The sequence below is a fragment of the Molossus molossus genome, unplaced genomic scaffold (assembly GCF_014108415.1).
Source record: "Molossus molossus isolate mMolMol1 unplaced genomic scaffold, mMolMol1.p scaffold_m16_p_8, whole genome shotgun sequence".
NCBI classification, from domain to species: Eukaryota; Metazoa; Chordata; class Mammalia; order Chiroptera; family Molossidae; genus Molossus; species Molossus molossus.
Genome location: NW_023425402.1, coordinates 20,280,704 through 20,352,792, shown reverse-complemented (window position 1 = coordinate 20,352,792; position 72,089 = coordinate 20,280,704). Strand labels below are relative to the sequence as shown.

The window sequence follows — 72,089 nt, the reverse complement described above, 5'->3', positions numbered from 1 at the left end:
TTGGGAGATTCAGGTGGGCAGAAAGGACTCTGTTTTCCAAATATTGGGGATCTGTGCGTTGATGGCTAATTGCTGTGTTTGGTCACAGAAGTGTGGACAAAGAGGCGAGTGGCCATTTTTGCTCACACCACCATGCATGCATTGTTGCAAACCCCTCCCCTTCCACATAAAGTGATTTCCAGTGAATTTAAATAGATGATGCTCATTTTCTCTTTCTCTCCCTTTTGTTTTTGTTTTGTTTTAGCCAGACACTAAGGACTAAGGCGTTCAAAAGCAACTGCATATGTGGGGAAAATTAGAAAGTTTTAGAAAGTGACTACATAGGCCTGGCCAGGGAAAGACACAGGCTTAGAAAAAACCTTTTGTTTACATCTCAGGCTGTTCCTTGGCATAGAGACACCCTACTATAAACACAAACAATAACAAAAAAGAGTACACTTTGGAGAAGAGAAATAGTAATTTCCAGAAATATTACCTTATTAGATTCTATATACAGTTTTCAATAAAGAAACATGAAAATATGCCCCATCCAAACAACCACAACAAAAATAACAGAAACCATGCCCACAAAAGATCTGATTGTAGATCTACCAAACAAAACTGTTGAAACAACTGTCTCCAATACTCTCAGAGATTTGAAACAAGATTCTCACTACTGCATCAAAAGCAAAGAGATCTTCTTCTTATCGTAGTTCCTTACATGTTTTTTCCTTCTGAAAGAAATTCTGTGAACAGGAAAGGCATAAAATGAAGCATTTTAGGCTCTGGCTGGGTAGCTCAGTTGGTTAGAGCATCAACTCAATACACTAAAGTTGTGGGTTCAATCCCAGGTCTGGGCACATATAACAATCAAGTAATAAATGCATAAATAAGCAGAACAACAAATCTTTCTCTCCTCCTTTCTTCTCTCTCTAAAACTCAATCAATCAATAATTAAGCATTTTATATTTGAAAAAGCTGATTAGATGGATATGTATTTTCCTCATAATATTTATCCTTCTTTTAAAATTCTGATGCAGCCCTGGCCGGTTTGGCTCAGTGGTTAGAGAGTTGGCCTGCGGTCCAGAGAGACCCGGGTTCGGTTCCCGCTAAGGGCATGTACCTCGGTTGCAGTTTGTCCCCGGCCCTGGTTGGTCATGCGGGTGGCAGCCACTCAATGTGTCCCTTTCACGTCGATGTTTCTCTCTCTCTCCCTCCCTCCCACTCTATGTGAACAAAAAAATGGAAAAATGTCCTCGGGTGAGGATTAAAAAAGTAAATTAATTAAAAATAAAAATAAAAATAAATAAATAAAATTCTGATGCAATTTATATAACATAAAATTTAGAATTTTAAGGTGTACAAATAATGGGTTTTTAGTAATGTATTACTATCTAATTCCAGAACATTTCTATCACTTCAAAAAGAAATATCATCTTCTTATTTACTTTTTTTTTAATACTCACCCGAAGACAGTTTTGCATTTATCATCAGAGTGGGAGAGAGGGAGGAAAGGAGGGGAAGAGAGAGAGAGAGAGAGAGAAACATCAATGTGAGAGAGACGCATCCACTGGTTGCCTCCCACACGACCTGACCAGGGCCAGAGATGAACTGCAACAATGATATGTGCTCTTGACTGGAAGCAAACCCGCAGCTCATTGGTCCATGGGCTGACCCTCTAACTGCTGAGCCAAACCGGCCAGGGCCGATACTCTTAAATCTCTCTTCCCCTCATTCCCTGGCATCTACTATCTATCCTCTATATGGATTTGACCAATGAGGATATTTCATGTAAGTAAATGTATGCAATAAATTGACTTTTGTGTCTGATTTATTTCATTCAGCTTAATGCTTTCAAGATCCATTTATATTATAACATACATCAGTAATTTATTCTTTTTTATGGCTGAATTATATTCTATTGCATTGATACACCATATTTGTTTATCCATTCATCAGTGGATGGATAGTTAAGTTTGTTTCCACTTCTTATTTCTAGGTTTATTTCCACATTTTATTTAAACAGGATGTTATAAATGTTATACAGTAACAACTCCAGAAGTCACATTCTTCACTTACATAGCATTTGTTGTTGCTCATTGGTGTAATGGTTATTAGTTTTACTTAGTGACTTTTCTAGACTAATTAACTATAGTCTGTATTCCTAGTTGTGTGAGGCCATGAGCTCTCTGTTTCATAATTTCAGTGATCACTAATGATGGTGCAGAGATTCCCTTAAATGCATGAAACCTAAAAATCATCCATTTTTCCTAGATATCATCTACATGTGTGTTGGGGAACACCTTTAACACTTAGCCAAGCAGGTTGCTTCTCTGCTTTGCCTTAACTTCCTGCTTGTGAAGAGCCTAGAGACCAATAAAAGGTGGGAGCTTAGGTCCTTCTCAGATATTTTTAGAGCATGTATACCTAGAAATGTGCACATTTCTACACTTAAACATGCAAATGGCCTTCTAGCTTCTCAAGAATATCAGAATTTTTCAAAGCCTCTATACATCTCTTCTTCTTCACTCTTTCCTTCCAAACGTTGTGGTTAATCTACTATTTTTCCTAAGTGTTTCCCATTGCCTCAGATAACAGTAACTAAAACATTTGCCTGTAAATCTTTTTGAAAAATCCTCCTTGGGAGTGTCTTTAGTACTACACATGTTCTGGGTCAGGAGAAATAAAGATAAGTCTTTTCCTGGGGTCTTCAGGAAACTCCTTACTGGAGTCTTTGGGAATTAAAACTGGAAGAACTCTAGCCATGTTCTACTGCACCTGGTACCATGAATGTGGGCCATTCATTTTCAAGGTTTCTGCTAAGCTGGGGAATAGGAGATGGGACTAGAATATGATAAAACGTGGCAAAATTCACTCTTCTTGAGATTTGGGGAAGTTTTCTTAAATTAGTACTCTCTGAGTTGTTGCAAGCCTTCGGTTTGCTTCCATCATTCTGGCAGTTTTCACCAATTTTTCCATTGCTATTTTGAAGGGAGAGATTCTCAGAGGTCCTTATCCCATCAGTTTGGTTGATGTCACCCCCTAGGTTAATTATTTTTTTTTTGAGAGAGAGAGATCAATTTGTTGTTTTACCTATTTATGCTATCGTCGGTTGATTCTTGTATGTGCCCTGAACAAGGATCGAACCCACAACCTTGGGCAAAATGCTATAACCAACTGAGCTACCCAGTCAGGGCCTTCAGGCTGATAGTTAAACTTTGTTGTAGTTTTTTTTCCTTCCAAAATGTCATCAGGTTGTAGCAAATTCCTACTTGGCAAATTTCAGTGCTCAATAAATATTTGGTGAAAAAATGCTACACAATGATGTATTGAAGTGGTCTTGCTCCTATCAGCTGTTGCTGAATTCTCATTTATTCTTTTCCAGAAAGAAAGCATAGCTAAATCAAGGTCCTCGCATTTTATTTAAATCTAAAGTTTCCATTTGCATTTTATAATTTAAAATAATTTTTGTAAAGGATAAAAATTGTTAGGCAAGTAAGTTCATCTCTCTCTCTCTTTCTTTTGCTAATACTCAACCAAAGATATTTTTTTCCATTGATTTTTAGAGAGAGTGGAAAGGTGGGAAGGAAAGAGAAAGAGAGAAACATCAATATGAGGGAGATAAATCAAGTGGTTGCCTCTCAAAGGTGCCCCAACCAGGGTTGGGATCAAACCTGCAACCCAGGTATATATTCTTGATGGGGTATCAAACCCACAACCTTTTGGTGTGTGGGTGCTGCTCTCACCACTGAGCACACTGACCAAGGCTGTAAATTAATCTCTCTTGATATCACTTCCCTCACCTATAACATGAGTGGATTTGAGTAGACTCTCTAAAGAAGTCTCACATTCTTTACTAACCTATGGCATCGATGCTTTAAATGTAATTCATTTTTCTGAAACTTTATAGAATGAATTAATCAGTTTTCTTAGAGTCATATGTGGCCCATTTACCAGTATTAGCATTTCAGGATCTTGTTAGAAATGCAAAATGCTAGACTTTATTCTAGAACTACTAAATCAGCAATGGTGGGGGTGGGGTCTTGCAATGTTTTTAACAAGCTCTTTAGAGGGGATAGTGATGTAGCTGATGTTTAAACCATTGTACCAGAAATTCCCTTGACTCTGTGGTAGGAAATAGTTCACTAATTGTTCTCTGACGATAACATCAGCTTCTGGATACCACGTAAAACTTGCAGCTCTTCTGCATGTATCTGAAATAGCAGACTTTGGCAATATGCAAATTAGATCTGAAATCATTTCCAGGTCCATAAACAGAATTTAAAACATTGGATGTTGGCTTGTGAAATCAGATAATTAATTATAAAAAAATTATGTCATACTTAAAAACCTATTGTGTAAATTATTTCCCATACTTATTTGTAAATTCAGAATTTCCTGGTCATGACATAGATCTGAACTGAAATAAATCATTCAACCTTCATGCTTCTCATAGTTTTCATCTGTAAACAAAAGTGATCTCAATGGAAACTCTAGCTATAAAAATCCTATATTATAGATTTAGATATTCATTAATTTAATTCTGAGAGCATTAAAATATTTAGTATTATATGTCATATATAAGAAGGATTATATTTTTGCAACATTTTTACTATGATGTTTTAGCAATCCAAGCCCATATTCTTCAAAGATTGTGTTTTCATGAGAATATATTGAAGGTAACATAATCAGTTGTTACTTTCATGAGAAAGTTTAATCATAATTTTTGTGACCATGTTCTTTGAACATGGCACAATTCAACCAAGCATGCAAATGTTCTTGCTATTGATAAGCCTCAGTAGTTAGAACCACTTCCCAGAAAAATCTATAAATAAAAAAGGGTTCTCTGTCTCTTTATGTAAAAATTTTCACTTGAAAAAATTGTTGGCACTTTTTTTTCCTAAGGAATTCTCTACCATGAAGATTCAGCTCTTTTTCTTTATTCTGTTCTTTTGGATCACAATTTCACCAGGTAACGTAGAAACATTTATGACTGTATTTGTACTAATGAATTTGAGGAAACATCAGTTATTTTTTGTTAAAAGTATGGCAATAAAAAAGGGATTAAAGCATTTTTTAATACCAAAAGCACTGTGATACTGTAGATTGGACCCTAGAACAGAAAAAAAAGTGTGTGGGGGGGCATAATAGTGAGAAAACAGGTGAAACATAATTGAAGTCTGTAGTTTAGGTAATAGTATTATACTAATAATCACTTCTTAGTTTTGATAAATGTGGCATAGTTAAGTGAAATGTTACCATAGAGGAAATTGGCCAATTATTATTTTTGTAACTCTTCTATAAACCTAAAATTATTTTAAGATGAAAAGTTAATATATATATAAGATCAATATATTATCAGTCTCATCACCTTCATCCTACATCAACTAGTTAAAATCTATTCTTGCTGGGAAAATATTCTTTAACATAATCAACTGATAAAGAGTAGATGGTTCATTTCTAGGGAACAAGCTACTTACTTTTTCTTTTTTAAAAGCTAAGCTAGCATAGTACTTCCAATTAGTAGAAAGCCCTTCTTAAAATTCAGTTCTTAGTACTATCAGCGACTCATGCCCATTCTTGACCTTTAAGTATTTTTAGTCACTACTCATACCTTTGAGTGCTACAGATCATATGAATGTTGAATATATGAGCTCTGTTTTTCATGAGAACTTTTTCTCCCTCATGGACTACATCCTCACATCAAGTATGTAACAAGATTCTCTTCTTCTAAATTAATGTGTAAGTATTAATTATACAGAAACAATTAACTTATTTTTCATTGTGAATATTAGAGAGTCCATTGTGAACATCTAAAAATTTACACATGCCCTGGCCGGCTTCACTCAGTGGTTAGAACACCGACCCTCAGACCAAAGGATTGCCAGTTCTATTCCTGGTCAAGGGCATGTACCTGGGTTGCAGGTTTAGGCAACAAGATGTGTCTCTCTCACATTGATGTTTCTCTCTTTCTCCCTCCCTTCTTCCTTCCCTCCCTTACACGCTATCTAAAAAATCAGTGGAAAGATATCCTCAGGTGAGGATTAACAACAACAACAACAACAACAAAACAAGAAAGTTTAAAAAAAAAAAAAGAACTTACACATAATAAACTGATAAATTATCATTTAAAGGTTGCCAGTGGATAAAACTCTAAATGGGAGGAAAAAATCAGTAAAATAATGAAGTAATGCTGTTGTTAATTTATCTAAGAAAACAACTTCCCTTTCTTCATTCAAAAAGTGTTAGAAAAAGATCTCCCAATTTTTTTCCAGCTCTAGAAAGAGCCAAAATAAAATTCTATTAATATGTGACATTTTTTTCTTAATTTCAACAGCAGCTAATATAATAAATCACTATGCCAAGTGTTTTTTTTTTGTTTGTCTATCTTATATTTCCTTATTACAAGAACATAGATGACCCTACTAATAACTAAGGTTATCATGCATTTATCAACAAATTAAAAAAATATATATGCGTCCTGTAGACTTAGAAATTATAAACCTCTTGAGGGACATAGTGACATAGATTAGAACACTAGTGTTGGCTATTTGTATATGTTTATTATATTTACAAAATGAATTCATTGTCTTTGTTGATTACACATGTACAAAACTTTTAGAGAAGTCTTACTATTACTGACCAAAAAAACAAACTCAGAGTAAAAGAAATATGATATGGGATACAGACATTTTAGAAAATAACAAAACAATTAGATTCTTGTCTTTCATCTCAGTTAGTTCACCAACATATGATAGTTTAACTAAACTGAATAAAATTAAATGTCATTTATGATAGTCACTTATGACAACCTTATACAGTGCTTTAGCTCTTTTTTTTTTTTTTTTTTTTTATACCTTATGTTTAGATGATGAAAGTTCTTACTCAGAATTGAGGTAGAAAAATGTATTCCCAATTAAAACTTATTCCCAGTTACAGATGAAAAAATGTCTAGATTAAAAGTCCTTAAATTGTCTAAGCAGGGAAATTTCCAGTGAAGTCACTGTATTCCTCTTCATTCTCTAGAGCTAGAGTTTATAAAAGCACTGAAGGCCTAGAAATGAAGTATTATTTTATTCTCACCTATTGTTTCATTTTATCTGCCAAATTCAAAAAATGTGCTATTGCCCATAATCACTTTTCTTTGAATCTGACATGTACTTTGATTATAAGATAGAGTGTAGTTTTGTGCTGAAAGGGTGGTCATGATTTTCCCCATTTCCAAGGAGGTGAATGGTAGCCTAGGGAGTAAACTAGCAGATGAGTAAAAATAAGGAATTATGGGGTAAAAATATTTTAGGAATTATCTAGCTCATTTATAGCTTATATAGAAAGTAGGACTTTACATATTGTTTTAAAGAAATCTTCTAATATGCAATATGTATGCTACACATGAGAGCAATGAAAAGAGAGATTACTGTCTTGAAAGTGATCAGCAGAGACTTCAGAGAGAAGATTGTATCTGAACAACGGATCTGAGGGTAGAGACAATGTATGTTTGGCTTATAGCAGCATCACAAGAACAGTGGTTTTCAATGAGAGTCAACTTTGCCCCTAAGAAGATATTAGGCAATATCTGCAGAACTGTTGGATTGTCACAACTGGACTACTGGCATCTAGTGAGTAGACGCCAGGGATATTGCTAAACATCCTTCAGTGAACAGGATAGTGCCCCACAGCAAAGACTTATTCAACCCAAAGGTCAACAGTGCCCAGGATGAGAAACCCTGCTGTAGAGACTGACATAGAGCTTAACGAGGAATACACACAGGCTTGAACTGTGTGGGTCCACTTGTTAATAGAGTTTTTTAAATAAATAGTATAAAATAATTTTCTCATCATCATGATTTTTCTTAACACTTGTTCTTTTTCTCTAGCTTACTTTATTGTAAGAACACAGAATATAATGTATATAACATCCAAAATATGTATTAGTGGACTGTTTATGTTATTGGTAAGGCTTCTAGTCAATAGTAGGCTATTAGTAGTTAAGTTTGGGGGGAGTCAAAAGTTATAGTTGGATTTTTATTTTGTAGGGGTTTGGTGCTCCTAAGCCCTCTTTGTTCAAGGATCAACTGTCTTTAATAGATGAATGAGTCGATGGATGCTTGCAAAGATGAATATTAGTGATCCAAAGACTCAAGTTTGGGGGATATTTATATATTGAGGTCAGATGAAAAGAGAAAAAAACACAATAATTTTGGAAAGGTAAACTAAGACAAAGAACTAATAAAAGAAGGAGTGAGGTCAACTGGACAAGAGTAAATATTGAATAGAACTCTGTTTTCAATATTGTGACAAAACTCTAAAGTGAATGTGATTCAGGTTCTGTCACTAGCAAATTATATATGGGTTTGATAATAAAAATTCCTCAGAAATTGTGCATTAAATAGTGATATTTAGAAGTTAACATTTAATCTGTGCAGAGTAACTGTTTTGTTTGTTTGTTTTTTCCTGCTATAGCCATATTCTGCCCCGCTTCAGTCATAGAGAGAAGAGGGCTAATTTTAATGGAAGAGCTGGGTTTTATATCAGTGATTTATAACAATACAGATAATATAGGTTGATTCTGGGTATTCACTAATAAGTATCATTACTCACCACCAACTGTTAGAAATGCTGACAGAATGTCTAGCAAGAAAAGTCTGGGCTTTAACCAGACTAATTGGGACACAAAACTGTAATCAATGACAGAAATGAGTGGTAAAATTTATTTGATTTCATAGCACAAACACAAAAAAATATTTGAGTCTGTGTTGTACTAAAACACCTGCAAAATTTAGAATTCTCCCACACCACTTGCCCTTAATCTCACCATATGAGTAAGACCATTACTTATAAAAAGGGATGTGTATAAAAAAATAAATTAAAAAGAAAAAAGAAAAGACTCTAAAACAAAGGGCTTCTAAAAACACATGGGCCAACATATAATGTGAAATATAAAATTAGAATATATTTGGCTTGAAAAGGATCTTACAGCTTATCAGACCAACACCCCCCAATTCCCCAAGTATCTTCCACTATCCTAAATAATAAACTTTTAGTGAGTGTCAATCTGTAGCTTGGAGCCCTGATAATTTTAGAAATCATGTCATATCCATGACATGTCACACCTTGTAGACATTCCTTTTTTTTTTTTTTTATCCTCACCTGAGGACATTTTTCAAATTTTGTTCAGGTAGGGTAGGACGGGGGGAGAGGAAGAGAGAGAGAAATATCGATGTGAAAGGGACACATCGAGTGGCTGCCACCCACACGACCAACCAGGGCTGGGGACAAACTGCAACCGAGGTACATGCCCTTAGCGGGAACCGAACCTGGGTCTCTCGGGACCACAGACCGACGCTCCAACCCCTGAATCAAACCGACCAGGGCTAGACATTCCCATTTTTAAAAATCAGTGTTGTCATCAGACATGTGTCTAAGTTAGATCATTTCATCCAAGAAGTAAAACCCATAATACCTAGGAGAGTTGTAGGAAGTCAAATTGCCTAACATTGCCTCTCTCTGTCAACATTTTAGAAAAGTAAAATCAAGCTGCAATAGAAATCTGAAGATCTCATAAAGCACACTATTTCATCTAAATAATGTTTGTGAAAGCAGAAAACGGGGAACCCAAGTACAATTAGATGATTGTAGAGACTAAACCCAACAGCAGATCAATTATGAACACCTTATTTCCTGTTGACTTCAGGAACTACCCTTGAATTGCCATCTAGATATACATAAGGCAGCAAGCTAGTACACCTCACTTAGGTCCAAGGCATTTTCTGATTTGACCTTGCACCAATAGATGGTACATTCGCTTCACCTCTCCTAAGTAAAATTTTCGCAGTCATAAATTAGAAGGGGCGCTTTTCTTTTGCCCTGCTCCATGACCTTTCAGTTCTTGAACTTTCTCCTTTTAAAATATGGGTGTCACAGCTAGATTGCTAATCTCAGTCATTCTTTCCTTCTTACAGCCAAAAGGAGCTATCCCCACTATGGTAGCTTGGATTTGAGGAAAGAGTGCAGAAAGGGTAATGGTCGTTGTAAACTTCAATGCCAAGAAACTGAAATTAGGATTGCTTACTGCATGAGACCTGCAACTCATTGCTGCTTGCAGAAGTACAGATGACAGAAGAAAAAGAAAGAGACACATGGTCCAAGAAGAGAGGACCAGAGTTACTAAGCCTTCCCAGCACTTCCTTGAAGGCCTGTGTATCTCTGTAATACACAAAGAATTAAATAAAATTTAATATGGACCCATTCAGAAGTGGTTCATGTCACACATGTATCTGGTGCCTTTACACTGTATTTTCTCTTGATGTCTTGGTACCAGAGTAAGCAGAATTTATTTTATGGAAGTTCCTTAACAACTATTCAAAATTCTATGTGCCTTGTGTGAGTTAATGCAAGTAATGTGAGAAACCCTAGGTCAAAGACATGGGAGGAGGATATTTCTGAGACACAAGCTAGCCGTAGAAATGCACTGTTACTTTATTATTAAATACTGTTCAATAGATAATCCCATGAAGAAATATAAAACCACCCTGGATGATTTGGCTCAGCGGTTAGAGCATCAGCCCACAGACCAAAGTGTTGCAAGTTCGATTCCGGTAAAGGGCAGGTCCCTGGCCCTGGTCAGGATCATGTGGGAGGCAACCAGTCGATGTGTCTCTCTCACATCAATGTTTCTCTCTCTCTCCTTCCCTCCTTCCCTCCTTCCCACTCTATCTGAAGATAAATGAAAAAATATCCTCGGGTGAGGATTAAAAAAAATATGTATGTATGTATACACATATACATACATACATACATATACATATATACACATCCACTGGGCTGGAAAAAATTGGACATTGGGAGAGTAGATTCTTTGCATGAGAGACATAGAGCTTAAGTGAGAAAATGACAAGAATGAAAGAACTCAAGAGCAGAGGAAAATCACAACAAGCTCCAACTTCCATTCTTATTTACTATTTAGTGGAGAAAAAAAATAGGTATCAGGAAATAGAGGAGGGCGTAAGAAAGGAGGAGAAGAATTTCAGAAAGGCAAAGAAGCTTTACATAATTAAATATTTTGACAAAGGAAGTCAGAAACTTCGACTAATAGCTGAATTCACCTCCTCAGTCCTGGGAGATGACTTTGACCAAGGGTACAGACAGCGAAAGAAAGGAAATCTTTCCTCTTTAGCTGCTTTTGCCTGAGTTCTTCTTATTACTACTTTCTGAGAAGTCCACAGTAATTTTCCCAAAAAAACTCTCAACCATACTTCTGTATCACACAGTTTCTATTAAAAAAAAAAAAAAAGTAAAATCTGCTTCTTTTATGAGTTTTGGAATACAATTAAATTGTATTAATTCTTAGTTTTCAAATATATCAATACTACAAGATAGTAATAGAAAGCGCCAGAAACTTTCCTTTCTCTCCAAAGTAAAATTGAATATTTTCATTGTAATTGAACTAAAGAAAAAGGAAATTTATTGAGTGTATACGTGGGGATCAGATTTGGACTCAGATAAGAAGTTAAAGAATTCCCAGGCCCCACCTACTCTCTTGATTATATTCCTCACCCGAGGACAATTTTGCATTCATCTTCAGATAGATTGGGAGGGTGCGAAGGAAGGAGAGAGTGAAACATCGATGTGAGAGAGACACATTGACTGGCCACCACCCACACGACACAAACCAGGGCTGGGGACAAACTGCAACAGAGGCACATTCCTTTAGTGGGAACCAAACCTGGGACTCTCTGGTCCACTGGCTGATGCTCTAACTGCTGCCCCAAACCGGCCAGGGACTCTCTTGATATTTTTATTACAACATCTCATTCCATTTTCTAAATGCAGATATGAGATCTGAGGATCTATGTTCATACTAACCATTATCTGTTTCAGTGATATTCACAAGGAAAGCATCTTTTTTCTGTTTTGATCGTTTCTAGATATATTTCTATCACAAGAGACTGATTTTCCGTTTCATTTCAATAATCATGAGTTTCATTATGAAACAATTACTTGCTAAGCATACATGAGAGCCTTACATACATTATCTTTCATATATTTTATAACTTCAAAGAGATGTTGATTGTTTAATGCGTTGCCTTATGGTATACATCTCTTCAAGAGTGTTTTTACAATATTCATGTAAACAGGTTTCTCAACCTCAGCACTATTGGTATTTGGGTCCAGGCAGTTCTTTCTTGTGGGTTGGGCTCTGTGTCTTTAGCTGCAGGATGTTGGTCGCATCCCTAGCCTTTACCCATCAAAGGCCAATAACACTTCTCCTGATGATGACAATCAAAAATGTCTACCTACATAGACAATATCCTATTTCAGGGGACTGGGTTAAAACCCCTGGCTTATAATTAAGTACTCATTCTCGCGGAAATTCAAAAATGAAAATGGAAACAAATAAACAAAAAAGTAGTTTTCATATAGTCAGTACATTTTCTGTGTCTCATGAGAGCACATATCTATTTGAAATTATCATATTTTGTTATATATGGACCACAGATGATAGATTGGTGACTTTAGGGAAAAATTAGTCTAACCTTTGGACAGTAAATATATCAGTCATGCTGAGAAGGAGATTAAATTAAATGCTTGTTATAAAAGTTTATTATGTATTCCACCTAAGTAGAGACTGGGCCATCATTATATCAGGACTTATAAAGTGGAATTGAGAAGCTTAATATACTATTAATAGGGGGCAAATAAGAATTGAGCTTTTCAGTGGCCACCTCATAGTGCTCAATGGTGAGAGGTGTTCAGGAAGACACTCAAAGCATCTCTGCACATGAGCTAGTCTGTTCTGGACACAGTATTTTTCTCATTACACAATACATATCCAAATCAGTTAAAAGCATTGTGTTGAAATGAGGTATACCACCATTTAACCCCATCACAGGACTAGGAGGTAAAGAAATAGAATTGTACTTAATGTCAAATATTAAATCCCTAACCATTTCAGGATGTATTTCACCTCATTGTACTGGGGGAAGAACAATATTTAATTCCAATTTGTCATGCATTTATTCAAATAACATTTGATTCATGGCTCGTTTCTTCCCAGGTATAATGCCACAGGCTTTAAATTTAGAGGTAAAAAAACAAACAAACAAACAAAAAAATTGCTCCTGTCTTCAGGAACTGATCATTATTGACCGTAAAATGAGCTTTAAGTACTATCCAATTTGATAGAGTTAAAATTGTAATAAGACATAGGATCTGCCCCAAGAAGATCAATGTCAATTCATAACACAGACAGCACCTGATATAAACACTTTATGCCATATCCCCTCTCTCGTTTGTTCACCAATTAATGATTCCTCATTGAGAACCTGCCATGTTTTAGCTGTAATATAAGATTGGGACACATTAATAGAAAATATCGTCTATTTTTGTGAAGCTCATAATCTAGATGTGACTGGAGAGGATATTTGGTCAGACAGGGAATGTGTTGACGTGTAACCCAGAGCTCTTAAGGAAGGATCTTGCTTTTTATTCTGAGAGAAATCCAATACGTTTTAGCTAAGGAAAAACATGATTCGAATTTTGCATTGAAAAGATTTCTCCAAAGTGCTTTCATGAGTTTGGAGGTATTGAAATAATATAGGTAATACATTATGGTAGCTCAGTCCAGGGTGGTGTGGTTCTAGATGCACTATAGGTGAGAGTTAGATTTCATTAGAGGTTTTTTTTGTGTGTTTTGTTTTGTTTTTCCCTCAAGCTACTTTCTGGTCTGCCTTATTTTATTTTTTACCAAACATCTTTAAAGTAGCCTCGACTCGCTGTCTCCACTCTATCAAATTTTATACACTCTTCGCCCCAATACACTCACCGATAGCAATTAATTGAAAACTTGCTAGTATTATAAATATTTTCCTAACTTCAAAAACAAAGGTCTGTGTTAATGATCTTGCTAGGCATCTGAACACTGCTCTAGTTGCTCACTATTTCGACGATTATTAATTGACTTCTCCATTTTTGATAGTCTTTTAAATGCAGTGACCTCTAGTGTTTTGTCCCTGAATCCCTTTTCTTCTTGTTTGATATGCTTTCCTGAGATGATCTTGTTCACTACAATAACTTCTGTCATCAGCAAATGTTTTTTTTTGTTTGTTTGTTTGTTTGTTTGTTTGTTTTCTCAATCTCCTTCCCAAACCACACAGCTGCATTTATTACTAGTTATGGAGCTTACATATCTAGCTGGCTTCCAAATTCTTTTTGTTGTTGTTATTGTTGTTGTTGTTCAGACAGATTGGAAGGGAGAGAGAGAAAGAAAGAAACATCGATGTGTGAAAGGGACACATTGAGTGGCTGCTTCCTCCATAACGCCAACCAGGGCCGGGACTAATGACAACCGAGGTACATGCTCTTGGCCAGAATTGAACCCACGACTCATTGTTCCACTGGCCGATGCTCTAGCGACTGAACAACACTGACCAGGGCCAAATTCTTTAATCCTGATATGTCCAAACTCATCTTACTCACAAAGGCTATGTCTGTCCCCTTTCTTTGCACTGTTTCACTGATGGTTACTCTCAACCACTTGGTATTAAGGGCCAAGACGCTTGACCTCATTGCTGCTGTATGTCCCAGTCCTCTTCCCCCAAATCTAAAAGTTCACTGGACTGCTCCTGATTCATAACTGTATCCCATGTCACTTTCTCCACTTTATTTGACATCTCCTTGATTTAATTATCTTTTCCATTATTTCTTATTTAGAATATTCTGACAATCCTCCACCTATCCTCTCTGCTGCAAAACCTAGGAGAAAATGGTGCTGAAGGTCACTCTAGTTTCACCAGTCCATTCATAGCATCCAACCCCTCAGCCTCACAGGTCCTTTGTCACGTGCGCCTAATTTGACTTTGCTTCATTTTCTGAGGTCCATATCCATGTCATCATGTCACTTCAGTCATGCTAAAAGTCACACCATTCCTCATTGATCACGAATTCTTTCAAAATCCCATATTGATGTTTAGGTTTCCCCTCAATTCCTTCAGAATACTGACTTTTCGAAATGCAACCAAAAGTCACATATTCAGTGAAGTGATTGAACACGGAGGAGTTTAAAGTCCAGTGTGACTACGTGTGAATGCGCCCTCCTCTTCTGTTACCTCTGAAACTTTGCACGGAATTCTTCAGTTCAGTAGTTCTTATGGGTGAAATGAGAATGGTTATCTTACAAGGTGGTTAGAGCATGACATCAGATAATATGTCTAAGTTGCTCAGGAAAAAAACCGAAACCAAATGTACACTTAATAAAGCATAGCTGTTAATAATGGCTGGGGTAGCAGTAACTGTAGTAGTAGAAATAGTAACACAGACTTCTCCAGGAGGAGTGTATAGCTCTTTATTAGATACTATGAGGATAGTTTATTTATATCCCAGAATTGTCTTTACAAGTTATACTGTATTGTTTCCATTTCTATGTCATCATCTTGTAATAAACATAGGTTGCCTTTAAGGGATAAGGCACTTAGTTATTCTATTCATGTTTACAACCATACTCAGCATTGGGCCGACTACAACATAGTTGCTTACTAAAGTGTGTTGTGGGGGTCACGGGAGAAGGCATTCTCTTCATTTAAAAGTGAAAATATAGAACAAGCAGTACCTTAGTAAAGGGTTATTTGTAAAAACCTATCACAAGTCTATAAATCACTCATACTGATGACAGTGTAAACTTACTTTACTAATTGTGGGCTACAGACTATTTCCATATCTATTATCTCATTGGATGCCACGCAACCCTCTGAAGTAGGTATTCATTATTAAACACATTGCACAGTTGATGAAACTGGTATAGAGTTTAAGACATTTACCCGGTTGACTTGGGGGGTAACTGATGGAGAGATTGTAACAAAGCCCAGAGAGTTTTTCATTATATAACACCATTTAGATTCTTATCCATGATAACATATTCATTCACTCAGTCATGTTGTCAGTGTGTGCACATTTTAAAAATATTTTTATTGACTTTTATAGAGAGAGAAAGAAGGGTGAGGGAGAGAGAGAGAAACACTGATCAGCTGCTTCCTGCATGCCCCTGAGCTCACAACTCAGGTATGTGCCCTGATCAGGAGTCAAAACAGCCACCTTTTGGTGCACAGGATGATGCTCAACCAGCTGAGCCACCCCAGCCTGGGCATTTATTTGCACATGTATTGAGTATGTGGTTTCAAGTGTTTTGCTACATGCTGAAACAAATCAGTGAACGAATCAGACAGCAGACCTGACCCAGCCGACTAGAGGATTGTACTTCTGAAACTAGAGCAGGTCGTAAACACTAATATTAATGCTTCACCCTGGGTCAGTTTTAAGTAAGAATCCAAAAGGGAAATGCAAACAAAGGATAGTGAATAACCTGATTTTGAAGGCTTATTAATTTTTAACACTATACAAGCTTACATATTTTTTTCTTATAACTTCTAAAATTAAAATTTCACAAAAACCTCAATTTCATCAGGAAATTGAAGTAGCATGAACTAAATCAGTTGTTCAGTAAATCACAGCTAATAAATAGAGTATACAGGATTGAAATCCAGTAGCATCTGATGCTGTAAGATCACACCCTTTCAGACATGGCCTTGCTCCTACCTTGATTTCAACTTGGACCCAGTAAATGTAAAGATCTTCCAAACCTACCTTCTCCTACTTTAAACTCTACCTCTTCATTTGCAGAGAGCACCGTGCAGTAGGCAAAGGAGTCATCTACAGATAATTAATTTGCTAGGAGATAGGGAGATGTATGCCAGATATTTCTCCTGGGAGGATAAAAAACTCTCCACAAAGCCTGGGAAAACTAACTTGAATCAACCGTATGGAGGCCACTGGGCATTTAACCGTGTGTTTCCTCACAAAGTTGTCCCTATCCATGAGCGTGCAGGACTTGTTCCATGCTGCAGCCTACAGAATCCCTCCACCACCTTTGTAGCACTTCATTCTTGAACAGACTCCCCAAAACCTTTCTGGAACATATGTCCCTTATCCTGCCACACTAGTGTTCGCATTTCTTGCTTTACATGGAAGTTAGCACAGGCCTCATTTCTCCAGTGATGTTGAAAAAGTCCAGAGGTGTCAGTAGGTGAAAGAGAAGCTATGTGTCCTTCCTCCAGTCAATTATTTTTGTTTTTGTGTGGGATGTGCTGACTAGTTTTAATCACCTCACATAAATACTTATGCATCCATGGGTGGCATTTGAATAGCATTGTACAGCTTATAACATACTGCGTAACCAATTTCACAAAAACACTATCGGTTGTGTTATTATCATTCATTGCTTTCACCTGACATGGCTGTGACTCTAAAATGATACCTTTTTGCAAATAACTAAGCAATGATAGAACCAATGTTGTAACATATGCTTTTTGTTTGCAGATCATACAGTTCTGTAGATTTCTTCATCATTTAAAACATGGCTATCACTGGAAGTAATGAGAAAATAAAAAGAACATTAGTACATTTTTAGTGTTACCAGTAATCAACTGTAAATCTATACTTCTCTTCTCTGAATTTAACATAGCTTAAAACTCAACATGGGTTTGGTGGGTTGACAAGATATTAAGGTCTAAGGAATGTTGGTGAGCTTAAAAAGTACTTATCCTAGCAAAACTTTTATTTTTTTTTAAGTTAAATAATACATCACTCTCTCCCCTACTTTAAATTGTATCAAGGATGGCTCTAAAATAACTAACTTCAGCCTTCACCAAAATGCACCCGTGGCCAGGGATTCTGTCATCATGAATTAGTTTTCCATTCTCGCAGGAGATCCATATATTCACATGTCAAAAACCATCTGACAATTTCTTGTACTTTAAGCTTAACTTCCTTCTCTTTCTCGCTAACTTTATTAATGAAAATAAGATATGTACGTTTGAAATCTTCTCTACATTCTACACGTTTGAAGTTTCTGTCCAGTTTCCAACCTAATGCTTGGAGAAAATTAGGTACTCAAATAAATACCAGACATACGGAACTTAGATGAAACCATTCTGAATTTCAATTAGGTACTAGGCTGGCAATTAGGTTCTATGAGATGACATTATATGATCTTAATCCAAATTCAATTTAGTTAATTCTTCATATTTTAATAACATTTTTAAAATTTTTTCAGACATATACAATTTAATATTCAAAATATGTTTGTGATAGCTATGATTAGTATATTCTCCCATTTAGACAGGCAGAATGACTTATCCAAGATAAGTATGTATATTATGATAAAATTGGGGGAAAAAATAAATAATCCTGACTTAAAAGTCTCTTTATTTAAAGGCATTGGTCACAGTGGAATCATTAAGAAAAATAAAATCTTAAAGTAACAAAAATATTTACTTCCATTTACTATAGGTTAATGTGTAAACACAAAGTGGTGACTTGAGAATCTCAGAACGCCTTTAGATGATTCCACAACAAACTCCTGTTTTTACTAAGTACTTAATATATAACAAAACTGTGTTTCTATGTGTATATCTAAAGTGCTTTAGTTTCCTCAATAAATTACTCTATCAGTAAGTATCTTCATGCTTTCTGTGTTACATACATCAGACTATACTGGGTAGGAGACAGCAATGAATCAGAATAAATCATAACTAACATTAAGGGATTATATTCTGGCTGAAAGAGTAAAAGTATAACAAATGTTTAAGAAAACACATGTAATTTAGTGTTAAATTATGTTATTTATTACTTGTAGACTGGCAAAAGGGACATATCCATTTGTTCTAGCATAATGAAAGAATATTTCAGTTAAGAGTGAGATCTGGAATGGAGAAGAAAGCCTTGAAAAGATGGTTCTAAAAACTGAGAACAGCCCAGCCGGTGTGGCTCAATGGATTAAGCGTCCTCCCATGGACTGAGAGGTTCCGTTCTCGGTCAGGACCCATACTGGGGTTTGGGGCTAGATCCCCCGTAGGGGTTGTGCAGGAGGCAGCTGATGGATGTTTCTCTCTCACATGAATGTTTTTATCTCTCTCTCCCTTTGTCTCTCAAAAAAAATCAATAAAAATTATATATGTTTAAAAACAACTACAGACAACACATGCAAATGAACATTACGTGGTGTTTAAAATACTATAAACATAATCTTAATGAAAGCATGGGAAAGTGAATCTGATCTTAATAAAGTAAGAAAAAAAGACAGGAGGGCAAGAGTCCCTAGGAACCAGCTGACGTTCAGTACTGATGTGAAATAGAAGATAAAGACATACACATATTATGCCAGTAAATGTTTGTGGCTTGGTCACTTTCTGAAACAAGTACTATATTATGCTATAAAACAATCTGACATCCCCGAATCTTCCTCTCCCACAAACACGATCTCATGACTCCCCTCAGTAAGAAGATCCCCAAATAAAAAACTGGATTGATGACTTGATTTTTCTTAATTACAGCCAGAAGTGCCTTTGAAGCACCAATGTATAGATTTGAAAGATGCGAAGAAGTGAAAGGAATATGCAAAACATTTTGTGATGATGATGAGTATGATTACGGATACTGCATTAAATGGAGAAATCAGTGCTGCATATGAACACTGGACAAGAGAAGTACTATTAAGCATCAAAGTTTGAAACAGAGATACATTTTCTTAACTCAAAAGTATGTAAAAAGAAAACATTTACAGTCCTTTTACATCTTAAATATCACTGATTACATAAATAAAAATTATTTACAGTCTCAATTTTATTTGTTCATTGTCTGCTCGCTTTCTTTGTATTCAGGTAGATGAATATATTAATTAAGGAAGGGAAAAAAACTCTAATTGTGCTGATAACCTCACTACAGCCATTCTGCCACCCAGACACTCATGCTACTTATCTGACTTGCTCCACTTCCTCTCTAAATATATATGTACGTGATCATATTGCCAACTTTAATATGATAATAAGAGATTATTTCATATATCTTTTGTTCCATACCCAAATCTCTATATATGTAGCCTAAAAGAAAATGCATGTTTTCTCCCTTTCAAAGGTGAAGCCTTTCAATTTCATCTTGGCTAGTGATTTTTTTGTATGCGTTTAACCACCTCCTGTGAGACAGCAATTTAATATAACATGGTGCAGTCCTGCTCTGGGTAAGGCAATTAAATGCTCTTCATGGCAAATACAGAAAAGGGATAAATAACAAGGTCCGAGAGAAAGAGAGCTTCTTATATCCGTGCGATCTTTTATTCAAACAAATTTCCACAAGGAAACTCAATTACAGGGGTTCTTGTCCCAGCAATTTAGAATTTGCACAGCCATCATTATTATTATTTATTGTATTTCTGTCTATTAAAAATTTATGGACTATTGTTTTCTCTCTTCTACCTAAGTCTGTGCATACCATCCTTAATTTTGCACCGTGGTCAGTAAAGGCTGACATAGTTTGCCCTCTACAGAAAACATTTGCTGACCCTTAGGTAAAAAGAGTCAGTAAAGTTTCCAGGAGCAAAATGTGTTTCATGAACCATGGATCCTAGCACCACCTGAGAACTTGTAGAAATGCAAATTCTTGGGTTTCAGACTTACTGAATCAATAACTCGGTGAGGTGGTGCCCTCCACATGATTATAATGCACTGAAAAAATATGCTAGGGTTCTCCTAACTATTGAATCCTGAAGCAAAATCATGGCCCTTTAATTTTTTAGTGGACTTGGACCAAACTTTTAGAGACCCCTGGGCATTACTGACAAAGCATACTCAAGTAGGAGATAAAAGATGCCAAGTAACATATTTCTTTCTTTGGAGAAGATATGGGCAAAAGAAAAACGTAAAAAGAGTATTTTAGATGAAGAAATTAGAATTTATTTTTTCTTATTGGTTTGTCAATCAATAGGTGTTGTTTGGCCTAAACTAAGTAAAAATAAATTCAATGTCTTTTTTTCCTGTTTTCTCAGTTGTTCTTATTTCTCATCTTGTAATGTTCTGGAAGATAAAAATTCCTAAATAAAAGCTCATATTAATTTCGTAGGGAGATTTTTACAAAGTAAAGTTGGCTGTATAACTGTTTTTAAATTTTTTTTGTGGAAATTTTTATACAAATAATGTTCTCCCTTTCTCCCCCTCTCCTCACCCCCCCCCCCCCCCCACCACGTTCTCAAAATATTGAGAAGCTGTAAAAAGACAAGCGCTAATAATTGCTTTTCCTTCACTCATAGTTTGGGCACAAAATATTGTCATGTTGCCTTGAAATGACAGTCTCGATTTTCTTGCTGATTCCAAAAATGATATAAAGGTCAATTGAAAAACTATGATTAGAACAGCCTTAAAATTTCCCGTAGATGTGATTGAGCTGCAGATAAACTTCTTCCTGACTATAGGCCCCTGCCTTCATTTTTCTTATTGAATTTACTTTAGAAAACTTGCAATTGCAAATTCTTTCTCTGTTCCTTTGAAATATATGTAAATATTCTCCCATCCTCTTGTCAGTTTTACAACACAAGAAATGTTTTTTTCAGAAGACCCCAGAACCATCCCTTTGAAATGCACATTTCAAAGAACATAGCACTTCCATGTCTCAGTCTCTGTGGGAGGTTAAGTGCCTAGCTTCAATGGGTGCCAGTTATCAAACACTGATGGCTTAATCACAGAGAAGTGCATTTGTAAACTCAGGGATAATTCAAAGTGCTCAAGGTAGCCCACTCCTCAACTTCCTCCTCTATTATCATTCAGTGTTCCTCCATTTGCCCACATCAGAGCTTAAAACCTCTCCCACCTTTTGTTTCATAATAATTGAATTCAGTCTCTCTTTCCTATTGCAATAGTCTTGAATTAAGACTTCTTTGAATGCCTAATTCTGTGTAGTGCAATTTTTACTTTGACAAATAAAATGACAGAAATTGGAATTGTGGGCTTGAAGCATTTATTTAAAAAATATCCTCCCCACCCTGGCTGGTGGTTAGGACATTGGTTCACCCACCAAAGGGTCATGGGTTCAATTCCTGGTCAAGGGCACACACCTGGGTTGCAGGTTTGTCTTCTTCCCTGGTCTGGGCACTTTCCAGAGACAACCAATCAATGTGTCTCTCCCACATCAATGTTTGTCTCTCTCCCTTCCTCCCTTCCACTCTACCTAAAATCAACGTAAAACTATCCTCGGGTGAGAGTGAAAAACAATGACAACAACAACAAAATTCTCCCCAAAATGGGTCTGATGTCAACCAGTCTAAAGATACTATTTAGAGAAATTCCCTTTATGGAAGAATGCTGAAAATGCTTTATGAGTTATACGTATATGTAGTGAGAAGGCAATGGAGTTTATAATAATTTTCTTAGAATGTCTAGGGAAGACTTCACGTAGAAGATGATATTTGAGGGCAGAGTCAATTATGTATGTTTAGATGATCAGATATTCCCAGTACCTGGTACAGAGATTGACAAAGATAGACACTAGATACAATCTTACCGAATGAGTGAATGGATAGGTGGACGCATACGTAATGAAGAACCAAAGACCCTACCTTAAAAATATACTCATATTTAAGAGCATAACATGGCAAATAATGCTGTGGCAGAAATTTGGTCAGCAGGAAGAGACAGGCTGAATACACTGGGAGGATTAGAAAATGACTGTTTAATGCGCACTGGTGCTGGCCCAGCAGAGTCACCTCCAAAGGCTGAGCCCTGCGCCAGGGTTCCAGTCACCTTTTATACACGATAAGCTTCTGGGTAGTTGGGGGCTTTCTGATTCCGCTGTAGTTTAGATGTTTGGCTGATGTAAGGGTCAAGTGGGATTACAAAAGCCAGGGTCATGGTCTCTGCACTGCGAGCTAAGGGGTTGTCTGCACCTGGCTTGCCTTCTTATTTCCCCCTTTTGGTTCTCAAGCTGCTCCTAACATTATTTTATATGGTGTTCATAAGCATGGGCTTAGACGGAGTTCCCTTAATGCCGCGTGAGGAGGAAGGGCAATGATCTCTCTGACTGCTTCCTGCTGATTAGGGGCATTGAATGGAAGGGGATGCAGCAACTAGAGTTCTTCACTGTTCAGAGGAGAGTAATGGTAGTTGGGGGTCCTTATTTGAAGCATAATTTGGAACTTTATTATTTCTTTTCTTTTTTTTTTTTTATCCTCACCGAGGACATTTTTCCATCTTTTGTTCATGTAGAGTGGGAGGGAGAGAGAGGAACAGAGAGAGAGAGAGAGAAACATCGACGTGAAAGAAACACATCGAGTGGCTGCCACCCACACGACTGACCAGAGCCAGGGACAAACTGCAACCGAGGTACTTGCCCTTAGCGGGGACCGAACCCGGGTCTCTCAGGACCGCAGGCCGACGCTCTAACCACTGAGCCAAACCGGCCAGGGCGGAACTTTATTATTTCTAAGCAAGAGAAAATAAAACAGGTTAACATGTTGAGAATACAAGGGCCGAACAGGAGTGCTATATAATGCATTAAGAGAGGACCAGTTAATGGGAGTACCCAAGATACCCAGTTCCATATGTTTCTCCAGGAACTCCAAGATTCTGATAAGTCCTGTCTTTTGTAATTTGTTCCTTTAACTGCTGGGATATGTCTCTAACTAATCCTGATTGATTAACAAAAAAGTAACATCCTCATTTAAGAAGAGGCATATTCCTCACTTTTCAGCAGTCAGTAGTAGGTCTAACCCCTTTCTATTTTGTAATAGTACTGCTCCTAAGGAGTCTACTTGATCCTGTAAGGCTACTAAGTACAGTATACAGGGTGTAGTGCTGGGATCAGTCCAGCAGGTGTTGACCATCAGTTCTACTGGCAGAGTCTTCAAGTGCTTGTTGTAGACTGATCAGCAGGTTTCACTGTTCTTTTAAGGGTGATCTGCAGAGGACCTTCTGGCTGGTGGTCACTCTCCAGGCAGGTTGGTTGTCGTGTGGCAGGTGAGCTGCCTTCACCAGTGAGTGGTGGATCCAGGCATTCAGACCTGCAACCTTGAGAGTTGGGGAGTGGTTAGTATAACAAAATAGGGCTTTTCCAGGTTGGTTTGAGGTGTTCCTTGTTCCAGTCTTTTATCCAGATTTGATCCCCTGGTCTGTGGGTTTGTACAGTTATTCCCAAGAAAATGGGTATTCGATTGGTTACCCACTATGTACCTCAAGAATGGTTTTTCCTAGCCTTGCAGTTGTTTTTGAATTTCCAAAGTTTCCAGTTCTTTTATGTTACCTTTGAATTTGATCTGTAGGGGAGGTCTCCTGTATAACATTTCAAAAGAGGAGAACCTTATCTTTGCTCGAGGGGTACAACATACTTGCAGGAGGGCTAGGGGCAGTATATCAGTCCAGGGAAGGTTGGTTTATTTACATAGTTTTGCCATGGCCTGCTTAAGGGTTCAATTCATGCTCTCTACTTTCCTTGAGCTCTGGGGCCTGTAGGCCATGTGCAAATTACATTGGATGCCTAGAGTTTTAGCTACCTGCTATACTATTTCTGCTACAAAGGTTGGGCCATTGTCTGATCCTATAGTCAGTGGCATTCCATATCTCAGGATGATATCTCCCAGTAAAATTTTGGTCTCTTGCTTTTTCTGTATGTGTGGGGTACAGAGCTTAAGAAAGTACAGATGAAGACCAGGAGATATTTATTTTCTCTACTGGGTTCTATTTCTGAAAATTCTACCTTAAGGGTGCTTGGCCGCAGTGCTGGATCTTGGCGGGCCTGGTGGAGCCTTGTTTGGCGTCGTTTTGAGCACAGAGGAGACAGCATTGGGAGACCTAGGCACAGAGGGATGGAAGTCCAGCAATCAGGTAGTACTGGCTTAATAAGGCTTCTAGGGTGGTTTTTTCCAGATGCGTGAGTTCATGTTGTTGGAGGACTAACCGATTGGCTAATTGTTCTGGCACATAGATTCTGTGGTCTGGGAGTACCCACCATCCTTCTTTTATTATATTTTCCCCCTCCTGTTGTGCCCATTCTTCTTCCTGGGTCATGTATTTTGGGGTTGCAGGCAGTTCAGAAGCCAGCATGATTTTTGATGGGGCTGTCTGTTCTTTTGCAACTGTTTAGCTTCAGCGTCTGCCTGTCGGTTTCCTTCTGACACCGAGTCTCTTCCCTTTTGGGGTCCCTTGCCGTGGATGACTGCTACCTCTCTTGGTTCCGAGACCACCTCCAACAATTTTAGGATTTCACTTTGGTTTTTTTATTCCTTTCTCCCTACAGTAGAGTCGTCTTTCTTCGTACGTAGCCCCATGTATATGTAGGTGGCAAAGGCATAGCGTGAGTCAGTATGTATGTTGGCCTGCTCATCCTTGCAGAGTTCTAAGGCCCTTACTACAGCCCCTAGTTCTGCTCTTTGAGCAGACCATCCCTCAGGGAGGGCCTTTGCTTCCAGTCTCAAAATCTAAAACTATTGCATACTTGCCATATCTTTCGCCCTCACTCATGTAACTGCTATCATCTGTGTACAGAAAAAGGTCAGGATTTTGCAGAGGTTTGCCTGTCAGGTATGGTTGGCTGCAGGAGACTTCATCAAATACCTCCAAGCAGTCATGCTCCGGGGCCCCAGATGCTATTGGCAAAATGGTAGCAGGATTTAGAGTTTTTACTGCTTCCAGTCTTACTCATGGGTTTTCACATAGGAGTTCTTAGTACTGGGTCAATCGGACATGAGTTAGCCAGTGCTGTACTCTTGCATCCATCAAGGTAATGGCAGAGTGGGGTACCTTGACATTTAGATTTTGTCCCAATGTGAGTTTGTCTGCCTCCTTGATTATCAGTGTGGTGGCTGCTAAGGCCCTGAGACAGGGTGGCCAGTGTGCCACGACCAGGTAAATTTGCTTTGAAAGGTAAGCTGCCAGTCTCTGCCAAGGCCCAGATTCCTGGGTTAAGACTCCCAGGGTTATTCTTTTGTTTTTATGCACAAACAGGTTCAAGTCCCATGATACGTCCAGGAGTACGAAGGCCGGTGTTTCTGAGAGAGTGGTCTTTATAGTTGTAAATGCTTTCTCTTGATCAAACCCCAGACAAGAGGCGCCTTTTCTTCTCCTTTCAGGGACTCATATAAGAGTTTTGCCAGTTCCGAAAATCCGGGTCAAATCCATATTTGACAGAACCTGTTGCCCCCAGGAATTCTCACATCTGTCGACGGGAAGTGGGGAGGTATACAACCTCCATTCTTTTTCCCGTAGTACTGCCAAGGAGAAAATCATGGAAGGGACCTTCTCACCTTGGCACAGTTATGCTGATCCATCCAGAGCAAAGGCTATTTCTGTATCCATCTTTGCCAGGAGGTCCCTGCCCAGCAGCGATACTGGGCATTCTGGTAGCTACAGGAACTCATGCACCACCTGGTGGCCTCCCAACCTGCATTTCCGGGGACCACACAATGGTCTATGAGTTTTGGTTCTGGTAGCCCCCATGATGGTAACTTCCCAACCTGATTCGGGTGCCACCTTTTGTGTCACCACAGAGTGTTTGGCCCCTGTGTCAGCCATAAAGTCCACTGTTTGGCCCTCAACCTTCATTTTGATCATGGACTCCTGGGGGCCCAGATGGATAGAGCCTGTTCTCCCCTAGTCAGAGTCTATTCCTGGAAGGCTGATCAGATTGGCCTCTGGTGGTTCTGGCCAGTAGCAGCTGGGTAGAGCAGAAGTTTCTGGTTTTTCTTAATGGTGGTTAGGACACTCAATTTTCCAGTGTCCAGATTCCTTGCAGCAGGCACATTGGTCCCATCCTAGGGGCGTTTTTCTTCTTGGTTCTTTAGTTCCTTGTTGTTTCTGTCTTGGTCCCACCAATGGAGCTAGTCACCCAAAGGCTAAGGCTAGGAGAGCGGCCTTCTGTTCTATTCTTCGGTCTGCATTCTTTTTGGCCGCTTGTTCTCAGTTTATGAAGACTTTATTGGTAATTTCCAGCAATTTGGTGGCATTCTTCCTAGCAAATCCCTCTATCTTTTGAAGCTTTCGTCAGTCTGTGCCTGTCCCACAAATGCAGCATTGACCATGTGCTGGTTTTCAGGGGCCTCTAGGTCAAACGAAGTCTCTCATAGAAGTCAGCCAGACTCTCTCATCTGCTTTCTGTAAGACCTCAGGAGTCTTTGCCACGCCTGTGGATTTCTCGGCCCCTGCTTTCACCCTTTGGAGAAAGGAGAGTCGATGTCTTTCTAGCCGGGTTCTTCCTTCCTCTGTATTTGGGGCCCAGCAGGGCTCCTCATCAGCTAAGGCCTCTCGTGCTCAGGCTTCTGTGTCTAGATGTCCTGCTGGCACCTGGGTCTGGAGCCACTTTCTGGCTTCTGTGACAATCCACCGGCATTCTTCTGTGTTGAATAGGGTGAGTAAGAGTTGCTTACAGCCGACCCACGTGGGGCGATGAGTCTGGAAGATAGATTCCAGGACATCTAGCGTTGCTTGAAGTTTTTTGGGAGTATGGTAGCATATGGTATTTCCAGTTAAGGAAGACAGTAGTGGAGAATGGCTGATAGTAGAAGACTGATCCCCCATCTTGTAGGGTCCTGGCAGGGCCTATTCTCTGTGGACCCCTTGTCTCCCACAGTGGCAATTGCATTGCTGCTGGGGGTTTTGGTCCCTTGGTTGCTGACCTGAGACAGCTTTCCACTGGCTCCAGTGAATCTGGCTCTGATGTCTCTGGCTCCAGTGACCCTGGCTCCGGCAGCACATTGGCCAGTTTTGTGGGTGAGACGGATAGAGGTGGGCTGTCAGGCAGTGAGGGTCCCCATCTTCAGGTAGCAGGGCATATGGCTGTGGCAGTGGAGGGGCCTCTTTCGAATCCCCTTGTAATATAGGCAGCCACTTAGTTTGTCGTGAAGTCTTCCTTTCACCTTGTACCATGAGGACCTTACACTGTCCTTGACTAATAACACAGAATCGGACCCAAGGAGGCCTAATTTGAGCTATTTCCAACCATTGGCTTATGCTGGGAAATTGGTCCAGATGGCCAATGTCTCCAGTGACTACCCTATACACACTCCAGACTGTGGGGACATCAAGGGTGCCTTCAGAGGCCTATCCCACACCAGAGGTGGGTCGTTCTAATTCACAGAGGGTGCACAATTTTCTGGGGTTCAATTTAACCCCATAATGTCCTGAGAACCCCTTTTTAAAATTCTTAATTATACATTCCAGAACAGTGGGTGTAGAGGAACTTCCCCTCATAATGATATCTAAGATGGTTAAGCGAACCTCCCAGTGAATGGTGTCATGAGACAAACAAGAGGAAACTTTCACTTCCTCCACCAGGACGCACCCCTTGCAGGGGCTTAGGTTCCTCTTGTCATTGACAGGTCAGTATGAGCCCCTCACTTAGATCAGGTTTGCTGGCAGAGACAATGACACCAAGAACCTGATACTTCTCTTAGCTGTATGAGGTCATCACGGGTGCGCAGGTTGGGACTCAGGCAAACCCCATGACAGGCTTTGTGGGGCACAGTTACTCATACACCTGGGAGGTGATCAAGTGCCCCTTCTGCCTTTGAGGTAGGCCTGCACTCTGTCCTGGGTCCCCGGGAACACTTACCGATCCAATGTCCTGGCAGGCTTTTCTGTCCTCCCCCAGGGTCCATTCAAACACAGTGGTGGCCGAGTGCTACCAGGCTTGGTGAGGGTCGGGGTCCAGTGAATTCACTGGTGGTGCATCTTCCTTTCAATCTATGGGGCCAGAAGTAGTGGCTCCTTCCCACTGTCTTCTGACAATGGTGGCTCAAGGGACCAGCATGGCTGTTGGATTTCCAGCCAACGCACCGAAATGTTGTGGCAGAAATTCGGTCGGTGGGAAGAGACAGACTGCATGCACTCGGAGATTAGAAATGGACTGTTTAATCGCACCAGTGCTGGCTCAGCAGAGTCACCTCCAAAGGCTGAGCCCCATACACGGGTGCCAGATGCCTTTTATACATGATAAGCTTCTGGGTATTTGGGGACTTTCTAGTTCTGCTGTAGTTCAGGTGGTTGGCGGATATAAGGAGCCAGCAGGATTACAGAAGCCAGGGGCGGGGTCTGTGCTCTGCAAGCTAAGGAGGTTGTCTGCACCCAACTTGCTTTCTCAATAAGAGGACGGGGAGTTTTCAAAGACTTATAACTGAAATAAGGTTAGTATTAGAAAATTCATTTTCATGGGGAGTAGTCATAGATAATGCTAAATAATGTACAATCTCTTGGAAGATGTATTTTGGATGAAGTGAGCATACGGTTACATTATTGGGAAAATCTGTTTACAAAGAGATTGAAATTCAATATGAGAGCATACACACTAACATTCAGAAAGAAAAAAAAAATCTGATCTTTTGCCACAATCTTCTGGTTGAATTCCATGCTTGTCTTTGCCAGTCTGGTTGTCTTCTGTCACTAAGACTTACCTGCAAAAAGGCTCCTAAAAATGCTAGTAACCAAGGTTTTATTGACCATTTTGCATTTACTTAAACCCTTATGTAATATCGCCTATGGTATATAGTTTTTATTACTTCGTTAACTCTCAATATTAGCTCATTGGATTGTGGGTATATATGTTTTTTAATTAAATGTCTTAGTGGCAATACATTTTCTTTGTCTAGACTGAAAATTTGAGTTTTCAAGTGTTTTTTAAAAAAATTAAACATCTTTATTGAGGTATATTTAACATCAAATAAAATGCCCATGTTGAAATAATAGTTTGATGTTTTACTTTATTATGTACTGATGTAACCATAACCGAAATCAAGAGAGTGAACACGCCAATCACCCCTAAAAGTTTCTTTGTCCTTTCTGCATTTCATCCCTCCCACTCCTTGTCTCTTTATTGCCCTCAGGCAACCATTGATCATCTTGCTTTTGGTTACTGTATATTAGCTTCAATACCTTGAGCACTTATATTTTTATTTATTTATTTATTTTTTATCCTCACCCAAGGACACTTTTCCATTTTTTGTTCAGATAGAGTGGGAGGGAGAGAGAGAGAAACATCGACTGGAAAGGGACACATTGAGTGGCTGCCACCCACATGACCCAACCAGGGCTGGGGACAAACTACAACCAAGATACGTGCCCTTAGCGGGAACCAAACCGGGGTCTCTCTGGATCACAGGCCAACACTCTAACCGCTGAGCCAAATTGGCCAGGGCACCTTGAGTACTTTTAATTTTTTTTTTTTTTTTTTAATCCTCACTGGAGGACGTTCCTCCATTCCTTATTCAGACAGAGTGGAAGGGAGAGAGAGAAGCATCCACGTGAAAGGGACACATCCAGTGACTGCCTCCTGCACAACGCAACCAGGGCAGGGGATGAACTGCAGCCAAGGTACGTGCCCTTAGCGGGAACTAAACCCGGGTATCTCTGGACCACAGGCCAACACTCTAACTGCTGAACCAAACCGACCAGGGCGAGTACTTTTAAGATCTGATTTATTTTACTCAACATAGTTATTTTGAGGTTAATCTACTCTATTGTATTAATATTTTATTGTGTTTTCTTGCTCAAGAGTTATCTATTGTATGACTATATCACAATTTATCTGTTTATTCATCTCTTGATAAAAATTTGTGTTGTTTCCATATATTGGCTATTGCAATAAAAGTACTGTGAACATTCCTGTAAAATCCTTATGGGAACATATATTTTATGTCTCTTGGTAAATACTTATGAATAGAATGGCTGAGTCATATAGATATATGTTTAACTTTTTAAAGAAACTACCAGTTCTTTTGCAAAGTGTTTGTAAGATTTTATATATCCACTGTTAGGTAAAAGAATTACAATACTTCTCCATACTTGCCAACATTCAATCCTTTCAGAATTTTAAATGGTGTTGTTTTGAATTTATAAATCAATTTGGGAATAATTAGTATTTTAAAATATTGATTCCTCCAGTCTATGACCATGGCATAACTTTCCATTTATTTGGGTATTTTGAAATTTCTCTGAGCAATGCTATGTACTTTTCAGGATTCTAGTTTAACACATCATTATCAGATTTATTGCTTTCATATTTCTAATGCTATTTTAATAATGTTTTATTTAAAAACTTTTGTACCTGACTCTTTCTATCATGTAAAAATATAACTTTTTTTTAAGGTAAATCTTGTATCCTACAAGCTTACTAAATTCAATTATTTGTTTTAGTAACTCTCTTATATATACCATAAGATTCAACTCAGTTAATTTTTAGTAACTTTCTTATATATACCATAAGATACTCTAAAAATTTCATCATCTGATTGACTAATATATATCTAGTTGTTCTTCATTTGTTCCAATCAGGATGTCTTTGTTTCTTTTTAACCTTATTGCCCTGACTAAAATCCTTCAGAACAATGTTGAATAGAAATGATAAAAGCAGATCCTCATCTTAGTCAGACTTTCACCATCCAGTATGATATTAACTGTTGTTTTATTTTAGATGATATTATTGGGCTAAGTACTTCTATTTGTACTTTTCTGAGACATTTTGTCAGGAATGGTTTAGGATTTTGTGGAAAAATTTTTAGCATCTACCAAGATGATTGTATACATTTTTTTATTAGTTAATATGGTAAAATTATATTGATTGATTTTCAAATGGTAAGTAAATCTACATTTTTTATAATCCTCATTTGGTCATAATATAGCTTATGTTATATGTTATATATTCTTTATATTCTGGAAGAATTTATGCTTAATTGATATTTTTGTTCATTAAATGTTTGATAGAATTTTCTAGTGATGTTACCCAGGAATGAAGTTTACTTTATGAAAAATGTACATGAAAATCTTAATTTTATACATATTCTGTGCATAAAGAAAAAGAAAGTGTAAGAAGTGAAAGACTGTCTTCTAGGTGCAAAAAATAGCTTAAATATCACATATCATTCAAGACAAAAATTTTCCTTGATTTTGGCTTAATTAATGATATGCAAATTTCAATGGGTATTTCTGTTCTGTTCAAGAGATAGAATACCTTCAACTGTAGAATCTACCTGAAGCCACTGATTTGAGTCATTTCTCATAGACTTTCATTTCTCAGATGTATTCATGATACAACATCCATTTAATTGAGAGAACAGGAGGATGAGAAACATAGTAGAGAGTTAGAACTCTGAAGTTCTTTATCTTTCACACACAACTTTATTTAAAATTATTTTCTTTATTGATTTTAGAAAGAGAGGAAGTGAGAGGGAGAGAGAGATAGAAACATTGATGAGAGAGAACATCAACTGGCCACCTTCTGTGTGCCCCCAACTGGGGATCAGGCCCACAACCTGGGAAGGCCCACAACCTGACAGGGAATCAAACCGACACCTCCTGGTGCATGGGTTGATGCCCAGCCACTGAGCCACACCAGCCGGACTCAAACACAACTTTAAAAATCAAAGATATTTCATCCGGCTGGTGTGGCTCAGTGGTTGAGCATCGACCCATGCACCAGGAGGTTGCTCGTTTGATTTCCGGTCAGGGCACATCCCAGGTAGTAGGCCCAGTCCCCAGCTGGGGGCATGTGGGAGGCTGCTAATCGATGTTCTCTTTCATCGATGTTTCTATCTTTCTCTCCCTCTTCCTTCCTCTCTCTCTCTTAAAACCAATAAAGAAAAAAAAAAATTTAATAAGAAAATCAATGATATTCCTTTTTACTTAGTCTACATTCTCTCTGCCTTTTAGCAAATTATGTGAAAATAAAAAAAAATTCATAGGGAATTACTGTAAGGAATGCAAAGGCAGAAAAAGCTAACATACGGAAAGGCACATGAGTATCAATGTTTTCTCTTTCCCACATATGTAAAATGAGGACAATGAAACCTTCCTACTGGAGACAGACGCAGACTTCTTTACCTGTTGTATTTACAAGTTCTGTGCTGCCACATCCATGTTATACTTTCCCTTCTAGGTTTTTTCCTCCCATCATTCTAGCCACACGCTTTATATAAGGGGTCAACATTTTCTTATAATTCTTGTTCTCTGACCACAGTGACATTAAAAGTTTAGCTTCTGACAACTGTGGTTTGAAATAAAGAAAGAAAAAAGCACACATTTTAACGGGAATTGTTAACACCTTCCTCACACTGCCATTATAAAGTTGGTTTGATGCTTTTATCAATCAACCTGGTGGGCAAAAAGTTTACAGTAATACAAATAAGTAATACAATAATTAATAAATAAGTAATACAAGGTTTGCCACCCCGGTACATACATGAGAATTACTGGGAAAGACTATTACTGGGAAGAGTTCCACTGCAATCTTTCTTAAAGCAAGTTCCACAGTGAGCTTCTTCCTTTTTTTGGTTCAGTTGGTTTCATATGAAATCCCCTCAAGTCCACCTTTATACATTAACACTTAAGCTCCTTGGAGTTAGATGTTTGTTACTTTCAAACAAAACCTATAATTCAGAGATTTCATTTGAAGGGTGTTGGAAGATCACATTGAAGGTGTGTCATGATTAAAAATACTTTTGAAATGTTAGTATTTTAATCATGACACACCTTCATGGAAAAAGTATTTTATAGTCTCTGAGCTTTAGTTTTCTCATTTTTAAAATAAGGAAGCAGAAATAATGATTTTCTTTATAACTGTAAAATGTTTTAACTAATATTTATTTGTGATTCCATTTTTAAAATCACTTCTAAGGGAAACATCTGCACTTTTACTTCTAAATTATCTAGTTTAGGGACTTGTGGCCTAATTTATAAACAGTAAAGAAGAGGTTGAAGGAAGTACTCTAAAGAATGCAGCACAAGCCAATATTATTTATATATAATATGTTATAATTTTGTATTTGTATTTCAGGCAAAATAAAAATGTTCTCTTTGTCATAAGAAGGGTGTAGGGTAACAGAAAAAACACACATCTACCCTTTCACTCCTGTACACATGTCAGATGCACATTAAATATGCAAGATTATCTAGGTTCAGGTAAAATTTTGGTTAAAATGATTGTTTCAATAGTTGTAAAAGAAAAAGTAAACTGTAATTGAAAATTAAAATTAAGGGGGGGGAAAAAAAGAAACCCTGATTGGTTTGCTCAGTGGTTAGAGCATTAGCCCATAGACCAAAGGATCTCAGGTTTATTTCTTGGTCAAAGGCATGTACCTGGGTTTCAGGTTTGATCCCTGGCCCAGATGAAGTCCTGCAAGAGGCAGCACATCAATGTCTCACATTGATGGTTTTCTTTCTCAATCCCTCCCTCTCTCCTTTTTTCCTTCCACTCTATCTAAAAAAACAACAAACAAACAAACAAACAAAAAACAAAGGAAAAATTTCTTTGAGTGGAGATTCAAAAACAGAAAAGCAAAACAATATCTCTTTTTCTTCTTGATAGCAACTTCATAGCCATGACTCAATTATCTCTATTTTCTCCTTCCCTATATTTGCAGATTTTTCCTTACAATGCCCTGGACAGGTTTTGTGGTGACCAAAAGTGCTATACAGCCCCAGAAGGCAAACCAGAGACCCACATAAAGTGTTTTAGTAATGCTCTGCCTTTGCCTGCCAATCTGGAGCGGCTGCCGCGCAGACCTGCAGATTGATTCCATGGAGATCTTCAAAAGCAGCCATTACCTTACAGAGCTTTGCCGTGGTTGTCTCTGAACTGCTGGTTTACCACAAAGTTTATTTTTTCAGTGCCATAATGGGTATCAGATATAGTCACTGGCAATTTGAGCGTCTATTGTTTAATACAGGGAGCCAATCTCATAACTATCTTAAGAACTTACATTCTTGGGCATATTAATCATATGCATTGGTATGACAAGTGCACATTTCCCTGTAAGTAATTTACATAGGAAGCCAAGTTTGAGAAGTTTCCTTCTGACCAAAGAATAAGAACAGTTGAAATTATAGGAGGAGTGTGGATGTTCAGTATTATCAAAATGAAGGCCTAATGCTTTCATATCCAAAATAAGTTTACTGCTACCTGGTAGGATCCCATCAACACACACATTTTCTTAAAGAGCTACTTTCCCCAGAATATTTATTTGACAGGCATGATTAATTTCTGTCTCATGTGGCCTTGCTTCTTCTACACTTTCACCTCCAAATATACTTGTTTTGATGAACTCTGTCTTGTTTTGGATGTGTTGGTATAGAGAGATATTAAGCAAAATGTTTGAGACATCAGCCTTTTAAATTTTTTTTTTTCTTTATTGATTTTAGAGAGAGGAAGTGAGAGGGAGAGAGAGATAGAAACATCAGTGAGAGAAAACATCGACTGGCCACCTCCTGCATGCCCTCCACTGGGGATTTGGTCCACAACCTTGGCATGTGCCCTGACCGGGAATTGAACTGGCAACCTTTAGGTGCATGGGTCAACTCTCAACCAGTGAGCCACACCGGCCAGGATGAGACATAGGTCTTAATGCAATACTGTCTGAAGTCCGATTGCCCAGGGCTAATTGAGCCTTTCTTTTGTTTGTTTGTTTTTTTTCTAGATGTGTAACCTTGAGCAGTTACTCAACTTGTCTAAGTTTTGGTTCCCTTGTACATAAAATGGAGATAGTAGTACCTAGTTTTTCAGTTTTGAGCCCTGTGGCTGAAATATATCAATCAGTTAGTATGAACAGCAATGCTTATGTTGAATCAGATTTTAGTCACCTACTTGTCGTTGGACATAATGTTTGTTTCTTTGATGTGATGGCATAGCTTTTATTTGACTAAAGATGTACAGTATTATACTATATGTTTCAGTGGAAAGAAAGATATTTCAACCAGTGTTGAACATATGAGTTGAAAGTTTCTGTCAAATCTCTTTGGGGATGAGGTGATGCTCCATGTGCACTCAGAATGTGGGAGCTTGTTGTGAGGCAGAAAGGAATGAACCAGATGAACAGGCCAAAGCGAGCAGCCAGGGGAAGAACACAGCTGAGGTGAGTTGCAATCCAACATTACAGCTGCCTCTTCTCAAAATCAGCTTCTGTTGAATTTACATTTGACGTTTGTTTTGCCTTAAAATGAATTATTTCTTTTTCTGGAGCTGTACTGAGTGATCCACTCTTTATTAGAAATAATAACTTAGACCAGAATAGAGAATATCTTTTGATGACATTTTCCAGTGTCTATGTGTGTGTGGGTGTATGTGTGTGTCTTGGCAGGCAGTCAATCAACAACAGCCATTATCTACTCAGAGCTGAAAGACACCAGTTCAAGGCCAAGTCATGTAATTTTTCAAAGTTCGGATAAAAATTATTGCGATGATGACATTTAGCTACTAAAAAAAGAAACCAAGGAAAGAATATTAATTATTACTCTTTTCACTTCCAGTTAATGTATCAGATGATATGAAAATTCCAAATTTATACCCCTTTTCTTACCTCTTTCAGGACTGTTTCATGTATATACCCTGGCTTTTAAATATAGTTCTTTTCCACATGTATGTTTGTGACATCATATCATTGGACAAAATTATACTTTAAAAACAAAAGCAAAATCCTCAGAGAAATCTGTTTCTGGAAATGTAGCAGTAAGAGAGAAAGAGATTAAATAAAGATTCCCTATTGCTATAAACATCAGAAGTTTTAGATAAAAAGCAATTTTCTTTGTTAATTATTTAGTCATATTTTCAGAATGTGTTGGCTTTCCACACTAGACAAAAGAAGAAACAAAGAGCTAGAGTTTGATAAGCAAGAGGTGAGGCAACACCCAGGCTGCAAAAGACATAGTCATAGCTCCATGCAAGGCAGAGGACTAGCAATAACGTTGTTCATGACAGTGACATGACACATAGCTGTCACACGAGGGATGTGCAGGAAATGAAGGGAGAATTGATATTCCATTTGGAAACCTTGAGAAATGAGTCATTACGTTGGTCAGGAAAGAGGAGCTCAGACTTCAGTTGGGGCAGTAAAGATAGTGACAGAAGCATGGGGGAGCAGTGACCCCGGCTAAGAGAAGATGAATGCAAAATCACTAAGATAGCAAAGGGAAGCTGAGCCATGAACAAACAGCAGAGTTGTACATAAATTCTCAGGTGGTGAACACTGACCACTTCAAAGGAGAATATATTGGCCATCAAGCAGAACACAAAAGCCCCAACGAGACCCTGCAGGGGACAGGAGAGACTTGTGGGTGGTGAGTGTGAAGGCGGAATGTCTGTGGCTCAGAGATGAATTGTTCAAAAACGATCACCCACATAGTGTTCATTGTATGTCCACAATTCACTGTGGGAGCTGGGGCGGTACTTAAAAGAACAAGTGTAATAAAGTTTTTAAGATGAAAATTAGATATTCAGAGGTCTAAAACTTGAAACCACTACCGAGTAGAGTGCCAGAGAATTATAATGAACAAACTTAACACCCTGAAAGCTCCTAAGCCGTGGATAACAGCATGAAGGTTCTCTTTCATTTTTGTGAGGTGTGTTGGTGCAGTGTTTTCAGCTGTAGTCCTGCTCAATGAGCCACAGACTCAGTGATCTTCTCAAATCCAGTAAACTAAACTATGAGCCACACAGGTGAACTATAAATATGGACTGTCTTCCATCCAAAAGTCTAGAGGGCTTCATAGATGTAATCTCACTGTTTTTGCCTTTAGGAAAACTTATCAGCCATAGGAATTGATATTTCTGATGTTTTCTTTCTTTTGGGCACACATATCTATCTGCAAGTAACAGACTCACTGAAATTTTTTCCTGAAAGTTACAGAAGTTTATTCTTGAAGTTTTGTCCAGAGTACTGTGTATAATCCAAGTAAAGTAGTGTGGATAAAAATCCAGGATTAATTCAGCAGGACCTGACTATACTTCTGATGAAGATCTGTGGGATCGAAAGAGTTTGGAAGAAGTGACTACTAGCCCTGAGATTATGGGAAAAACAGCAATTCTTTACCTTTTTATATCTTTAACCTGAAATATAAACCTAACTTTACATAGCTGCTTTACTTTTACTGGTAATATCTCTTTCTTAATACATATTCTTTTTAAGTGTTTCCTTTGCATATTATAGGGAAACATCACCTAGGAGATCTGTGTCCTTCCCTAATCGATCCCCATCCCCTGAACTGCTACTCACCTAACTGACAGGACGAGAGAGTAACTGGAGAATTTCATTTTCCGGAAAACCATGTAAACAAAACCCATGTTTAAATTCCAGCCCTTTATTCCAACTTTCACCACAATGAAAACATACATTAATGACGGATGAAAGAGTAACAACCACTGCAACAATGCTCCTGTATAACCTTTTGTTAGCGCCACACTGTTGGGAGGGCTCCTCTTCATAAGATGACTTGGCAAGAGGACCAATAAGACAATTCCGATGCAGGACATGCCAGCTCAGACCATGTACTCGGGGCCCTGGTCCTCAGAGTGTGCTCCGTGGATGAAGAGCACTTATATCACAAGAGAGCTTGAAAGCAGACAACAAATGGGTCCGGGATGCCTGTCACTAGTTGGGCCCATTATGCACAGACGAGGTTGAATCATAAATGAGTGTTTATTCCAATATTGTCGGCAGTGAGCGAGAGCAGGGGGTCATCCCGTAAAATCTGCTCTGCCCTCCTCCCCCACTTGCCAGCTGCTTTTAAAGGGTAGAGAAACAATGACTACATGAAAAAGGGCAGTAAGGGCAAAAAAGAAAAATAATGCTACAGGCAGGGAGAGAGGAATTGTGGCTTGGTGGGTGGGGGGCTTGTAAGAAGTGTTGGGCGAAGGGGGAGGGAATGTGGGCAGGAGGCTGCAGGGGCTTGTCACCAGCGAGTGGCAGTCACAAGTCCAGTGTTCCAATAATCTCTCCATGTCAGGTAGTCCCCTTGCCCTCAGATTAGGACAATGGACAGCATTCCTGAGGTCAGCTCCTGAGGCACACATCTCCCAGCTAGGTCCGAGTGGGCTTTCCTTAAATCAGAACGAGGCAATCACGATTAACATGTAAAGGATGATGAACAATTTTTCTAACATTAGTTCTCTCTTCTATTATTCTCTCCCGCCCCTTTCAAGCTTATGAAAAACGGAGCCTTTCTGCTCTGCCCCATAACTAATCAACTACATGTGTGTTTTAATAAGAACCCAGGTGATTTCTACGCACATCAGAGTTCAAGAAACGTTGTTTTAGGAACACATCAGAGCTGCATTCATCTATTAATCCATGTGATTTATTTCCCTTCCTCCCTCTTCCTCTCTTGTCTTCTCCCCCTTTCCTCAAGTATTTACATTCATCTCTCAAATACCCAGAAATTTCCCCTGTGGAAGTTTCTGATTTTATTTTCTGTGCATGAGATGGCAACATTATTGGGGGATGTGAATGTCCCCTAGAGGGCACAGGCATCCTGAGATAAAAGAAAAACTCTGTTCTAAACTTCCATATGGCTCAGTATGTCATATGATCAGATTGTTCCTTACAAAAGTACAGGGAGTCCAACCCAAGGCTTACAGGAAGCAGGGAGGAGAGGAAAGACACATATCAATGATCAGTGATCTAACAATGAATCAGAACATCAGGAACAGGCTCTCCTCATCTGCGGTCAGACCTGAGAGGTAGGAGTTTAAGCTGGTTCAGAATGAGAACAAGCAAAACCGTGGGGAGAATAACAGCAAGGAGAACAATGGATGGGCTGCTGAGAGACACCTTATCTCAGCCACTATGTCTTCCATCATAGGCCCCTGTAGTAGTCTCTGAAATTACCACCCTCCCAGACTGCTCCTCCCACTCCCTTCCAAACAGATCTCCTACAGGTAGCCAGAGAGAACTCATAAAATCTTAAGTAGCTCCCATCAAACATATAATAAAATCTACCACTTCACCATGCATAAAAAGCCCCAGTGAGATGGCACCCCCGCCACACCCCGATCTCCCCTCTACCACGGTGTCGGCTCTTGGCCTGCTCTTTGATCCTTACACACATTACTGCTCAACAATAGTGGGTCTCTCTGCATGAGACAACCTTTGTTGGCCATCCCCTTCTTAGAATGGTAGAATTCATTCTTGATCATCTCTCGATAATCCTTCTCTTTCCTAACACTCTGCTGAATGTCATGAAGAATAATTCATATCAGGAAATGAAGCTCCCAGCATGGCTGTGACCAGGCTGCCTTGCCTGCTGCCTTGTCCTAGAGTCTTGAGTTGTGCCAACACATAGAAAAAACACAGTAATTTGTAGTTATTAGTGAGGACCTTCTTTGTCAGTTTTATGTGTTATCTCATTTAATATGTAGTACAGCCTAATAAATTTAATATTAAAATCACCATTTTATAGATAAGGAAACTGGATCTCAAAAAAGATAACTTGGACCTGGCCCAGTGGCTCAGTTGGTTGGAGCGTCATCTCATACACCAAAAGGTTGCAGGTTTGAATACTGGTCAGGGCACATACCTAACATACCTAGGTTGTGTGTTCAATTTCTGGTCAGGGTGGTACAGGAGGCAACCAATCAGTATTTCTCTCTCACATTTCTTTCTCTCTCTCTCTCTCAAATTAATAAACATATCCCTGGGTGAGATTTAAAAAAAAGAAAAAAAGATTACTTTGATAGTAAAACCATGGTTAGGTTCAACTCCAGATTTTTCTAATGTCAAAGGATAAGCTCATTCTATATCCTCAAGCTACTCAGTCTAGTCAAGGATATTAGAAATAGCAGTGTAGAACTGTTTAAATGGACTTTTGAAAAACTTTATAAATCTTGTTTCTTCATTTCTGAGAGTCTTTGTACCATTTTCAAAGGTTTGAGCATGCAAGTGATAGATTCTATATTCCTTAGTTTGATTTTAGCTCCTAAACAAATTCTTACTTGTCTGATATCATATTAGAAGCTAGTTTCTCAGATGTACTATGGGTTGTGGTAATTTTTGACAAAATAGAGATTTTGCAGTAGGGCCTTTGCCTACTTTCACTTTGTAGAGAAGTGAAGAAAAATTGGACTCTCCCTGTGAAGGACATAATTCTATAAGGACTATGGAAAATATAGGTAAATATGTTCAGATTTCATTATTTAATTTTATGGTTGTTTTATTTATACTCTTTTTTTCATCTCTAAGTACAATATGTGTCTACAAATGTACATATAAATTCACACACAAATATATATGCACCTATACACATAATAATTTATATTGCATTATTTTTACTACTTTTCCTCTATAGGTGGTATCCTGACTCATGAAGCATGAAAAACATCCAAGGGTGATATTCCCCGGTGGAACAGTGGTTTATGAATCCTGGAGCACAGTAAATGTAGAAAGTAGAAAACTAACAGAAAGAAACATTCTTTTTTTTTTTTTTATCCTCATTCGAGGACATTTTTCCAATTTTTGTACAGACAGAGTGGGAGGGAGAGAGAGGAAGAGAGAGAGAGGGAAACATCGATGTGAAAGGGACACATCGAGTGGCTGCCACCCACACGACCAACCAGGGCCGGGGACAAACTGCAACCGAGGTACATGCCCTTAGCGGGAACCGAAGCCGGGTCTCTCCGGACCGCAGGCGGACACTCTAACCGCTGAGCCAAACCGGCCAGGGCAAGAAACATTCTTGTAGTGCTCACCTTGTATCATTTAATCTTCACACCATCTGTACAAGACGACTCATTTTATTCCCAATACCCATAAGAAAGCTGAGATTCAGAATGAACACACAGTTTGCTCGAGGCCCCCACAGACAGAAAGTAGTAAAGTAACATTCACACTCAGGTCAGTCTGGCCACACTACTGCACTGCCGTAATAGGGGGCTTGGGCATTTGCATCCAGGGGTATTCATGTGCTCCTGGGCTTGGTGGGGAGGAAAATATGATTTGTTCTGCATTTGAGGCACACTTCATTAGAGCCAAGAAAATGAAGAGACTGCTTATACAAATGGGAGAAATGATGTATATGAGCTTATGTCTGACAAAAGCAAAGAGCGCGGCTAAATCAGAGGTATCAGAGCTATGTAAGAATCAGGAAATTTTGCGGTATTTATTTAAAAGTGAGATTTTCTGAACCACACCTCTAAATAACAGAATGAGACTATTCATGGGTGGTGCTCAGGAGTGTGTATTTTTTAAATTATCCCAGTTGATTTGAAAAATTTTGAAGGTCAGAGAATCACCGATTCAGCTAATCTTTCTGCAATTTCTGGGCATAAATTCAGCTTTTATTTTTAGGCTTAGTTAGTCACTTCTCATTTACTACAGCTTGAATGAATTTAGTGCTTTGCTATCATAGATTCTAGTGTAGTGGATAAAAACATGGGTTCAAGAATCAGGCTGCTTTGGGGTCTAATGTCAGTAGTAGTAATTACCAGTACAGTGACTTTGAACAAGTTATTAAATTAATGCCTCTAAGCCTCATTTACTTCACTGTGCAATGATGATGTACAACTAATGTATACTTCATAAGGTTACTGTTACCTTTAACTGAGGTAATAAGTGTAAAGTTTTCTTGTAGTTACTGATATTTGGCAAAAGTTCAATAAATATTCACTATTACCTATTGAGTATCTAGTAAGAACCAAACCTTTGATGAATATAAAAATAAAAGTAGAATGTGGAGTCATGAAAAATACCCTGTGTGTGCAGTGTATACACTTAGTCCGGACAGTTCTCTCTCATCACACTCCTTTATACAAGCCATATCTAGAGTGAAAAATTATTATTACTTTTTAAGCATAAGAAAACAAAGCTTTAGTTCTTCCTCTTCCTCATCCATACCCAATGAAATGGATAACAACTCTTTTTTGTTCTTTTGGCAGTTTTTTTTTTTTTTTCAATTCCAGGTTGACATTCAGTATTATATTACTTTCAGGTGTACAGCATAGTGGTTATACATTTGTATAACTTGCAAAGTGATCCCCCTGATTAGTCTAATACCCATCCAACAGCATACATAGTCACCACAACATTATTGACTGTATTCCATATGTTGTACTTTACATCCCCATGACTGTTTTGAACAGCTAGTTTGTACTTCTCAATCTCTCCACATTTTTCCCCAGCCCCTCAATCCTCCTCCCATGTGGCAACCTTCAAACTTTATGAGTTTGTTTCTGTTTTGCTTTTTTAGATTCAATATATAAGTGAAATCATATGGTATTTGTCTTTCTCTGTCTGTCTTATTTCACTTAGCATAATATCCTCATGGAAAATTACTCAGCCATAAAAAAGAATGAACCATTATAATAAGATGGCTGTACCCAGAGGATATTATGCTAAGTGAGATAACAACTCTTTATGAATTGATCCTTGATTACTTAAAATTAAAGACTAAATTGTATTCTGACATTCACTTTCTCAGAAGTGCCATTTTCTAAAATTTTCTTGGTAGAGGAATAACGGATACTACAATTTCTACTGTAGCTTTATTTCAATCTCCATTCATTAAGTATGTATTCAATGTCTATTCTGTGGATGCTCCAATATGAAAGTGCCACAATCCCTGCCCTCAAGGAGTTTACAAATCTAGTGAGATGTGTTGATAACAATAGTAGTAATAGTAATAATAATTATCAGACTGTCTGAATAAATAATAAAATGAGCTAATTTCTAATAAAGACAAATGAGAAACACCCAAATATGTTTAATGAACCCTACTATTATTATTAGAATAGACATGCGCACACACACACACACAATCAACCATGATTCTGGGTAAAAAGTGAAGGACCCCAACTTGAAAGAAGGAATGTGATTGAAATGCTTGATAATGAGGACCAAATATCCTCTCCCCCCCTCCTCTTTCACACAAACACACACACAGAGTAAAAATCCTTCTGAAGAAAAGGAAAGATTAACTTTGGGTGAAATTGAAGTTACTTGATTCAGTGAGGAAATGAGTCGTCACCTGAGTGAAACTGTAATTGATACACAGAAGGGGATTATATGCAAAACAAGTGAAATAAATGGTTAGTGAATATTGAATTAATAATTAATAACTTAAAATTTACTTCGATGAAAGAGGAGGAAGCAAGTAACATGTATCATCGTAAATAACAATTATTTTACTTTCAAAATTAAAATGTAGTACTTTGATTACCAAACATTAATTTCCTTAGATTTAGATGGCTCACTATACATAATACTGAAAGGTAATAAATGTATTCTGATGGTTATAGAATGTCATTTTTTCTCAAACCACCAACTTAAGTGATGATCTAACTAAGATATTAGGAGGTGGTTCAGTAACAACAAGAAATATATTTTAATTAAATAAGTATTGCGTAAGCATCTACTAAACAATAGTTAATAGAGATATATTTAAGTAATTACTAGATCACTATATAAAAATGTTGAAACTGTAATAGGCCTTGCCTACTTTGCCAAGGCTTGCTTTTATATTATCTCTCTCACTATTTATTAATCTGTACATTTCAATGTGTCTCTCCTTTATGCTCTTTTCCTCTTTCCTATTACCCATCATCTTCTTCTTATGCTCAAAATAAATATAGCCCTGAGCTCAAGAAGACTTCAGAAACTGTAGGAGGTAGACATCTTCCTACATTCTGGTCAAGATAATTATGGAAATGAGTAACTTAAAAGAATATATTTATTGTTATTTTAAAATGTTATTAAAATAGTTGTAGTAGTAGTATTGATTAAGCAGGTGAGTTTCAGGTAAGCACCTCACTTAAGATCAGTTCAAGTGTAAATTCGTTTTAGAAAGATGATTCATAAGTAATAGAATAATATACAAATGTTTTTGGTAAACTCTAAAAGTTGTCACCAAAATCAAGACAAAGCACACAAGCCAACAGATGTTGAACAACATTTTCCCACCAGACCATATATTTTTAAGGCTGGTTTAAAATTCAAGATTTCTAACTTTGCCTTTAACACCCATCTATGGTTTATACAGAACAAGAGCGACTAACTATACCAGAGTTATGCATAAGAAATAGTTTCTGACTTATCCTCATTCAGAATGCACAATATGCAATAGTTTCCTCTATTCCTTAGAATGTCAAGAAAGATACTGGGCAGGTTAGGAAAGATATTTGTTGGGATGAAAGGAAAGATTGGTTTTCATTGCTCTCCAAGGTGTCTGTAATTTCTCCTTAAAATAGGGTCTTCCAGGAGTGGCTTCTCTTCAACGATTTTGCTTTCAGAAATACCCCTCAGTTGTAAAAATAGGGAGTGAGAACCAATGAACCCTAATATTTACCACATGTTTCCATTAGTACATACATCCCCTTGGGACTCTAAGACAACCGCTCTAAGTGGTTTAGGAATATAGCAATAAGGGTTAAGAATGTATTTAGATCATATTTAGGCCATATTTAGTTCCATTTTCACCGCTTCCCAGTGAGCTGATTGACTTTGGGGAACTCACCTCAATCTCTATGTGCCAGTTTCCTTCTAGATGAAATGGGGCTCAACATGATACCTACCTCCTAGGCTTCCATGAGGTTTAAACGTATTAGTATATAAAGGTTAAATAGAATAGTGCCTTGCACATAATAAGTATTTAATAGGTGTTTTTAAGGTGCAGCAGATCAGGCATAACAGAGTGGCTGAAACCTCTCAGACTTGTGGCTTCTAAAACTATGAACCACCAATAACTATTGGAGGGTGCACAAGAGCTTTCCGTAGCAGAAATAAGTAAAAATTGTTGCAGAAGTTTCAGCCGTAGACATCTAGGCAAATTTTTGTTTTCTTAGTAATTGAATCTTTACTGTAAAGAATTTCATGATTCTTACTAATTTCAAAATATCCAACAATACCAGTTAATCTGGTCACAGGTTGTTAAAATTAGGCTGATTATGGATCCTATTCTTTAATCTTAAAGCTTTGCAATCATTAGTGAATTGAAATGCACAATGTTTTCTGGGGCTGTGGGGGTGAAATGATGGCTGGTGTCTTGCAGTGAAGAGCTAGGAGTGGAAATGCATCATGGTTTTTGCATGGCAAAGAGACTATAACATTGTTTTAGGCTCTTGTTCCTGGAATGTGAGGGCTAAGACCCAGTACCAGATCAACAAACCAAGACTTTATGCAGAAAAGTGCAGTGTCATTCTTACCCTCTTTTCCACAATTTTGTCTCTGCCTTTCCTCTTAAAAAAAAATAATTTTTATTAATGGTAAAGTAAAATCTGGAATTCTTTCCAATTAAACCCTAAGATATCCATTGTAAGCAAGAAATTGATCTGGCTGGTGTGGCTCAATGGTTGAGCATCAACCCATGTACCAAGAGATTGCTGGTTTGATTCCCGGTCAGGGCACATGTCCAAGTTGTGGGCCTGATCCCCACTGGGGGGCATGCAGGAGGAGGCCAACTGATGTTCTCTCTCATTGATGTTTCTATCTCTCTCTCCCTCTCCCTTCCTCTCTCTCTAAAATCAATAAGAAAAAAAAAAATCAAGAAATTAACTTCTTTTCTGTGCCTCTGGTTTAGTTCTATTTGTTTTAGTTCCTTGAGAGAACTGAGATGTTGGTCACTTATTGTTCCATGTGATTCAGTTGTCACCAAGTCCAACGTCACATTTAAGCAAAGAAGGAAAAAAACAACAACACACAATTAATACATTTAGATGACATCCCAACTTAATAGGAGTGGCTTATTTGAAGCAGATGAAATGGATATAACTTCAATGAAGCAGAAATGGATGATTTTGTCCTGGGTTACCTGCTTAGCATGCCATCACTATGATAATGCCCGGCCTCCTAATGTTCTATTCTATTTTTCATACCTGCTATTTTTCTCTCCTTATGTACAATGGGTCTTATAAAATCTCCAGCAGTTTTTAGAAAGGTATATTGAGAAAAACATATATTCCATGGTTTGGTTATAAATTAATAAGCAACTTTTGGATAAGGGACAAAACAGAAAAGTAACAAGAAGACTAGATTACTGCTTTAAAAAAAAAAAAAAAAAACTATCTCCACAAGAACAGAGCACTCTTTCTCATGTTTTTTTTATTTTTATTTTTTATTTCTTTATTGATTTTAGAGAGAGAGGAAGAGAGAGGGAGAGAGAGATAGGAAACATCGATGAGAGAGAACATCGATTGGCTGCCTCTAGCATGCCCCCCACCAGGGGTTTGGCCCACAACCTGGGCATGTGCCCTGATTGGGAATCAAACTGATGACCTCTTGGTGCATGGATCAACACTCAACCACTGAGCCACACTGGCCAAGCTAGATTACTGGTTTTATTTATTTATTTATTTTTATCCTCACCTGAGGACATTTTTGCATTTATCTTCGCATAGAGTGGGAGGGAGAGAGGAAGGAAGAGAGAGAGAAACATCGATGTGAGAGAGACCAATTGACTGGCTGCCACCCACACGACCCCAATTGGGGCCAGGGACAAACTGCAACTGAGGTATGTGCCCTTAGCGGGAACAGAACCTGGGACTCTCTGGTCACTCTAACTGCTGAGACAAACCAGCCAGGGCTAGATTACTGCTTTTAAACCCAGTCTATAAAATACTCTTTAGTTTGTTCGTCCTCAATGACAGAGGAGTTAGAAAATAAATTATTAACTTGTAAGTGTACTTTTTTTTTTTATTTTCACACTCAGCTAAATTGTTTATATTTATGTGTCAGTTACTTATCAATTATTTTTCACATATGTCTACTTAATCCTCATCATAAACCTCTAAATATGGTTGGTCTTTTCAGTCTATCCTTTAAGGAGAGAATCTTGAGACTCAGCTAGTAAACATGTATCCCGAACCTACAGGGAGTAAACAAAAGAGCCATATCTAAAGTTCACTGTTCGGGTTCTAAATCCAGTGCTCTCTCCGGTTTTAACATGCTGCTTTTCCCTCTGATTAAGTTTATCCTATAACTGATGCATGGCATGGTATGTAAAAAATTATACTGATTATTTTTATAACATAACTCTAAAACATTCCAATATAACAGTACTAGAACAATGCCCTAGAAATAAATTTTCTGTTTGCAGCAAAATTAAATTTCAGTAACAGTGTCTAACTCAGACCATGTGTAGGGAGAATAACTTCACCTGATGAACACCCATTACTCAGTTGTAAGTGAAGGAGGGAGGAGGTTTAGAAAGTGAACTGTAGCATCACATTACATTAGGGCCCATCTCAGCTCCACCAATCACTTCTGGACGATTTCAGGCATTTACATAATCCCACTGTGCCACGATTTCCTCAATCAAGGAATGAAAAATTCCTATGTCATAGAAATTGTCATGAGGATTAAACTAGTTAATCTATATAAAGTGCTCAGGACACTGCCTGGTACATAATATACGCTTGAAAAAGCATGTGGTCAAAAATGTTGATGATGCTGATTATGTGCTTTTAAAGAATTTAGAAAGAATTTAATCCCACTCTTTGCTTGTATAATTGAAAATGAGCTCACATTTGGCTTACTGAGATCATAACAGAACTAATTCCTCTAAACTGCTTGTTGCTATTTCACAATAGTTACTTGAGTATGTTCTCAGTCTTGAAAGGTGGCATTAATCAGAAGAGTAATTACCCTGAGAAGCCTATAAAAACAAGATTTCATCTTTCTTTTACCAAAGAATAGCACAACTCTCAGATATTTTGAGCTCTGCCTCAAGTTCACTATAGTAAGTCTGTCAGCAATGAAGATACTTTGTGTTCTCCTGACCTTCGTCTTCACTGCGTCTTGTGGTCCATCAGGTAATACTTCTTAATATGGCAAAAGAGGGAATGGCAAAACTTTGTTTTTATAAATGCTCTACTGTGGAAAAATAAAACAAATAAATGATTGTTAGGAAACTGTAAATGATTTCCTAAAACAATTTACTCTATTTTGCATGGAAGAAGAAATGAGTGCAACTGATAGTTGATAAGATAATGGGGGGGGGGTGTCCCGATATGTATAATTAAAATCGCTGTTTTATTTGATGAGACTATGACTCTTTACGTCCTTTCTACTGCCTTCTCTTTTTAAATGTAATATGATGAACTGATAATGATTGTAGCTGCTGTCAAAAGTAAGCTTTCTATAACTAACGAGCCCAGTCATTTATAATAACTTAGAGGGGTTTTGGAGGTAGATAGCTATTTAGAACATAGAACATGTAGACTAATTTTCCACATCTTTTTCTCTTGAGGTAGCATGCACAGATTAGATATTTAAAGATATTATATTTACACACACACAAATGCTAGTGGTAAAGGAAATATTGTTGGGTAAATAAGTACTTATACCAATTTACGGGGGATAAAATCACAACTTTTTAATACAGTTGCCTGGGCATGATTTCAGAAACAAAATGGTTTAACCCTATACTTTAAACAACTTTATTTACGTATCTATCATCTATCTATCTATCTATCTATCTATCTATCTATCTATCTATCTATCTATCTATCATCTATCTATCTATCATCTGTTTGTCTATCCATTTCTCTATGCAAGTGGATTAAACTTGGATTTATGATTGTGGCTACTTTTTCTCAGTTTCACAGAGGCAAACAAGAGGAAAAACAAGAGAAGTTATACTAAGAAAAGCAGAGTGTTACCTTGTTCGTGGTGCTTGCAAGACTTCATGCAACACCTGGGAATACATATATAATTACTGCAATAATGAGCCGTGCTGTGTTGTACGGGAATATATAAAGCCAAACACTAACCACAGCACTTTCACAGCTAATACAAATGTAATTCCTAATTCTACTACGCTCCACAACACTACGTTGTAACAATATTATTAATAAAAGAGAACTTTCTACTTTCTTTAAATCTGGTTTCCCATGGATGTTCTTCAGCATTCTGGTTTATACAACTGCGGCCCGGTGGCTCTGACTTCAACGTTGGGTTAGTACAACTGGAAGAAAGAAGAGTAATAAATTGCTTCTTCATTATATTGGCAGTTTTCCTCCACTCATATGACAAACACCCTCTATCCTTAATACTTCCTTTCATCTCTAGCTGTTTATTTGCCCTGTGCAGTAGCCTACCTACTTTCATGTGATCTTTTAGGTATCAACCATCAATTATGGTTTATGCTACCTTTCCATATTTTTAACAACAATGTGCTTGAGTCTTGGACACAAAGTCATATACATCCTAATCACATAATAGGACAGTGTTGCTGAGGTGATAAAGGAGAATCAAACAAAACGAAACAAAGGGTAAACTGTGAATAAAAGTAAGTAAAAGACATTTAAAGGTGTGTTTTTTTTCTTATGATAAAATAAGAAGAAAATTAGGAAGAATACCAACATCTTTGAAAAGAAAAAGAAAAGTCATTCCTAATGTTACTATCCAGAACTCTTCATCGTAATCAATTCTGAACATAAGCAGTCAATCCAAGGGTCTTCTCTCCTGGTCCTTAAAAATTTTATTTAATTCCTTTATCTTATCATTCAGTATTTAATGCTTCCATCCTGTCTTTGTCCTCAATGAACTCATTGTGTTTCCAGGTTTTCACATTTATTTTATTATAATATTAGATTAATGTTAAGATAAACTTTCTTATGAATTACAAGCTTTCCTTCAGTAAATGCTTGATGTTCAGCATTTAAAGTCTCTACTGAGTGTGTGTGTGTATATATACATATATATGTATATATATAGATATATATACCTATACCTATAACAAAAATCTGGATAATATAAAAACTTAGGTCCAAATTCTGATTTAGAGGAAATAAAAAAGTTTAGCACATTGGGGAGTGTAAGAGAAAAGGATAATTTCCAGTTTAGTTTTCTTACTTGGAAAAATTGCTGAACAATGCAATCATTTATTAAGAAATATTACAAACAATGCAGATTTGAAAGAAACGTTTATGACATGTTAAGTTTAGACTTCCCTGCTGTATATATGAATGAAGCTCATGAAAGAAAATATCTGCTTCAAATATAGATTTGAGGAGCCATTAATTGAAGTGATAAGATAACATCACCCAAGGGAAGACTACAGATTGAAAGGGGGAGAAGAAAAGGTCTAAAATCCTAAGAAATAACATTTAAAGGATGTTAAAAAAAATTAGACTGTACAAAGGAAGGCCAGAAGCAGCAGCTAGACAATGAGAATGCATTCTTAATTTTTATGTCTTTCAAAATGAGGGCCCAGACACAGAAAAAAAAGAGCTAATACATTTCCACTATTATTCATGTTAATATTTGACACACAGAACCAATGAGAATCTTAAAACAGGTTTTGTTTTAAGCCATTAAGTTTCAGGGTAGTGTGCTACATGGCAATATTAACCAGAAGTATGCATAATTTCCAATTACAAAAATTTTTAAAAACCATGAATCATAAGCAGGACTTCTACAATGATAAAGGTAAAGAACTCCAAAAATCTGCCCCTTCATAAAAGCAACAAAAAAACTGGCAAGAATGACTGACATGTAATTTTTAAGATCTCTGCAAATTAACCATAGACTTGCAAAAATCCAAGGCGTATTTATTCAAGAAAAAAACAAACAAACAAACAAAAAAAACCCATTGAATTTCAGTGAAAGCAGCTAGCTTTATGGCATTTTAACTACTCTATTACTGTCCAACTCTCCCCAGCTCTGCAATAGCCTTGAAAACCAGCAGCCTCCCAATCATAGTAGCTGTAAACACATAATGAATATATACATCTTAATAATAATAAAGAAACACATAACCCAATTATAAAATGTACAAAGGGATCTGATATATATTTCTCCAAGGAATATATGCCAATGATCAAGAAGCACATGGAAAGATGTTTAGCCCCAATAGCCAGGAATCAGATACAGATCAGTATCACAATGAGTTACCACTTCCCACCCACTAAGAGGGCTATACTTAAAACAAATTATATTAACACATGATAAGGAGAGTAAGAAGAAATTGGAACTTTTATACACTGCTAGTAGGAATGCAAATTGGAGCAAATAGTCAGTAGCCTGAAGGTACCTGAAAAGTTAAGAATGGAGTTTTCATTTGACTCTGCAATCCCACACTTAGCATATGTGCAAGAGAAATAAAAACATGTCAAGGCAAATATTTGTACACAAATGTTTATAGCAGCATTGTTTGTAACAGCTAAAAGGTGAAAACAACACAAATGTCCAAAAACTGATAGGTTGATAAAAATTATGTGGCACAACCAGACAATGGAATATTATTGGGCAATAACATGTAAAGATGTATTGATTCATGCTACAAATTGATAAACCTTGAAAGTATTATAATAAGTGAAAGTAACCAGTCACAAATTTCACATATTATATTATTCCATTTGTGTAAAATATTAAGACTCGTAAATCTGTAGATATAGGAAGTATGTTCACGGTTGTCTAGGGCTTAGTGGAGGTGAGCTCAGGGGGTGATAGCTACAGGTGTACAGGGTTTCTTTAGGGATAGTGAAAATATTCTAAAATTGATTGTGGTGATACTTACATAACTCTGTGAACTTATTAAACACCATTGAATTGTACACATTAAGTAGGTTAGTGGTATGGTACATGATTATATCTCAATAATGTTGTTATTTTAAAAAAGAATACAGGCAAACTTCCTGTCAGAAATTATGTAAGACAACAATGCATCCACATGTTTACATACTGAAAATAATTGTCAACCTACAATTCTGTTCAGTGAAAAAAAAAAATTGTTTCAAAAGTAAAAGTGAAATAAAGATATTTTCAAGAAAAGAAAACTTAAAAAAAAAAGTACTTCCAACAGTGCTTTCTTTAAGAAATATACAAAATTTCTTCAGTAGAAGAAAAAGTATACAAGATAAAAAACTGGATTTACCAAAGGAATAAATTGGGCTGTAATTTGTAAATGTGTGACTAAATGTAAATATCCTTTCCCTTAGTTTTTAATATCTATGAAAGATAATTTACTGCCTTTAACAAGAGTAATAATATATCTTGCAGTTTATAGCACTGCAGAAAGAAACAAATGAGAATAATTACCTAGATCACAGGGACGAGGAAATAGAAGTATGGGATTATAAGTTTTCTACACTATATGTGTAAATTAAGACATGTATTATAAACCCAAGAACTAGGACAAAAAAGATATACAGTCAATGGGGTAGATAAATGTAGTCATAAAAAAAATACACAGATAGAAAGGAAAGGAAATGGGAACAAAGGCAGGAAAACCAAATAGAAAATTAATAAGATGGCAGGTTTAAATACAACCACATTGTAATTCCATTAAATGTAACTATTATGAACATAGCGATTAAGAGGTAGAGACTGTCAGAATAGTGTATGAGTTATCTATTCCTGCATAACAAATTACCCCAGTAAGTAACAACTTGAAATATTTATTATTTTATAAATCATATGAGAAGAATTCCAGAAACAGCTTATCTTGGTGCTCCTGTCTCAAGGTCTCTGATGAGCTTGCGCTGGAGCAGGTGACCTGAACTTGAGACATCCCAATACTCAGCTGAGGCTGAAGGCTCTGCTTCTCAGCTCCCTTGTGTGGTTTCTGGCAGGCTTCATTCTTAAAATCTTTTGAATTTAGGGCTTCACTTCTTTACAAGTTGTCAAATACAGAAGGTCACAAATTCTATTTATATCATTTGGGACCCTCACAATACAGCATCTTGCTTCCCACAACATAGGCGGTGAAAGGGAGAGACAGAGACATCGTGACATGCACACAGATAAGGGCTCTTGGGTTACAGATCAAAACTATTTTTAAATGGTTATATTAAAATATATGAAATGTCTCAAAGCAATGATTTAAGCTTCCATTTTAAGAATTTAGAAACAAAAGTTCAAATTAAACATAATTTTATAAAATACATACTTCAATGAAACTTTTGTTTTTTTCTTAGCAGAAAGAAGAAAATAAGATCAGCAATTAATTAAATATAAAAAACGATCAGTAAAAAACAAAACTGTTCCTTTAAAAATATCTTCTTCAGAAATCTCAAAATAGATTGGTCAAAAAAATGAGAGAAAGCACAGGTGATCAATATCAGGAATGGAATAGGAGAAATCGCTATAGATGCAACAGATTTTATAAGAACAGTAAGACAATGTAATAAACAACACTTTATCAGTACTTTGGTTAACTGTTATAAAAAGAATAAATTCCACAAATGATGTAAACTACCAAGATTCACTCAAGAAAATAATTTACAACTTGAATAATTTTATATCTATGTTTCAAAATAATGTATGTATACAAATCTTCCCACATAGAAAATACCAGGTACTAATAGCCAAACTGTTGAATTCTTCTAAATGTTTAATAATAAATGTATACACATTATACATTAATGCTTCTGTACAATGTAATGAGAGACATTTTCCAAGTCATATGAGTAAAATAAGTCAGACAGAAAAGGACAAATAGCATATGATCCCACTTGTGTGTGAAATATTAAAAAACAAAATAAATTAGCAAACAAAATAGAGACAAACTCATAGAAACAGAACAAACTGATGGTTGCCAGGTGGGAGGGGGTGGGAGCTGGGGAAAAAAGGTGAAGGGACTAAGAAGTACAAATTGGCAGTTACAAAATAGTCATAAGATGTGAAGTGCAGCATAAGGAATATAGTAATACTATTGTAATAATTACACATGATGTTGGGAGGTACTAAACTTATTGTGGGGATCACTTTATACGTTACATAAATTTCTAACCACAATGCTGTGCACCTGAAACTAATATAATGTTGAATGTCAACTGTAATTTATAAATTTAAAAATAATTTTAAAAGACAACATTGGAAGGCAACATGATTGACTATATAGTGAAACTAAGGAATCTAAAAATTAAGATAATACAACTACTAATTGAATTTTGCAAGGTTGTTGGTATGTGACCAATATAAAACATCAATTATATTTCTGTAAACTAGTAATAAATACTTGGAAATTAAATTTTAAAGTATTATATATGAAAGCATCCAAAATATAACAAAATTAAAGGCAGAGATATAAAAATATATATACTCCCTCCCTCTGAAAATTGCATTGCTGAGAGAAATTAAAGAATAGCTAAATAGTAGAGTGATACACCTTGTTCATATATTGGAAAGGTCAAAATGTCAAATCTCATCAAACTGTTCTATAGATTCAACAAAATTCCATCTGGATTTTAAAATAGATATAGGCAATCTTATTTTTTTAATTATATGGAAAATCACAAGACCTAAAATAGCCACAGTAAGTTGAAGAATTTAGAACTACATTGTAAAGCTTACACCACTTGGTTTTAGGTTTTACAATAATTGAGAGATGTTCATATTGACATAAAGGAGAGAGATACACAACGCAAAGTCCACAAGCAAACTCTAATATATGCAGTCAATTTTTTTTTTTTTTTTTTGCAAAGATGCTAAAAAAATTCATTTGGATTATATGTTTAGTTTTGGAGTTCTTCCTCTGTAATACAAATATTTCTACGCATTGGAGACTCACTGTAGAACAAGACATATACAATTCTTCCATCATAGTTTTTATTTTTGTTTAAGTGAAACTACAGCCCAAGTGAACAAATTATGTGAAGTGAGCTACGATTTCTAGTAAAGGAACTTTTGTCTCAGAAACAAAAGCAAGGTTTCTTCTTCAAGACATTAAGAGTCCTAACACCTGATCACATTAAGAACCTCATTCAACCTCTATTCACAAAAACCTTGCCCTTGAAGAGAGGTTTTCTCAGAAAAAAGATTTGTACAACAGCAAAATAAATCCCACCAAGGGGGATTTATTGTAAAACCTATGTTTATTCTAAAACCTATGATTTTGCAACAGTAAAAAACCATCAACATGAATAACCAACATTACAACAACAAACAGAACTTGAGAGCCAAGGAAAACAGTTTCAGGAAAACAGAATTTGATACAAATGAACAAAACTCTCTTAAATATATTTGTAGAGGGATTCAAGAAGCTCTTACAACTATAAAACAAGAATACTGCTCTATGGAAAAAAAAAAATCAAAGAGTTGATAACGGCATTTATGTTCTAAATATGTTTCCTAAAATAGAATAAAATAAAATATGTTTCCTAAAATAAAATAGAAGAAAGATATATTTAAAATTATAAAATAACAACATAGATGTAAAATATGAGAGTAAAGATAAAACTGCAGAGGAACATTACACATTTGTCTAAAAGAAATCCCAAAAGAGAGAAAGCAAATATACAAACATATAAGAAAAGACTTGATCAGAGAAAACAGTATATAAAAAAAAAAAAAAAAAAAAAATTCCCGATTTGAAGAAAGATACAAGCTTGCCAATACCAGACATAACTTATAAAAAAGAAATTCACACCAGGAAATGTATTAATCCTAAAATTCTGGATACAAAATATAAAGAGAACATCCTAAAAATGTCTAGAGAGAAAAATATCAAACCATTTAAATAGAGCTTGCCTAGAATTAAGTTTCTCATCAGGATCCTAGAAGTCAGTGGAGTAATAACTTTAAATGTATCCAAACAATCAAATACAAGGGTGTGATGAAAATATTTTCCAGCAAGAAAATTACAATTTATAAAAATCTTTTCTGAGATGAAGAAAAAAGAAGAAAAAGAAAACCTGAGATCTAAGTAAGAGTAGGTTGAGTACAGGAGGGCCGGTTCACAAAATCTTAGAATGAATGAGGAGCTGGAATAGCCTATGATACTGAGAGAAACTAAAGAATAAGGGATGATTGTTTATATTTTTGCCCGTGTAAGAAAAGTACAGGAAAAAAACCAATAATTTTCAAAAGTGTCATAATAAAAATATAAAACAATTAAAACTAAAAGACTAAAAATATTTGAGGAAAAAAAAGAGGAGTAAAAATTAATATTAATAATAAAATAGTAATAGTCCATTTAATGTAACCAAGAACATTTGTCTTTGATTAGCACAATGTTGTAATATTAGACACATAGAGAAGGCAATGTAACTTGTGCTGCTTGTTGTATGACAGTCTTTATAAGTGAAGCAAGAGTGTCTCAATTCTGGTTATACAGAGAGTGAAAATATTATCCTAGGCAAGGTGAAGCATATATATAACAACAACTGACTAAGATGTGAAAAGTGGGAAGAATTTTGCAGGGAATTGCAAAGGGGATAAGATCTTCCTTTTAAATAGAGAAGCATTTAAAAGTTTGAGGATAATATAGAAATTTTCAAAAACAATGTAACTAACAAATATTTAAGGGAGCACAAGAGAGAGTATAAGTGATCTAAATCTGCATTTTTAATATTGGAAACCAAAAGGTGTACTCTGTGGTTGCCAAGCAAAAAATATATATAAGCTAAATTCTAATTCTTATGTTAATGGTAACCAGAAAATTTGAATATAGAGAAATTATTTTTATTCATGACAAGGTGTTTTGTTGTTTTTTTCCCCAATACTTATTGTGTGCATATGTGACTGGGATAAAAATTAAAATTAATGAAGATTAATTGGGCTTTTCCCGAAAAAAAAAAAAGCAGAGCTCCATAAATATTCAAGATGCATCTGAAAAATTAATAAAAGTTAGTGGCAAAGTTAAGGCTTAGTATCTAGACTTGGGTCAATGAGTAATTTGGAAAAAGAAAAAGGATAACTGGCTACATAAATAAGTAAGAACTTTGGATATGTGGACATCTTGATAAATTTACACACCAGTTTAGTGACTAGAATGTATTTTGAAAAGTAATCATAAGTTTAACTGATGCAATAATGTTCAGTTGTTTTACATTTAAATAATAAATAACTATTCTCTTAAATCCATTTCATGCATGCCCCTTGGTGTTGATGTTTAATTGATCATCATTGGTAGAAAGATGTCATATTTATAGCTATTTCTACATAGAGATTCCTCCCTAAAGATCAGATCATTTCAAGTGCTTTCAATTTAGGTAATTCTGCCCACTATTCTAGTCAGTGGAGCAGAGATAAGTACACACACACACACACACACACACACACACACACACACATTTCCGGATAAAGAGTGTCTTTCTTTCACTAGAACACTATAAATAGCAAATGTCTCTTGGCTTTTTGGAAAGTGCTCTAGTCTCTAGATTTTGTTGCCAGATCCTTCAGCAGCTTCTTTCTATAGAATGAAGATCTTTTATTACCTCCTCCATTTCCTGTGTTACGTGACCTTCATTCTACCAGGTAAAAGATGTTATTGGTGTGTTCCCATTTAGCAAACAACTTCTAGCTAAAAATAGAAATACTAGGTTATGAGTTAGAAAATGTAGGTTCTTAACACAACCATTTCTTTTAAAAACATCTCTTGATTATGTTGAATCTTGATTTCCTCATTTGGAATAGAGTTATACTAATGTACTTTAATTACCTCATTTTAAAAATTAATATGCAGAAATAAAAAAGATGATCTCTTATCTTTTGGGGGGCTTGATTTCTTTTAGATATTAAAATTATTAAGAACATCATAATTTATTAAATTTATCTATAAGTTTCAGAAGTGAAGCTTTCATAAGAAATTTGCCCCAGGGAAGATGAATGGACTGAGAATAACAGTACATATCTTTTGGAATGTCAATAATAGACTCTACAAGATGATTTAGGATATAAGTCTCAGAATATGCTGGACAATGAGGTACAGCAGAAATTAAAGAACAGGTAAATAATAAATACCTAAAAAAAAACTTGTTGAATTAGTTAATGCATGCAGGAATATAGCAGTGGTTTTATAAAAAAAGATAAATAAATAGATTTCAAAAAATATACTGTCATTAACCCTTTGTGGCAATTATATGATTATGATATTCTTAATAGGTATAGTTTCTGAAGCAATCCAAATTTATTAACAATGGAGAAGTAAATGTATATCTAAAGGTGTTCTAATTTGGCCCTAGAATTGAAAATTCAAGAAGTACACCATTATTAGAAATATAACTGAGTTCAAACTTAGAAGATCTAGATTTTACTACTAGCTCCATACTTGATAGCTTGTGAAATTTGCCATGCAGAGAATTTAAGTGATTTGTCAATATCCTTAACAAAAGAGAGACAGAGAAAGAGAGAGAGGGAGGGAGGGAAGGAGGGAGGAGAGAGAGAGAGAGAGAGAGAGAGAGAGAGAGAGAGAGAGAGATTATAAGCAGAATCAATACCAACCACAATTTTAAAAACAAAAATCTAATATAAAATGTTGTGCTTGTTAACTATAGGCGCTTCAAACTGCAGTTAAGATTTATTGAAACAATGTATTAGATAGCAACCCTACAAACTGAAAATGAGTATCAACTTAGATTCTATTATTGTTATTACAGTTTGTTGCTGTTATTATTAATTATGAAAGGGGCCTGAGTGAGGCTCTCAAATATGATTAGAGAAGGTGTTGGGGCCCATGGTGCCAGTCTGTCAATGAATAACCCTCTGACACAGAGTGCCTAGTGATCTCCTGTCCAAAATGCTAGACACTGAGAAAACAGAGAAATAAAGGGAAGTAATCCTTTGGGCAGGCTTACAAACTAGTTTAAAAAAAAACAAAAACAGATAAATCAATGGATTTGTTTGATTTAGGTTTATATAAGTATGCTTTAAATAGTTTTTAAAAAAATGTGGAATTATGGCAATTGGGGAGGTTTGGAAAAATGCCCCAAATTTTCTGATGAAGAACTTTAAAATCGGGAATAAATCACTTGTATTCAGAACTTGGAAGGGGAAGGAAAGAAAGACAAGGAGTAAGTATGAGAGTCCTGTATGTGCCGAACATTATTTTGTAATTATTCATGTAGATATCTAATCTGACCAACTAGATAATAGTACGAAGTGACTGCTATTGTTTTTTCTTATAGAAGAGAAACATGACCTCAAAGGGTTACTTTTTCAAGGTCACACCTATATGACTATGTGTGATACGTTGAATACAAACCCAAGCTTTTCAGATCATATTTGTTCTTGTACTTCATCATGCTTCCTACAGAAGGCACAGAGGTTAAAGAAAAGGCAGAATAGATTTGTTTAAAGGCAGCAAGGTCACATGGGAAGAGAGCTGCTCTTGAGGTGTATCAGGTCTGTACCATCAAACTATATTCTCAGTGTTGTAGAAAACTTAAATAAGGCTTTGAAGACACTATAAATATGAGTACAAGCTTCCTTTATCTTTTAACCATTCAACCAGATACTAAGTTATAATACCTATTTGAATGGATAGAATGCTTTGTATTTGGCCTTTGATAGACCAAAATAATAATAATAATAATAATAATAATAATAATAATAATAATAAAGTAAACAAGAAAGGGTAATACAAGTAGCAGAATCAGTGGCTTTGAAGGAGTTCATAGAGTAGCACATATCTATCACAAAAGAAGCAATGAAAAGCCTTCAATCTACATGCTTCTCTTGACAACACTGATTATTTTGCATTAATTAATTTGTATTTAAGCAATTTACAAAGTAATTTTAATTTTTTCTGTATTTTATTGATCTGGCTTAAAAAATTATAGCCTTCTCAATTTATAAACTATATATGCTTGAGTTAGCTAAGAAACAAATAAAACACAAATATTAATATTTTAGAATGATCTATAACCTTTTATGACCTTTACATGTTGGTACTATTAATTGATAGGAAGTCTCTTCAATAGCAGAAATCCAGTTACCAGCCATGGCATAAGAGGCAAGTATAACCTTTGCCAAACTCACAGCACTTCAGGAATAGAAAACAAAACAGATTTGATTCTAAGATAAGAATAAGAGGTGGATAAGAGATGGGAAACTAAATGTGACATTAAATTCTCAGTTATCATCCAACTTTAAGATATATTCAAGTCAAGAAAATTGACAAATAATTCCAAATAGAGGAAATGGAATTATTTCATTTAATTCCCAAAGTAAAATTGTTCCTACATTCAGGTTGCAACTTGAAAAACCATTTATCAAGCATATATAGAGTACAATATTAAGAATTTATTGCTAATAATTCTGGGTATATGTACACAATCATTTTAATAGAATTATACCTTATAAATTGTCATTCTCAAAACACTCAACTTCTATTTTTTACATCTTCATATTCCTCTGTGGTAACAAAATAATTAAGGCTCTTAGTCACAGTCAAATCTACCATAAGCAGTGTCTAATTTGAGGCAATATCCACACATCTACTGAGTGCTTTTCATATGTCAGTGCTCAACTTTTGCAATGTTGAGGCCATGGATGAAATATTTAAAGTATGGATTCTGGACTTGGAACAATTTAAAATTAAATCCTGGGTTCGGCATGTATTAGTTTTGCAAACTTGGGCAAATTCTTTGGGCAATTAAAGCCTCATGTTTTTTTGTTTGTTTTTTATCCTCACCTGAGGACATTCCTGCATTTATGTTGAGATATAGTGCATGAGGGAGAGAGGAAGAGATAGAGAGAAACATTGATGCGAGAGAAATGCATCGAGTAGTTGCCACCCACATGACTCCAACTGGGGCAAGGAACAAACAGCAACCGAGGTACGTGCACTTAGTGAGAACCAAACTGGGGCCTCTCTGGTCCATGGGCTGACGCTCTAACCGCTGAGCCAAACTGGCCAGGGCAAAGCCTCATGTTTTTATCTGATCAACATCTACCTCAAAGTTGTATGATAGTTAAATGAGATATGTATGCAAAATGTTTAAAACAATACTTGACAGATTTTTAATGAATGAACACTATTTTTATTATTATTATTTTTGAACCCAAACATATCATGTTCTCTTTCTACTTAAGGGTGAAACTCATACTATATTTTCTGCCTGGTTCATGTTCTTTTTACATGCTTATGGTTCATTTGAGTAACTCTCACTCATTTTTTAAGGTTTATATTTTCATATAACTCTTCCATAATATCATACCTTGACAATTAGCAATAATCTATTCACACAATGGACCCAATATATTTCTGTATCGTGGTATTTAATTATCTATCTTTTTTTTTTTATTCTTGTGTATTTATCTTTCCCTCAATGTTTTTTTTTTTCTATGTCCTATATATTTTTCCAGTTTTTTAAATAAATTTATTGGGGTGATATTGGTTAATAAGACTATAGGTTGTAAGCGTACAATTCTACCCTGGGTTCAGATTATATAGCATCTGTATATTGCATTGTGTGCCCACTACCCAAAGTCAAATCTTTCATCACCATACATTTGAACCCCTTTACCATTTATTGCTCCCCAACCCCTCTTTCCTCTGGTAACCACCACGCTAATGTGTGTGTCTATGAGTTTGTGTTTTTCTTGTTTGTTCAATTGCTGCTTTCAGTTTTATATCCCACCTATGAATCAAATCATATGATTCTTAACTTTTTTCTTTCTGACTTATTTCACTTAGCATGTTATTCTCAAGATTCATCCAGGTAGTTGCCAATGTCAGTATTTCATCTTTTCTTATAGCTGAGTATCATCCATTGTACCACATCTTCTTTATTAAATAAACTAGCAAAGTTCACTTCTGTTTTTTCCATGCCTTGGCCACCATGACTAATGCTGCAGTGCACAACAGATCTTTGAGAATAAATGTTTTCAAATTTTTCAGACACCCAGAAGAGGGGTTGCTGGGTCATATGGTAACTCTATTCTAAATGTTTTGAGGAACCTCCACACTTTGTTCCATAGTGGCTATACCAGTTTACATTCCCACCAGCAGTGAATGATGGTTCCTTTTCTCCACAAGCTCTCCAACACTTGTTATTCCTTATCTTATTGATATAGCCATTCTAACAGGTGTAGAGTGGTATCCTATTACAGTTTTGATTTGCATATTCCTAATAGGTAGTGAAGTTGAGCATAAAGGCCACTGCATTGTTTAAAGTTGTACTCAGTACAGATTTAATTTCAATTATAGTCTTTATTCACCATTTCTTAACCTCTGAGAAACTATTTTATTCCAGACACTGTTGTAAACATTTTAACATATTAACTCATTATGTCTCACAGTAACTCTTTGTAGATACTATTGTCACCATTTTTCAAAGAACTATCAATCTACATCATACAAAGACTTTAAAAAATATTTTAAAATTTTGTTTGCTCTACCAGATGTTCCCAACTTAGACACATAGATTCAATGCAATCTCTAAAAATGGTAGTAATTTCTCTTGTGGATATTGACAAACTTACTCTGCAGTTTATATGGAGAGGCAAAAGACACAGAATAGCAAACTCCCTATGAAAAAGAACAAGGTACTGATATCACCTGACTTCTAAACTTTTTATAAAGCTACAGTAATCAAGACAGTATGGTGTTGATAAAACAATAGACAAATAGATCAATGGAACAGGTTAGAGAACTCAGAAATAGACACTCATAAATATAGTCAACTGATCTCTAACAAAAGAGCAAAGTGAATACAATGGAACAAAAGCAATCTTATCAACAAGGGAAGTTGAAAGAAGCAGAAATCAATATGCAAAAAAATCTAGACACAGACATTATATACTTTACCAAAAAAAAAAAAAAAAGAGTCAAAATCAATCATAGGCCTAAATATAAAGTGAAAACTTCTAAAACTCTAGAAGATAACAGGAGAAACTTAGATGTCCTTGGGTATGGCAATGACTTTCTAGATACGATACCAAAAAATAATTCATGAATGAAATAATTGATAAGTTGGACTTCATAAAATTAAAAACTTCTGCTCTACAAAGGACAATGACAAGATAATGAAATGACAATCTCAAACTGGGAGAAATAGTTGCAATAGACACATGATAAAAGACCATTATCCAGAATATATAAAAAAAAAATTCTCAAAACACAACAATAATAAAAAACCTACTTAAAAATGGACTAAAATTCTTAAAAGATACCTCAAACACAAGTTATGCAAATGGAAAATAGCATATGGAAGGATACTCCACATATATGTCATCAGAAAAACACAAATTAAAACAAGATACCGTAACAAACCTATAAGAATGGCCAAAATCCAGAATACTGACACCAAGTTCTAGGGAGACTATGGGGCAAGAGTAACTGTCATGCATTGCTAGCAGAATTACAAAATGGTACAGCCAGTTTGGAATACAGTTTGGCAGTTTCAAAACAAAGCATACTGTTACTATATGATCAAGCAACAACATACACATTGATGTTTATAAAAGCTTTATTCATAATTTCCAAAACTTGGAAGCATCCAAGATGTCCTTCAGTAGTTGAATGAATAAATAAACTGTGGTACATCTAGACAATAGAACATTATTTAGTGCCAAAAAAACAAATGAGTAATGAAGCCATAAAAAGACATGTGAAAACCTAATATTCATATAACTAAGTTAAAAAATTCAGTCTGAAAATATTATGTATTGTGATTCCAACTATATGACATTCTAGAGAAGGCAAAACTATGAAGATAATAAAAACAAATTCAATGAGCCTAGCAGGGGTGGCTCAGCAGATTGAGCATCATCCCATGGACTGAGAAGTCTAGGTTCGATTCCCCATGAGGGCACACACCAGGGTTGCAGGCTTGATCCCCAGTAGGGGGCTTGCAGGAGGCAGCCGATCAATGTTTCTCTCTCACATTGACGTTTCTATCTCTCTCTCCCTCTCTCTCTAAAATATCAAATAAAAACATATTTATTTTTAAAAAATCAGTGAGCCCTGGCTGGAATTTCTCAGTGGTTAGAACATTGGCCTTTGGAACAAAGAATCATGGGCTTGATTCCCAGTCAACGACATGTACCTGGGTTGCAGGTTCTATCCCCAGCCCTGATTGGGACACATGCAGGAGGCAACCAGTTGATGTAATCTCTCTCACTTCAATGTTTCTCTCTCTACTCCCCCACCCCTCCTCCTCTCCCTCTTACTCTCTCTAAAAAAAGAAAAAAAATCAATGGAAAAAATATCCTTAAGTGAAGATGAAAAGAAAAAAAAATGTCAATGATTGCCAGAGGGTTTGGGGGAGAGATTAATAGGTAAAGCCCAGAAGATTGTTAGCACAGTAAAAATATTCTGTATAATATGTATATATTATTATACATTTGCCCAAACCCATAGAATGTACCCTAATGTAAACTATGGACTTTGGATAATTATGACTTTGGTTCATCCTTGGTAAAAAAAAAAAAAAAAAAAAAAAAATACTATTCTGTGAATAATGTTGACAATAGGGAAAGCTATTCATGTGTGGATGCAGGAGATATATGGCAAATCTCCGTATTTTCCTCTCAAAATTTTTGTAAAGCTAAAACTACAGTAAAAAATGAAATCCTCAAAAAATGAAAAAATATAAAAGAGCTACTATGAATTCATGAACAATAAAAACTTATACCAATAAGATAATAAGCACATTATATGAACAATTAAATAGAGGAAAAAATGAAAAACTGTTCAAAACAAATAACCAAAGGCATAAAAAAATAAAGTTGCAATGAATACCAATTTATTTTAGGGCAAAATTTGTTGGTGGCAGTGTATAAGTGAAAAACTCTGCACTCTATCTCTTTTATAGCTATCCCAAGTGTGTATCATGTAAATATTAAAACATGCAATGCCAATTTATCATAACCCTAAAATCTTAACATTTTATTTTTTTTAATTAATTAATTTATTTTTGTTACAGATGTTTCTCTTTTTTCCCCACTGATTCCCTCCTTCTCCTCCCTCCCCACCCTGTCCCCACTTTTGCTGTCCATGACCATTGTTCATATATACATGCATATAAGTTAAATCTTAACATTTTAAATATGATCTAGTTGAAAGATTGAATAAATTGCCTCTTGTAATTTCAAGGGAGTATTTTGAAGCTCTAAAAAATTTTAAATCTTTTTTAAGTAAAGTAGTATATGGCAACATTTAATTATATATTAATTAAAACATAGTCTAATTTTATGGAGATATGAAATATTTTAAGTGCCATCTTATATTTTTATATTGTCCAGATTTGTTACTATGTACACACAGTAACTTTTTAAATCAGAAATAATATGTTCTGAAATAAGAGATCAGTAATTTCAGTTATTCTTTTTTTACTATAGCCACATGTACCTTGGTGGATCCTGATAAGTGCTCAAAATCTTATGGTCACTGTAGGAAACGCTGTTTAAAACAGGAAAAACAAATTGATATATGTTTCTCACCAAGTAAAATTTGCTGCATTGAAAGGGCGTTTGAAAAATGATTAATCTTGGAAAGAAAAATGGACCTCTGACCAAAGAAGTAACGCGTTCACCAATGCAGAGAGATCTTGTAACATAATTAGAACCTCTGTAATAAATAAACACATAGACCAATGTTGCTTTCTTTGTAGGCACTAATTATGTATTCAATGAAATGGAGTACACCCTTCTTCCCTTCTCTAAGCTGGAGGTTTCTGTAGAGGCATACTATGGATACCGTGTTTGCTTCAATTTAGGACCACTTTTGATCTGTTACGGTTCAACTCAACTTAACCAAGTGAACATTTTTTCAACTTAACCATGATCTCATTACAAATTTGAGGAATGCATATTAATACCCATAGGCTTATCAATGATCTAGACATCATCGTCATGTTAGTGATGTTAAGTGACAGGACACCTAAGAAATTAGGTAAATGCATAAGTTACAGCAGAGCACAGAGCTACTCGTTGGCCTTTGTTCTCTCAAGTTTCTGCTCATTCAAAAAGGCATATTGAACACTATCTAATACTAATATAATTAAATTGGGTTTAAATACAATCTGAACTTTGGCTAATGAATTTAGACTCAAAATATGAGCTCGGCCTTTTTTCACTTATCTCTGGATGACATAAAAAATGCATAAATGTCTGTTATTTCAGCCTCAACATAAGCCCTAGGCGACACAGATACTCTCTGTAACATTCACGTTGGAGAAGACACGTGGAGACTGAAATTTGTTTTCCAGCTAAAAACAAAGGAAAAATCAAGCCTTTATCAATATTGTACCAGGTTCCCAAACATATTTGTTAATTATTATGTTCTTTTTTTTTTGTAATTTTTTCTTTATTCTCACCTGAGGACATTTTTTTTTTTTTTTTTTGCATTTATCATGAGATAAAGCAGGAGGAATAGAGAGAGGTAAAGAGAGAGAGAAACATCGATGTGAGAGAGACACATCAAGTGGTCGTCACCCACATGACCCTAACAGGGCCGGGGACAAACTGCAACCAAAGTACATGCCTTTAGCGGGAACTGAACCTGGGACTCTGGTCTGCGGGCTGACTCTCTAACTGCTGAGCCAAACCGGCCGGGGCAATAATTATGTTCTTTTAAACTAACTTAATTTCTGGATCAAGAAAATAGTTTTTTTTTGTTTGTTTGTTTTTTGTTTTTAATTGGAAATCTGGTATCTCGTGAAACAAGTGGGAATGTCCACCTTAAACAACTTCTAAAAGGACAGGCATCATATTTAGCCACCAAGGATTTATGTGATGTGTATCTTTAAAAAAAAAAAAAAAAAAATGTTTCATTTATACAGAATGCACAAGTTGGAGGCAAGGAGCATAGCTAAAGTCTGTACTTCTGTAAAACCAAAAGTCAGATATCAGGATCCAATGTAAGGATTTCAAAAGAGAAGGGGGGGGGGAAGCTCTAAGGGCAAGGAACAAGTTAAAAAAGTTGAATACAGTAAGACATAAGGCAAAATAATTCAAGGTTTACATCAACACTTTAAAGAAAATAATTTTAGAAGGTGGTGCTAGCTTAAAATAGTAGCAACTTAATGGTGAAATGAAAACTGGTGGAAAACTTTACAAAAAACCAGGTGACAAGATACCCCTGCATATGTTATTATATAGATGGAAGGAGAAAAAACCTCAAGAGCTTAAAGGCCTGTGTGCTGTCTGTGTCTGTGTGGGAGATATTAGATGAAGAACAGTGACCTTCTGACGGATATGAGAATAGAAGGCTCCCCAGATGCCAGCAGCATTCTGGGAAGGACAGTAGTATGACAGTTTGATCACAGCAGTTACAACTGGGAGCATTTTCCAACCTAATAATGGGTCAGTGAAGTGATAATAAGCAATGACTTACAGAGCTGGGGAAGTCTATTCCTCTGAACTCCTGAAACTGATGAGACAGGGCTACTATTAAAAAAATAAAATGCAAAAGTCCTTGGAACAGAAAAAAATTGACCAGGACTAGGTAAATAGAAAAGGGAAATTGAATTGTCTCAATATCCCAATTTAGTGTGTTAATTAGGGACAAAGAACAATGTAAGAAATACCTAGTCCTTAAGCTCTAACCAAGGTATTGGCAGCATCATGTACTTGCTCATTATGTGATATTTCATTGTGTATGGCTTTTGTAGATGCTTCTTCTACAAGTAGATTTCATGTAAATTATAAGTGTTCAGGAAGTATTAGATCCTTTTCCTTTATCTCTCCTCAAACCTATAACAGGTTTATAACCATAGTAGGTATTAATCAATAAATGTTGGAAAATAATAAACCATTTATTTGAGATATTATCTATCTTAAGCAGATGACATTTTATGGTTTTGAATTTATTTCAGTACTGAAATGGAAAACTGAGATTTTCAGAAGAAGGTATTTCTAGTTTTAATACTAGAGGATTGACTATTGACTTATGTAATCTTGGACAAGTTACTAAACTAGTTGTCAGTTTGCTCATCTATAAATATAATGAAAATGTACTGTTATTAAATAAATAAAAAAAAAGCTGTGAGTCTATATTATTTCAGCCCTCCAAATGGGAATTTTGATCTTTATATATCTCTCAACTATTTAAGATGGTCCTTAACATGCACGTCATATGAAACATTAACATATATATATTTTTTTTAGTTTCTGCCATTCTGTTACTCCAAGATGACTTCCTATTCATGGTAGTAAGAGTGCATATGATAGCCCTGGCCAGTTTGGCTCAGCGGTTAGAGAGTCGGCCTGCGGTCCGGAGAGACACTGGTTCAGTTCCCGCTAAGGGCACGTACTTCTGTTGCAGTTTGTCCCCGGCCCTGGTTGGTCGTGCAGGTGGCAGCCACTCGATGTGTCCCTTCACATCGATGTTTCTCTCTCTCTCTCTCCCTTCCTCTCTCTCCCTCCCACTCTATCTGTACAACAAATGGAAAAATATCCTCAGGTGAGGATAAAAAAAAAAAAAGTGCATATGATAAAAAAAATAACTAATTTATTTATTTATTTTGAAGATAGAGCCAAAAGATTGTTGGGGATAGAAAAGTGAGAATGTGACTTGCATCCCTGAAAGCCAGGGATGATCTAAGGTTTTTTTATTTTGATTTGTTTTGTTCCAGTAATTGTAAAAATAGAGTTGTTATTTAATGAGCAGAGAAAACTGTAGGAAGTATATGTTTAGCAAGTGTATGTCAGGAGCTCAATTTTGGTATATTAGGTTCTATATCTAATAGAAAATGTCGCCCTGGCCAGTGTGGCTCAGCGGTTAGAGCATCAGCCTGCGGTCCAGAGAGACCCGGTTCAGTTCTCGCTAAGGGCATGTACCTCAGTTGCAGTTTGTCCCTGACCCTGGTTGGTCGTACGGGTGGCAACCACTCGATGTGTCCCTTTCATGTCAATGTTTCTCTCTCTCTCTCTCTCTCTCTCTCTCTCTCTTCCTCTCTCTCCCTCCCACTCTATCTGAACAACAACATCAACAACAACAACAACAAAACACAAAAAAATGTCCTCAGGTGAGGATAAAAAAAAAAAGTCACATAGGCATCTGGATATTTGTCTCAAGTTCAAACAAAAGGCTTCAGGATGGAGATTAAAAACTTAGAATCGCCAGCTTCTACATGGCATTTAAAGCCATGAGATTGACTGAGATCTCCATGGAAATGAGTACAGATAAAATTTCTAAGAATAACCCCTATGTTCCTGGGAATAGCAAAATTCAAAATTTGATAAGATGAGAAACCAACACATGAGATTAATAAGAAATAACTTGCAAGTTGGGAGACAATAAGTAGTGTGGTATCCTGAAACTCCACTCACAAGCATGTATCTATTATTGCTAATAAGCCAAGTAAAATAAAGACAAAAATGACCAATAAATAAATTATCATGTGAAAGTGTTTGAAGACTATTACTAGAACAATTTCAGAATAATGAAAGAGGAAAAAAGCTGGTTCACAAGAGACTAAGAGGATGACAATTTAAGAAAAAATATAGAAAACGATTTTGAAGAGGCTGGCAATAAATCAAACAAAAGAAATAATGTGGTAGCTAGAGGTCAAAATGAGGTCCAGAGAATTTTTTTTTTTCAATGCTTGTAACTGGAAAATTTAAAAAATTAAAAGATTTAGTGGAGAAGAGAAAAATGATCATTAACTAGCCAAAAAGGGTGGATCTAAGACAATAACAAAGATGTCAGCCTTTTTGCTGGGCTCATGGGAGCTCAGAAAGCTTATCCAGAGCATAGAACTGAAGTAATTCCCACTGGTAAAACTGGGGAACAGTAATTACAGAAGTTAATAAAATTCTTTTATGGTTGCCAAAATTTCTCAATAAAGTAGAAAGTCAGGTCTTGAGCTAAGATTTAGAAAATGGGTAAAGGCTATGGAAGCTTCAGGGGTGAGGAGAGAACATGAAATAATTTCCTAAAAGAGTAGAAGAGTGAAAGGAACCAGAAAATGTATATGATTGTCAGAGAGCACTAATTAATTAATGACAGTGAGTTTATTGTAAAAACAGTCAGTGTGTTTTATTCTCTCATCACATGGGAGTGCAGACATGGTGTAAACTGAGAAAGGGTTTGTTCACTGTCAGATCTGGAAGTCAGTCACGGAATGTTGGATCCTCTGATGTGGAGCAGAAATAAAATTATATTGATATTAGGATATAAGTAGCTGGAAAGGGCTGTATAATGTTAGTAGAGCTATAAATATTTAGCTATAAAAGCTATAGAGATTAATTATTAAATCTTTTGTTAGTTTTTTATTTTGTATTCATTCACTGATCCATGCATTCAAACATTATTAAGCATCTACTATGTCCTTTACTATACAAAATACTGGTGATTTAACAGCAAACAATAAATTCAATGCTATCATCAAGAAAATACTCAAGCCCTAGCTGGTTTGGCTCAGCAGTTACAGCATTGGCCCATAGACCAAAGGGTCGCAGGTTCAATTCTTAATCAAGGGCACATACCTGGGTTGCAGGTTTGATCCTCAGCCCCGGTTGAAGTCATGCAGTAGGCAACCTATTGATGTGTCTCTTTCACATCAACGTTTCTCTCTCTCCCCTTCTCTCCCTTCCACTCTACCACTCTATCTAAAAGTTAATGGAGAAATATCCTCAGGTGAGGATTAACCAAAAAAAAAGAAGAAGAAGATACTTAAGTTATCACGTATAGACAAGGAATGAAAAAAAAAAGACATAAATTGGGAAACACGTGTTAGTAATTAATTATTTTTTATTGTACTAAGTAATATTAAAGACAATTATCTGCCATGATGAGATAAATTGTATTAGTATATTAGGGCTGCCATAACAAAATACCACAGCCTGGAAGGTTTAAAGAATAGAAACCCTCACAAACCTGGAGGCTGGAAAAATAAGATTAACGTGTCAGTAGGCTTGGATTCTCCTGAGACCTTAACTTGTTGGTATATGTCTTCTTGCTTTATACTCACAGGGTCTTTTCTCTGTGTGTATGCATCCCTGGTGTCTCTTCCTCTTTTTATAATAACACACATACTATTGGATTAGGGTCCCACATATATGACCTCATTTAAATTTATTTATATCTTTAAAGACCCCATTCTCAAATACAGTAACATTGGAAGTTAGGGTTTCAACAGAAGAATTTTAGAGATTCAGATCAGTCCATACTAAAAACTGGTAAAATATTGACTGAAAAAAAAAAAATTCCCCATGAAATCAGGATATAATTTTCTAAAGAAATGAAGTTTATGCTCTGCTCTAAAAATGGGGGTAGAATGCAAACTGTCTCATACTTGATGCAAAATTAGGAGGCAGTCCCCCAAACCACCTTTAATTATTACACCAATTGTAAGTTCAAGGACCCTAAAACCACCTTCACTTTTGATCATTCCCTAGAAGGACTCACTGAAAGCTGCTGTATTCATAATCATGATATATTCAAGTAAAAAAAATAAAGCTTAAAATCAGCCAGTTGAAGAGTCACATGGGGCAGAGTCCAGGAAAGCTTCAAGTGTAGAACTTCCAGTTATTTTTTCTCAGTGCTGTCAGGAACAGTGGAGTATTGCCAACCAGGAAAGTTTACCTGAGCTCTAGTGACCGGGGATTTTATTAAGGTTTCTTCATATAGGTATGAATGACTTTCTGTCTGGCTTGTCTCAATCTTCAGCTCCTCTGGAGTTTGAGTTGATACTGTATAACCCAAAACCCTCAACTTAAATCACATTCTTAGGCTGTCTGGAGTGACTCAAGATGCCCATTTGAAACAAAACACTGCTATCAGGCATGACGTTCTAAAGGTTTACAGAAGGTAAGGCATAGGCCAGGTGTCTCTTAAAACATCTTTACTACACAACTGGTCAAGCTTCATCGAGTTCCAAATTGCTTATTTTGCATTAAGCAAACTGAGGAACAGAGCATAACAAAACGATAAATCGTGGTTGTGATAGAG

At 36.4% G+C, this 72,089-nt stretch overlaps 4 protein-coding genes across 4 annotated transcripts; all 4 read left to right on the top strand.

The window, feature by feature from the left end:
• Nucleotides 1-4,896: 4,896 nt before the first annotated feature.
• LOC118621402 (beta-defensin 110-like) lies at nucleotides 4,897-10,096 on the top strand. Its single transcript, XM_036248714.1, has 2 exons — nucleotides 4,897-4,951; nucleotides 9,942-10,096. Exons 1-2 carry the CDS (start codon nucleotides 4,897-4,899, stop codon nucleotides 10,094-10,096), a joined length of 210 nt encoding a protein of 69 aa, XP_036104607.1.
• Nucleotides 10,097-17,386: 7,290 nt separating this feature from the next.
• LOC118621401 (beta-defensin 110-like) lies at nucleotides 17,387-19,501 on the top strand. The gene is made up of 2 exons (XM_036248713.1): nucleotides 17,387-17,402; nucleotides 19,365-19,501. The coding sequence occupies exons 1-2, from the start codon at nucleotides 17,387-17,389 to the stop codon at nucleotides 19,499-19,501; spliced, it is 153 nt and encodes a 50-aa protein (XP_036104606.1).
• A 28,774-nt stretch (nucleotides 19,502-48,275) lies between these two features.
• Nucleotides 48,276-49,362, top strand: DEFB113 (defensin beta 113). Its single transcript, XM_036248709.1, has 2 exons — nucleotides 48,276-48,333; nucleotides 49,121-49,362. Exons 1-2 carry the CDS (start codon nucleotides 48,276-48,278, stop codon nucleotides 49,360-49,362), a joined length of 300 nt encoding a protein of 99 aa, XP_036104602.1.
• An 8,304-nt stretch (nucleotides 49,363-57,666) lies between these two features.
• Nucleotides 57,667-65,676, top strand: DEFB114 (defensin beta 114). The gene is made up of 2 exons (XM_036247985.1): nucleotides 57,667-57,724; nucleotides 65,534-65,676. The coding sequence occupies exons 1-2, from the start codon at nucleotides 57,667-57,669 to the stop codon at nucleotides 65,674-65,676; spliced, it is 201 nt and encodes a 66-aa protein (XP_036103878.1).
• Nucleotides 65,677-72,089: the final 6,413 nt, after the last annotated feature.

Bases quoted from the DNA above. Each gene is read 5' to 3' on its own strand.
- LOC118621402 (XM_036248714.1), top strand. From the start codon at position 4,897: ATGAAGATTCAGCTCTTTTTCTTTATTCTGTTCTTTTGGATCACAATT. The intron at 4,952-9,941 runs GTAACGTAGAAA...TCCTTCTTACAG, and splicing joins TTGGATCACAATTTCACCAG to CCAAAAGGAGCTATCCCCAC.
- DEFB113 (XM_036248709.1), top strand. From the start codon at position 48,276: ATGAAGATACTTTGTGTTCTCCTGACCTTCGTCTTCACTGCGTCTTGT. The intron at 48,334-49,120 runs GTAATACTTCTT...ACTTTTTCTCAG, and splicing joins TGCGTCTTGTGGTCCATCAG to TTTCACAGAGGCAAACAAGA.
- DEFB114 (XM_036247985.1), top strand. From the start codon at position 57,667: ATGAAGATCTTTTATTACCTCCTCCATTTCCTGTGTTACGTGACCTTC. The intron at 57,725-65,533 runs GTAAAAGATGTT...TTTTTACTATAG, and splicing joins CGTGACCTTCATTCTACCAG to CCACATGTACCTTGGTGGAT.